The sequence below is a fragment of the Pelophylax lessonae genome, assembly GCF_965119305.1.
Source record: "Pelophylax lessonae genome assembly, chromosome: 12".
Classification (NCBI taxonomy): Eukaryota; Metazoa; Chordata; class Amphibia; order Anura; family Ranidae; genus Pelophylax; species Pelophylax lessonae.
In genome coordinates, this window is record NC_138779.1 from 72,025,030 (window position 1) to 72,097,118 (window position 72,089).

The following is a 72,089-nucleotide window of genomic DNA, read 5'->3' on the forward strand; positions in this document are numbered from 1 at the left end:
TGAAAACCAGAGTCTGTTAGAGGGAAAGGTCCCTGAAATATGTCCCTAACACTGACGATGGACAATAGATAAAGGCTGCCGACCTACACCGCAAAGTGTAGGGTGCTTCTAAACTCCGGATAAAAGTAGCACCACACTCCATTTACATCCCTGGGAACAGCTGCGCATGCTTTATGCCAGCTAGACATGTATTATTGAATTGTGAGTGCAATATATTTGTATTTTTCGGGATATTGAGCCCTTCACTCTTATTAAGTTACTCCTGTTTCACACTGGTGCGACATGCGCTCCGACTTTAAGAGCACATGTCGCATTAGAAGTCACACCCCATTAAGTGCAATGGAACAGTTCTAATAGGAGCGACTTGAGTTGCTCCGACTTAGAAAAAGGTTCCTGCACTACTTTTGATCCGACTTCAGCACGACTTGCATTGACTTCTGTTAAAGGCGTGTCAAAGTCACGCTAGGATGTCGGCTTCAAAGTCGTGGCACTGTGAACCGGGCCTATAGCTGCAAGGCTGGGATTTTCGAGCTTCCTAAGGGGAGAGAGGTCTAGACTGTGTGTGCTATATGCCGAAATTCAGGCTGAATTTATGTAAGCTGAGTTTGTTTCTAAGATACTTCTCAAGAGCCCCCTCTTTGCAACATACAGTAGCTGCCTTGACTTCTTTGATAACCATGCTGTTTTTATTGCGACTTAAACACATTGGGATTTATTTACTAAAGGCAAATCCATTGTGCACTGCAAGTGCACTTGGAAGTTCAGTCGCTGTAGATCTGAGGGGGGACATGCAAGCAAAATTAAAAAAACAGCATTTTTGCCTGCACATGATTTAATGATAGAAATCAGCAGAGCTTCCCCTCATTTCAGATCTTCCCCTCAGATCTACAGTGACTGCACTTCCAAGTGTATTTGCAGGGCACAGCAATTTGCCTTAAGTAAATAAACCTCATTGGGTCTGGATTTTTGTTCCCCATTAGTGATGTCACGAACATAAAATTTAATGTTCGCGAACGCGAACATCGGCAAATGTTCGCTAACCGGCGAACCGGGCGAACCGCCATAGACTTCCATAGGCAGGCGAATTTTAAAACCCACAGGGACTCTTTCTGGCCACAATAGTGATGGAAAAGTTGTTTCAAGGGGACTAACACCTGGACTGTGGCATGCCGGAGGGGGATCCATGGCAAAACTCCCATGGAAAATTACGTAGTTGACGCAGAGTCGGGTTTTAATCCATAAAGGGAATAAATCACCTAACATTCCTAAATTGTTTGGAATAAGGTGCTTTAAAACATCCAGTGTGTGTATATGATCAGGTATGATGTTGTATCGATCAGGTAGTGTAAGGGTTACGCCCGCTTCACAGTGACAGACCAAACTCCCCGTTTAACGCACCGCAAACAACCGCAAACAGACCAGAACCGACCAAAATGGGACAGGAATTGGGCTTTAAGGGTTAGGTTTAGTGTTAGGGGCTAGGGTTAGGGTTACGGTGAGATACTTAGGGTTAGAGTTAGTAACCCTACCCCTACGCCTCTAACCCTAACAGTCTAACCCTAAGCACTAAAAATAACCCTAACCCTAGCCCTAACCCTAACTTAAAATTTTTTTCTGGTTCTGGACATGCTACAGAGCTGAAACTTCACAGGTACACTTTTTAGACCCCCAGACACTGAATCACACAAAATAAAGTTCTTAAAAATTGTCATTTTTTGATAGAGAGCCAATTATTGGAAAAATTAAAAAAAAATAAAAATAAAAAAAAATAAAACATTTCTTTGGATTTAGCGTCTGGGGGTCTAAAAAGTGTACCTGTGAAGTTTCCGCTCTGTAGCATGTCCGGAACCAGAAAAAAATTACAAATTAGGGTTAGGGTTAGGGTTAGGGTTATTTTTATGGCTAGGCTTAGAGGGTTAGGGTTAAGGTTAGAGGGTTAGGGTTATGGTTAGAGGGTTAGGGTTATGGTTAGAGGGTTAGGGTTAGGTTTACGGTGAGATACTTAGGGTTAGAGTTAGTAGCCCTACCCCTACCCCTCTAACCCTAACCCTCTAACCCTAAGCACTAAAAATAACCCTAACCTTAGCCCTGACCCTAACCCTAGCCCTAACCCTAGCCCTAACCCTAATTCTAATTTTTCTGGTTCTGGTTCTGGACATGCTACAGAGCTGAAACTTCAAGGTACACTTTTTAGACCCCCCAGACACTAAATCGCACAAAGAAAGTTCTTAAAAATTGTTCTTTTTGATAGAGAGCCAATTATTGGAAAAAAAATAAAAATAAAAAATGTCTTTGGATTTAGCGTCTGGGGGGTCTAAAAAGTGTACCTGTGAAGTTTCAGCTCTGTAGCATGTCCGGAACCAGAAAAAATTATGAATTAGGGTTAGGGCTAGAGTTAGGGTTAGGGCTAGGGTTAGGCTTAGGGCTAGGGTTAGGGTTAGGATTAGGGTTAGGTTTAGGGTTATTTTTATGGCTAGGCTTAGAGGGTTAGGGTTAAGGTTAGAGGGTTAGGGTTATGGTTAGAGGGTTAGGGTTAGGTTTAGTGTTAGGGGATAGGGTTAGGGTTACGGTGAGATACTTAGGGTTAGAGTTAGTAACCCTACCCCTCTAACCCTAACCCTCTAACCCTAAGCACTAAAAATAACCCTAACCTTAGCCCTGACCCTAACCCTAGCCCTAACCCTAATTCTAATTTTTTTTTTCTGGTTCTGGACATGTTACAGAGCTGAAACTTCACAGGTACACTTTTTAGACCCCCCAGACAATAAATCCAAAGAATTTTTTTTTTTTAAATTTTTCCAATAATTGGCTCTCTATCAAAAATGACAAATTTTAAGAACTTTTTTTGTGTGATTTAGTGTCTAGGGGGTCTAAAAAGTGTACCTGTGAAGTTTCAGCTCTGTAGCATGTCCAGAACCAGAAAAAAAAGACCCTCCTTTTTATAACTATATGATCTTTTTTTTCTGGTTCTGGACATGCTACAGAGCTGAAACTTCACATGTACGCTTTTTAGACCCCCCCAGACACTAATCCAAAAAAAGTCATGCCTGCCACCGTATATATCAGTGGTGGGTGGGCAGTGGCACTGCAGTGGGCACAGTACACTCTGTGGACCTGACAGTCACTGGCAGCCCAGGCAACTGCAATAATAAAAAATATTTTTTTTTTTCAATTGCAACAAGATGCTGTGCCACCGTATATATATCAGTGGTGGGCACTGCAGTGGGTACAGTACACTCTGTGGACCTGACACAGCACTCACTGCAATTATGACAGAGGAAAAAAAAATATTTTTAAAAATGCAAGGTACTGTGCCTGTGCCACCCGAAATTAGTGTGGTGTGCACACAATACAGTCTGTGGTGGGTCTGTGGCCTCTCACACACAGCGGGCAGGCAACTGCAGTGTACAATAGATATATATATATATATATATATATATATATATATATATATAAAAATACTCAAATACCAGCCCTAAAAAGGGCTTTTGGGGACAATATATATATATATATATCCAAAAAAAAAACTCAAATACCAGCCCTAGGAAGGGCTTTTTGGGGTGCTGTCCTTACAGCAGGAGTGTACCAAGAACACTGACTAACAAGACCGGGAACACTGACTAACAACTGTCCCTAGCTATTAACAGCAGCAGCAGCAGCAGCAGCACTTCCCCTGCTCTCACTAACACACTGCTTCAGAAATGATCGAAGATGGATGCTGCCCTTGCTTATTTATAGGAGGTGGGAGGGTCTGGGAGGGAGGTATGCTGATTGGCCTGGAATGTGTCTGCTGACTGTGAGGTTCAGGGTCAAAGTTTGCCTCAATGATGATGTATAGGAGGCGGACCGAACATCGCATATGTTCGCCCGCCGAGGCGAACGCGAACATGCGAAGTTCGCCGGGAACTGTCCGCCGGTGAACAGTTCGGTACATCTCTATTCCCCATTGCAAAGTTAGTCCTTTAATATCCACAACTCCTAGTATCGGTGCCACTGCTGGGGGCATATTTGTAAAAAAATATTAATAAGTGGAATTTATGCCTCCGGTTATCCTGACTTACTGGCATTTTTGCTATGATGTATCTTATTATCTAAAAAAACACACCAAGTGCAGCACGGGAATATGTGCAAAATCATGCATTTTACCACACTGCACATAAACATGCTGCCTTTTGCAAGTGTATGTAGATGCCCCACCACGCATCTAGCTAATGTGTGAGTGTTTGCGGCCGTCAAATGCATGCTACCAAAGTACCATACTTTTGATGCAGCGTGATTTTTAAAAATGCCTGCACCTTTGTTTTAAGTCATGGACTACCATTTAATGTTATCCACAGGAATTTGCAAAAAAGTGTGAGCACTCGAATGCGCCTTCTGGTGTGGACAAGCTCTTAAGTGGGGTACACACTATAGGAAAATTGGGCGAACGATCGTCCGATTTTCCTTTTTGTTTCACAGCAAATCTGAACCAATAAATGAAAAGTCTTGTACGGCAAAGGCTTTTTTTTTTGTTGTTGTTTTTTGGTTCTGATCATGCGCAGTCTTTCTTTTCAGATTTTTCTTGTACAAAAATCGTATGCAAAAGGTAAACATTAAAACGAAAAACGCTTGTTTTGTTCCCGTATGAGAAAACTTTTGGAGTGTGTCCCTTCGAGAATTTTCGTACGAAAATTTGGAATTGGCTGTCAAAAGTTGTGTACATACTATATGAAGATTCTTTGGACGAAAATGTTTGCCTGCTTTTCTTATAGTGTGTACTAGCCTTTTGGGCAGGGGTCTTCAAACTATGGCCCTCTAGTTGTTCAGGAACTACAATTCCCATCATGCCTAGTCATGTCTGTGAATGTCAGAGTTTTACAATTCCTCAGGGGATGTGTAGTTCCGCAACAGCTGGAGGGCCGTGGTTTAAGGATCCCTGCTTTAGGGTCTATTTATTTTCAAACAAGATTTGCACAGCTTTCATTTTCAATATTAATACATTTTTCTATTTGGACTTCATGGGAAAAATGTGATAAAACACTACTAAGGACTTGGTCATATTATATATGGTAAGCTTAATTTTTCTCCCCCATGATAAATACATTCACTGCAAGGAAACATAGAAAACAGATGTTTTCTATGTGCCCAGTTCACACCACAATGCTGGTGTCATGTGCAGTGTGGAAAAATGCAGACACACACCACAGTGCAAAGACTCGAATGGAGTATAACTTTGAAAATATAAAAATAAATTAGCAGTGTAATGCGCTGAAACCACACATTACATCACTTCCTCACCACCCAGCACAACGAACACCAGCCTGCACTTCTTAAAATGGACTGTTTTGGTGTGCGGTTAGTATGAACGGGCCGTAAACCTTTCATCCAACCTCTAGATCAGCCTTTTTAAACCTTTTATAATTCAGGAACTCTTAAAATAATTTTTAGGTCTTGGGGACCCTCTGCTAAAACCCAAGTTATTTGTGGTCATTGTGAAAAATGTCCTTTACATCGGTGATCGGTCGAAAGAATGTCTCCCTGGCTGGCAAATTACTTTTCTGCAACCACACATGTTGACAGGGTAGGGCAGGGGAAGACATCTCCGCCGGGAGATCACAGTAATTATTGCTAGAGGCTATAACAGTCGCTAACGATAAGCGCATGTAAAATACAGCAGGCTGATTGATCAGTCAACTTGGGTACATTAAGCCTGCCCATACATGATTCGAACCATTTATACATTGGTGGTCGGTGGGAAGAATGTTTCTCACATCAGTGGCCAGTGGGAAGATTGTCCCTTACATTGGAGGTCAGAGGGAAGAATGTTCTTTACATCAGTGGCCATTGGGAAGAATCTCCCTTACATTGGTGGTCAGTGGGAAGAATGTGCGTTACATCAGAGGTTAGTGGGAAGAATGTCCCTTACATCGGAGATCAATGGGTAGAATGTCCCTTACATCGGAAGTCAATGGGTAGAATGTCCCTTACATCGGAGGTCAATGGGTAGAATGTCCCTTACATCGGAGGTCAATGGGTAGAATGTCCCTTACATCGGAGATCAATGGGTAGAATGTCCCTTACATCGGAAGTCAATGGGTAGAATGTCCCTTACATCGGAGATCAATGGGTAGAATGTCCCTTACATCGGAAGTCAATGGGTAGAATGTCCCTTACATCGGAGATCAATGGGTAGAATGTCCCTTACATCGGAAGTCAATGGGTAGAATGTCCCTTACATCGGAAGTCAATGGGTAGAATGTCCCTTACATCGGAAGTCAATGGGTAGAATGTCCCTTACATCGGAGATCAATGGGTAGAATGTCCCTTACATCGGAAGTCAATGGGTAGAATGTCCCTTACATCGGAAGTCAATGGGTAGAATGTCCCTTACATCGGAAGTCAATGGGTAGAATGTCCCTTACATCGGAAGTCAATGGGTAGAATGTCCCTTACATCGGAGGTCAATGGGTAGAATGTCCCTTACAAATGTGGTCAGAATGCCACACCGGCTAAAAAGGATCATTGGTGTCATGCTGCTGACTGTTCCATGTGGTATTGACCCTGGATCTATGCAGGTATCATCAATTGGGAAGTCAACCAGCCACAGCTCAAGAACCCCTGGCAACCTCTGGAGGAACACTAGGGCTCAATGGAACCCTAGTTCAGAATGTCTGCTCTAAAGCTGGATACATACTACACAACATTTGTTTGATTTCCTTTAGATTAAAGCCCCGTACACACGTACCGATTGTCGGCCGTAAATATTCGGCCGCCGACCGATCGGCCGATTGTAGGCTTGTTAGTATGATGCTTCCGACAACCGACAGCGCATTTTCGGCCGAACAGAATCTGGCATGCAGACTTTAAAATTTGTGTTGGCCGTCACCAGAACGGCCGATTGTTCGCCAGTCAGTACAGAATTCGGCCGACAATCAGCAGATTTGCAAGACTGGGCATGCTCAGAGAAGAAAAAACACACGGAAAGTTAACCATCACATTACATCACTTCTGCAGTCGGCTGTTGTTGGCCGACAAAATTCGTGTACAGTCTTTATCACTTTTCAACCGTCAGGACAGCACCGGACAAAAGACGGCCGATCGTTCGGCCGACAATCGGTACGTGTGTACGGGGCTTTACCTACAACTATGTAGTGCAAGGGCCTGCCTGACTGCATACAAATTGAAAGAGTTCAGGTTTGATCTCATATTATATGGTTTTGGTAAATCTAAAGGAAAAAATCTAAAGAAGATCGTATAGTGTGTATCCAGCTTAAGATAAGAAAGCCAGCATAAAGAAAACAAAGCGGTTAAAAAAAAACCCTGAGAGGGAATTAACCACAAATTAATTCTTTGTGGATGTGGTGGGAGCATGTCCTTTGCCTTGACACTTTGTGATAAATGGGGTCCCTCTTTTTCTCATCTAAGACAGTTGGGAGGTAAACATTCATAACTCAAATACCGTAACAGAAAATCCACAATGTAGTCTCTTTCAGACACCTTGTGCCACTGATTTGTTTTGCATGAAGTCTCCATTCTTAATAGAACACCAGCAGTCAGGACCTGGGAACTCTTCACTAGAGCCAACAAACATTATCTAGGCCAGTGAAGTCATAGACTGGCAGTGCAAAGCTTGTCCAGTTAAAGAATAATCCTATTGATTTTCCCTAAATAAACATCAGTACTTCCTTATTAGAGCTTAGAGCTACCTCCCCAGGTGTGTCGCATGAAGAAGCAATTAAGGTGTGTGTACCTCCCACCCTACTTTATTATCACCTGATAAGGCATGAGCTCATTGACTGCCAGGACACAGGATTTTCCTGAATAGAATTCTGCTTCCCACTTAAGGGGAACCTGTAATGATAGATTGATGTTCTATTTAACTAATTGTACCTTTTTTTAACCAGTTCCAGTCTGGGCCAATTCTGACATTTCTCTCGTACATGTAAAACATACATTTTTTGCAGTAAAAAAATACTTAAAACCCTCATATTTTATATATTTTTGTTAAGCAGAGAGCCCGGAGAATAAAATGGTTGTTGTTGCAATTTTTTACATTGCATGATATTTGCGCAACACAAATTTTCAGGAAAAAATAAATATTAATGCGTTTTAGTGACCACATACACAATGTAATACCCAATGTTTGGTAAAACATAAAAGATGATGTTATGCTGAGTAAATATGTACCTAACATGTCACGCTTTAAAATAGCGCACATCCTTGGATCGGCACCAAAACCTTTTAGGCTCACACCCACAGTGTGTAAGATTCTGGTACCTTCGGTACCCTTCCAGCCCATTTCTTCCGCATGTAGCTACCTGTCCCTTTAACTCTCATGACGTCATCACTAGGCGCCGCTCTGAGCGGCTATTTCAATCGCCGGCTTTCACTCACAAGGTGTTCGTGCAAACCGCTTGTTATACAGCCTTGTCTGGCGCTGCCGAAGCCTCCAGCTATTTCCTGTATCTCGCTACTGATCCTGTATCTCACTACCTGATCCTTATCTCATTACCGGACCCCTCATCTCTCTAAACCAACTAGTGATAAGTACCCCACAGGGGATTCCTTCCTATCAACTTACACTATCTACTCTTGCATACTAAAGACTGTTGCTATCTATGCATTACTATTTCTATCATCTGCACTGTTACATAGATTGCTAGCTCTTGAGTCTACTACCATCTATATCCTTGCACTGAGTTAGCAATTCCTGTACACTTCATCTGCTGTCCCCTACCACCTGTTATTTGTACATGATTGCTAACCTATCTGCATACTATCTATCACCATCTGCTAACACTCCTGAACATTACTATTGAGTGCCTATCATTGCTATCACTACTCAAGCCTGTCCTTTCAGCACATCACCTCTATACTATCGTATACAACCTATCACTCCAGGAACATCTTATCTGAGTGTCTGTATATTTGCATGCTGAGGCAGGCTGGGCCACAATGATGAGTCTGGAGAGTTGGATATGGTGATTCAACACATCTCTACACGACTACTGAGTGGAAATTCTGCAGCTGCAAATCCAGTTCACTAAACAAACGCCGGAGCGTTACACAGTGACGCCATGCTTCCAGCAGTCAAGGATCCCTTTCCCTAAAGGAGGTTCGAGAGGACCTTCAATATTATTGGAGATTGTCCACTGATCCTCTATGTATGACGTCCAAAACTTATAGCATCTATAGGTGTAAGTACATTTTTAAATAGTCATTGACAGTATACTTATTGAAGGGTAGACCCCATCTAATCATTTAAAACTTTAATGTGACCCTATTGTTAAACAGGTATGCACCTGCTAATTTAGCTCTGCCCATCCCCCTCTGCGGGAGACCTTACGCGGCGAGGCTCGCACGCCTGACACGTGCTCCCGATTCCCAGGCATAGGCTCACACAGCTTTGATCTACAGGCTCTGGTGCCATACCTCAGGTATGGACGGTTACATTATATCTGCACCTTGTTTAGACACAGGACAATTCTATAACAAATGTATATCTAAATCTTGTTTTGTACATATTCATATAAAAATATGTTTACTGTATTGACTGTACTTTGTTTGTTTACTAGTTATATCGATATTTGCGCTGTCTCTGAAGAAGCCTCTTTTGCCGAAACCGGTCAGCACATAAGCGCAGACAGGAACCTAAGTGAGACAATCTCATTGTGTATGTGCAATATTATTGTCAAATGTAAATTGGTGTTTTTTAATCTTTGTCTTTTCAATAAATAAATTGGTATTTTAATAAATTCAGGTTAAATTGTGGATATGGATAGAATTCCTTTTTCTAAGCACCTTAAAAAGTCCCAGGTTCCCTTGCTACAATTTGTATACGTACATATGGGGATGTTGGTGCTATAATACTAGGAGACTGGTACCATTTACACAAAACTATTTTGGCCCATTTTTTGAAGTGCTTTACATTCAGTATATATTATACATTCATAACAGTCACTGCCCTTAAAGTGATACTAAAAGTTTTTGTTGTTGTTAAAAATAACAAAGATGGAGGTGACCGACTTCGTGTCCAACCTTGTTAAGCATGCAGTTCCGCTGACGGTAGCCGTTTGCCTTCTGGGCTTGGTGAACGTTATGCAGGCTCCCAAGGCAGTGCGCACCTTGGTGGGCATTCTACTGTTCTATGCCCGTAAAGCGATAGTTCTGAAGTGGAAATCAGCACTCCCTCCCATGGGCGTCCGCAGAACTTTTTTCAGGGGGGGGCATAATTTTAAGGTCACCCATGCACCGCCCCTTTTCAACAATGTCATGAAGGGGAGGGGCTTAGTCATTATACTTACTTTGAGTATATTCCCTTAAAGCATGTTATACAGCTGGGTGCTTTGCTGTGTAATTTGGCCCTTTCTATCACCTAAAATACCTGGCTGATCCTGCCTGGCTATGTCCTCCCCTCTGTAAACTGACCACGGTATACCATGGCTGCTGAGCCCTGAAACCGTGGTCAGTTTACGTGCCTCCATCATCCGCAGCCCTCCTGTCCTCCTCTGTCCTCTCTCCCCCCCCTCCCTCCCTGCTCCTGTGTCAGTGCCCACCCCCCCCCCCCCTCCTCTCCTGCTGCTGTAGTTTCATTTAAAGTTTCATATTCTGTCTATAGTCTGTTTAATAATCCTGTGTGCCCCTGTGTCTGTTTTTTAAAAAAATAAGCCATTCTTTACAAGTATAGAGTGCCACTCGCCGCTCACCTGACCCGCAACCTCTCTCCTCCTCTCCTCTTCCCCTCCTCCTCCCCTCCCAACTGACATCAGTGAGGAATTCTTTGCCCCCGCCTGCTGCAGGTGCAGCGTCCCACTCAGGACATGTGGGAACTGCAAATGTATTATTTCTTTGTCATCGCTGTATTGCATGTCATTTTGCATTTGACATTTGTTAATCCCTGTTCATAGGCTGGTCAAGTGTGCTTCATACTTCCCACCACAAGATGGGGATAGCACCACTTTGGGATATCTATCCCAGCTCAGGTTTATCTGTGGTCAGTGTTCAGTTCAGGAAGTGAGTGTACAGAGAAGAATGCAGAATGTAGAGGTTAGTGAAGGTCAGTCCTAAGAAGGGACAAATTGGAACTGCTAAAATCAAAGGGTAAAAGCCACCAAACGGCAGCAACTGACCTTTGAGAATAAAGGTGAAGGATTCCTTAGCCACTGGCAACCTCACCAAATTTCACTGGATTCTAAAGGGATCAGAAACAAGTGAGCATTATACTGAACCACAGCCTGAGTCCAGCATTACTAAAACCTATTAACAGTGGATAAGCAGAATTCCTCTATTTACCCAGAGACTGTATTCTATCTGGATGTTTATGCTGCAATCAAAACCAGTCACAGTAAAAGTTGTGAGTTGTATCCTACCACTGTCTACCTCATTCTTCACTATTGCTATTACAACTGGTTGTACCACCATTAACGGTACTGGCGTCACGACAAATACCATCAAGGGACCCAGCCACCACAAGCACTCTAAACACCCCTGTCATCACGGGCACCTCAACCACCATCTTGGCTGGCGTTTCCCTATCACAGAGCGTGCCCCGGAGGATTTCGTGCTGTCTTCCTCTTCACTGTGCGACCAGCCCAGGGAGGCTTTCTGCTAACCGTGAGTAAACCGATGAACTGTATTATTGCTGTCTCTCATCGGCCCACCGTGCACCTCACGTGTCGCCCCTGTGGTTCTGGCTCGTCGCATAAAAATTTGGCGTCACGAACAGGATATTAACCCCTGCGCCTTATCTAAAAGACTGTCGCATCAGAATAAGCCCCTTTGCTTTATTGAAAGACCATTTACTTATTGCATGCTGTGTGGGGCCACAGAACTGTTTAAACTGTTTCAAAGTCGCATGGAAGTGTTATCCCAGTTATCAGCATAAAAATCGCAGCATCCAAAGAGAGGAAATCAGACATTTGGGTGTCAACAAAACTGCTTGCTGTATTTGAATTGACTGTTTCTATTCACTTAAAATGGCTGCCGGAGACCTTCTTGTTCAAAAATTTCTGCGCCATCACTGTGGATAAGTTAGTGACACCCTCTGAAGAGCGGGGAATTTTGGTGCCACCCATTTATGCAAAATTGTCCGGCCAGCCCGCCTTACCTTTGCTGTGTCAATCCTGGGAGGAGAGTGTGACAAGCGCACGCCCCAGAAGTCGCGATACTTCGCATGCGAGCAAAAGAAGAGAAAATAATCGCATTGCTTGCCGTCCGAGCAGTAATCGCAACCTGTCAGCTGCCTCTACTAACTATAAGGAGCACTGATAGCCAGAAGTCTGCCAGAGACCCAAAATCAACATTGCTGCAGCATTATATTCAGCTGGAATAAAATTCTTAAAGGGACATACAACCGCAAGACAGCGGTTGCCCAAAGCAACGCCGCACAAAAATTGTCTAAAAACGCATTTGACTTGCCTAACCAGAATTCACCTGCTGTTACCATGTCTGTGCATGAAGATGACGTGCAACCTGACCTCAGCAGACCCCCTGCATCAGCCGCAGTCAGTCCCAGTGCAATACCAACCACTGCAGCACCAAGCTTAATGCCTTTAACCATGCCTTATTATTTTGGGGCCCCCTGGTTCCCACGATATTCTGGAGAAATTCATACTTTAATGGACTTTAAAGAAAAAATTCTTGCTGTGTTCAGATTGTACCCTGTATCCTCAGAGCAACAGATGGAGATTCTTCTTGCGCAATTGGAAGGAGCTGCGCTCAGAGAAGTGAAATCTAGGCCGAGCTCAGAGAGAAAGACCATGGAGCAGATTTTTGAACGTCTCTACACCACCTTTGAACCCAGAACCGTGTCAGAGGTCAAGATGAGGTTCTTCAGCAAGAAACAGCAGTCTGGTGAGTCACTCAGAGACTTTGCATTATCTTTGCAGGAAGCCCTTAGAGCTGTTGTCCAAGTAGACCCCCGTGAGGCAGAGAATCAGGACAAAACCCTGAAAGAACAATTTATTGAAGGCGTCAATACAGACAATCTAAAGAGCCAACTAAGAATGTTAGCCGCCCAATATCCAGGAGCTACCTTCTTAGATTTTAAAGAATTAGCTATCAGCATACTGGGAAAAAACCCACCAACAGAACCTGTTAGATCTGTTGAAGTGCCTGTATCACAGCTGGTTACCTCTGTAAAGTCTTTACCTATAGTCAGTAAGGCAACCCAAGCTCCAGTCCCTGACGCAGTTGTTGCCTTGACTGAGCAAGTCCATTTCCTGACTAAAAGTCTGGAGAAAGTCCACAAAAAGTTGGAACAATGGGAGAAACCATTAATGCTAGAGGATGAGAAACCTGTGTCCAGAAGACTCTTCCCCTCTAATTATAGAGAGACTTATTCCAGAAATTCTGGCGGACGCCCCCCTGACCGCACTAGTACCCCTAAGCGGCCAATCTGCACATACTGTCACAAACCAGGCCATACAGAAGCAACCTGCTGGCAGTTAAACAGGGAAACCCCCGAGGCCAAGGACCACCCCTTGGGAGATAAACCAATAGGTCCAGAAGATCCCCACTGGATGCCAAGATACGTTGGATCCCGTCCTGAAGTGACACTTCAAATAAATGGAGTTCCTTTTGTTGCCCTAGTTGACACCGGATCCCAAGTCACCACTATCCAACAAGCAGCCTTTGAAAAATACTGGGATCAAAATCAGCTTACCCAGCCTCCAGAATCCTGGCTGAGTCTCATAGCCAGTAACGGCAAACCTGTACCAGTCCATGGTTATTGGGAATCTACCATTCAAGTAGGAGGAACTACACTACCTCGACAAGGCCTTATTGTGGTACGAGTCAGAGACAATAACCCTAACCCTCCAATAGTCCTAGGAATGAATGTCCTCAGGAACTGTTATGTTGAGATGCTAGAAGCCTTGCACCAGTCAGTGCCTACTGCCTCTCCTGATTCTAAGAAGGTGATCCAACAAACCATCCGTGTACTAAATGCACAACAGAGATTCGCTAACGAAAAAGGAGAAATCTGCTGTGCCCGCATCCGAGATAAGCAACCTGTGGTCCTCAAACCCAACACCGAAACTCTCTTGTGGTGCCGAGCTGTAGTCGGAATTCAAGGTCAAGACTACCAAGCCCTGGTAGAGCCAGTTGTTTTGGAAGACTATCCTCTAGTTAGAGCTGCAAGAAGCCTAGTAACCGTCTCTGAAGGTAAAGTGCCTATACGACTCCTAAACTTGAGTGATAGCAGTGTAACACTAACAAAACACCGTCCTATTGCACAGCTAATCCAAGTCACTTTTCAAGATGTCATCAGTGTGGCTACAGCTACCACAGAGCAAATTACCAAGAGCCAGAACCCACAGGACCAAAATGTAAACACATCCTGGTGGAAAGAACTTCATGTGGGAGATGCTTCCACACCAGCAAACCAAATTGAGGGAGTACTAAAAATTGTGAAGGAGCTTCACTGTGCCTTCAGTAAGCATTCCACAGACTATGGAGAAGTGGATATCATCAAGCACTCCATCCCTACAGGTTCACACCCACCGATCAAGGAAAGATATCGGCCTATACCACCAACTATGTACCAATCCGTAAAGCAAATGATCCAAGAGATGAAGGACTCCAATGTCATTAGAGACAGCCATAGTCCATGGGCTGCACCTCTAGTCCTTGTCCGTAAAAAGGATGGTAACATCAGATTCTGTGTGGATTACAGAAAAATTAACCAAATCACCCACAAGGATGCTTACCCTTTACCACGAATAGAGGAATCTTTGACAGCTTTAGGATCTTCAGCCTACTTCTCTACCCTTGATTTAACCAGTGGATACTGGCAAGTACCAATGGCACCTGAAGATCGTGAGAAAACTGCATTTACCACTCCTATGGGCCTATTTGAGTTCAACTGCATGCCTTTTGGACTTTGCAATGCGCCCGGAACTTTTCAAAGATTAATGGAGCGTTGTTTAGGACACAAAAATTTTGAAACCGTCCTGCTGTACTTAGACGATGTCATCATTTACTCCAAATCTTATGAAGATCATTTGAAACATTTGTCTGAAGTTTTTCAAGTCCTCATTAAACATGGACTCAAAGTCAAACCATCTAAGTGCTATCTACTGAAGTCAGAAGTCAAATACTTAGGGCATATTGTAAGCTCTGAAGGTGTTAAACCGGATCCAGAGAAGATAGCCGCAGTCCGAAATTGGCCTACTCCTACTACAGTGAAAGAAGTGAGGAGTTTTCTCAGTTTCGCAGGATACTACAGACGCTTTATTCCTCATTTTGCCCAAATTGCGGGGCCAATATTAGAACTTCTGAGAGGACATCCTAAGAGGTACCAAAAGTCTCCAATACCAGTTGAATGGAACACAGAAAGAGAAATTGCCTTCCAGCTCCTGAAGAAGAAGTTGACAGAACCACCAATCCTAGGCTATCCAGATTACCAGCAGCCATTTCATCTTTACACAGATGCTAGTAAGAAAGGTCTGGGAGCTGTCCTGTCGCAAGTACAAGAAGGTAAAGAAAGAGTTATTTCCTACGCTAGTAGATCTCTTAGAGGTACTGAAAGAAACAACCAAAACTATAGTTCCTTCAAATTGGAATTCCTCGCACTCGTGTGGGCTGTTACAGAAAAATTTAAAGATTACCTTGCAGCAACACCATTTGTGGCCTTCACAGATAACAACCCGCTAGCACATCTTACTACCGCTAAGTTGGGAGCATTGGAACAAAGATGGGCCTCACGCCTAGCTAACTACGATTTCACCATAAAATACAGAACAGGAAAAGCAAATGAAAATGCGGATGCATTATCCCGTTTGCCTACCCAAGAAGACCCTACTACACAGGAAGATGTTTGGGAAGAGGTAGAAATGCCAGCTTTTTACAAAAATTTTGCCCAACAAGACATTATCACCATCAAAGGAAGAAAAGTCCTTAACCTTCAACAACAAGTGGATCCAAGATCCCAAGTGGACAAAGAAAGGTGGATCAAGCTGCAAAATGAAAGCAGAGTGTTGGGAGAACTGCAAGATTTCTTCACCAGTGGAAGAACACCTGAAAGAATTCGCAGAAGAAATGCTGATCCAGAATTGTCAAAACTTTGGAGACACAGAAAACATCTCTTCCTACAGAAGGGCCTACTATTAAGAAGAACTTTAGACCCAATTACCTGGGATCGTCTATACCAAATCTTAATACCACGCCGAGATGCAAGAATCATTCTTGAAATGTACCATGACCAATCGGGACACTTTGGCGTGCAGAAGACAGAAGCTACCATCCGTAGAAGATTCTACTGGATTGGGATGAGAGGAGACATTGAAAAGTGGTGTCGAGAATGTTCCACCTGTGCTGTTGGAAGAAATGAAAAACATGACCAAAAAGCACCCTTACATCCCATTGTAAGCAGAACACCGCTAGAGATAGTTGCAATTGACCATGTTAAGCTGGAACCATGTCGCTCAGGTTACACATACGCCATGACCATCATTGATCATTATACCAAATTTGTTGTAGCCGTACCTGTCAAGGACTTGACCGCTAAGACAACTGCAGATGCCTTCTGGAAACATTTCCTATTGCCATATGGATGCCCAGAAAGAATCCTTACAGATCAGGGATCTGCCTTTGAGTCGCAACTCTTCAAAGAACTGTGTACACTTCACAATTGCCAGAAAATCAGGACCACAGCCTACCACCCCCAAGGGAATGGACTTTGTGAGAAAATGAACCAAACTTTAATTGAGATGTTAAGAGCAGTACCACCTGCTACAAGAAGTGATTGGCCTACTCTATTGCCTCAATTGATGTATACCTACAATAACACCATTCACTGTTCTACAGGGTATACACCTTACTATCTCATGTTTGGCCGACAAGGTAAACTACCTGCTGACCATACTTTGGGCGTACAAGTGCCTGATGCAATCAACCCTCTACCAAAGACTGATTGGGTGAGTGAGCACCAAAGACGTCTAATTGATGCACAAGAAATTGTTCAACATCGCATGGAACATGCTCATGAAAAGCAACAAAGAGATTATAACCAATCTGCCAAAGCCGAACCTCTCAAAATTGCTGACCATGTGTGGTTAAAAAACGACCATCGCACCAGCAAGTTAGATAGCAAATGGGAGAGAGAACCGTACACCATTACAGCTATTCTCAATCCAGAGACTCATACTTATGAGATCACCAAAGAGAACAAATCACGTGTAGTACATCGCAATCGCCTTAAGTTATGTCTCAAGGAAAGTACTCAAGAAGAAACTCTTCAAGAAGAAACTGTCCAAGAGGAAACTCAATCCATAGAACCAGAGCCTACAAAATCATCTGATTCAGAGGGTCCACTACAGTCTTTTGGAAAAGCATTATTAGACTCTGATCCTTTACAGTGGTTCCTTACACCATGGCTCAATATCTTATTGCCTGCCAAGACCAATACAACCGCACATCAACCAGAGGAGCTATCTCAAGAAGTGTCTACTACAGCTCAAGAGACACCAAGTTCCCTTGAAACAAGGCCTGTAGAAACTCAGCCGCTACGAAGATCCGACAGGACTACAAGAGGACAACCACCTGTCCGTTTTAAGGATTTCCTACACCAGCAGCCAAGAAGACAACTACCAGCCCTGCCATCTCATCGTTGAATGCATCCTTACATTGTCTGGAGTTCCAGAGTGAGAAGAAGACGTACTCGTGATGTCATGTTCATTTCCTTTAAAGGACTTTTTAAAAGGACTACTTACCTACTGTTTTGCAACGTTCAAGCCTGCACCCGGAGATAGACTTTCACGTACCTGAGCCTCCGTGATATTCTTCTGTTGAAATGTTCCTGTGCCCAGGGAACGGACTCATACCCTGTGAGCCTCCTGAGATGTTATTTTTGTTTTCTTTTTCTTTTTCCATCTCATCGTGGACTATTCTGGTTTTGCCATACATCACCAGTCTTCAGAGGAAAAACTACACCCCTTTGTCACCTTTTTGACACATTTCGTTGTTGCCTGAGATATGTTTGCCTAACCCATTTTACTTGCAGATACAAGAAGTACAAGAATGGGGTTATGTTGTTATTTCCTATGCATTCATGCTTTTCCCTTTCTCTTATATCTTACAGGAAGACACAACATCGAGTCAAAAATGTGTCGAGGTCGACACACGTTTTACCATGGGGGTATGCAGCGTCCCACTCAGGACATGTGGGAACTGCAAATGTATTATTTCTTTGTCATCGCTGTATTGCATGTCATTTTGCATTTGACATTTGTTAATCCCTGTTCATAGGCTGGTCAAGTGTGCTTCATACTTCCCACCACAAGATGGGGTTAGCACCACTTTGGGATATCTATCCCAGCTCAGGTTTATCTGTGGTCAGTGTTCAGTTCAGGAAGTGAGTGTACAGAGAAGAATGCAGAATGTAGAGGTTAGTGAAGGTCAGTCCTAAGAAGGGACAAATTGGAACTGCTAAAATCAAAGGGTAAAAGCCACCAAACGGCAGCAACTGACCTTTGAGAATAAAGGTGAAGGATTCCTTAGCCACTGGCAACCTCACCAAATTTCACTGGATTCTAAAGGGATCAGAAACAAGTGAGCATTATACTGAACCACAGCCTGAGTCCAGCATTACTAAAACCTATTAACAGTGGATAAGCAGAATTCCTCTATTTACCCAGAGACTGTATTCTATCTGGATGTTTATGCTGCAATCAAAACCAGTCACAGTAAAAGTTGTGAGTTGTATCCTACCACTGTCTACCTCATTCTTCACTATTGCTATTACAACTGGTTGTACCACCATTAACGGTACTGGCGTCACGACAAATACCATCAAGGGACCCAGCCACCACAAGCACTCTAAACACCCCTGTCATCACGGGCACCTCAACCACCATCTTGGCTGGCGTTTCCCTATCACAGAGCGTGCCCCGGAGGATTTCGTGCTGTCTTCCTCTTCACTGTGCGACCAGCCCAGGGAGGCTTTCTGCTAACCGTGAGTAAACCGATGAACTGTATCATTGCTGTCTCTCATCGGCCCACCGTGCACCTCACGTGTCGCCCCTGTGGTTCTGGCTCGTCGCACAGGCACCTGTCAGCCGGAGAGAGGAGAGAGCCGACAGGTCACGTGAGCGGCGCTCGGCCCTCTGAAAACTGGTAAAGAACAGCTTATTGTTTTAAAACACAGACACACAGACACACATGATTATTAAACAGAACAGACAGGATGGTATAAAGTGGCTTAACAACCACTTAAAAGGGGAAGTTGAGATTCCAGGGGGGGGGGCCTTGCCCCTACCTGTGGATGCCCATGCTCCCTCCTACACTGAGTTTCTGGAAGGGACTGGTTAATGATGTGGTGCCTTTGTATAAAACAGCTTACATGTCTAGAGGATGTCCTCGAAAGTTCGAGAAGGTGTGGCAATTGGGGGTGAACTCCTCTCTGACAACTGATACTCAGGATTGATCCCCCTGTCCCTCATTTTGTGTGAGAACCTCATATGTGGTAGAGACTTTTGTATTTCTGATGGGAGGGACTGTTGTAGCGGCCTGTGAGTCCTGGGTGGTGGAGGAGCGGGTTTAATGCTATGATACATTATGTCATGAATCTTCATTTTTTCCTGATTCTTAGTGAAGGTGTTTTTTTCGGTAATCTTGGCCCCCTTTTTTTTCCTGGGCTGAGATTGTCTTGGTGTTTGTCTATGTTTCCATAGTGTGTAGCTGTTTAAGTTGTTTTGCGCCAGGGTATGCCCCAATTGGCGTTGTTATGTTTTTTTATTTTTCGAGAAAATTTCAATATACAGAATTTAAAAAAATAAATAAATAAATAACAAACATGTTATACTTACCTGCTCTTTGCAGTTGGTATGCACAGGGCAGCCCAGATCCTCCTCTTCTCGGGTCCCTCTTCGGTGCTCCTGGCCCCTCCCTCCTGATGAGTGCCTCCACAGCAAGCAGCTTGTTATGGGGGCACCCGAGCCGAGCCGCAGCTCCCTGTATCTACTCAGACACTGAGCCACGGCCTGGCCCCGCCTCTTCTCTTCATGGGCTCATTGACTTTGATTGACAGCAGCGAGAACCAATGGTGCCACGCTGCCGTCTCAGCCAGTGAGGAGGGGAGTCTCGAGCAGCCGAGACACTCCTGCAACTTCGCTGGATCGAGATGGGCTCAGGCAAGTATTAGAGGGGCTGAGGGGGGCTGCTGCACACAAAAGTTTTTTTATCTTAATGCAAAAGGATAAAAAAAACTTCCACCTTTAGAACCACTTTAAGGAGCTTACATCCCCATCCAGATTGGGTGTAAATGGACACATGTTCGTTTACATCCACCCCACTATAAAGGATTGTAGGGTCCAATCGGGTCTGCCCAGGTAACCGACAGGCTGACCCAATACGTCTGCCAATGTTAAAGGGTCCTTACTCTTTCCTGAAACACAGCTATTGGATAGGGATGTATTTAGGCATGTTCCGATTGTAGACCCAACCCACTTTAGCAATCCCCCAGGAAGACATCACTAGACACCGCCAATCATAGGCAATGAGACATTTCCCGACCCGCAGCTGCATATACACACACCCTGACTAGGCTGCTCCTGATTAGCGGTGTGCAGTGGCGGCTTCCTGCCAGGATTCCTAAGGTGGGTTTCGATTACGATCCGAACATGCCTGAGCCCATCCCTACTAACTGATATGTTCCTCCTGTTCCAGAGTTGTTGACTGAACAAAGATAATGGCAAAAAATAGGGGTGATTGAAAGCATAAAGGGCCAAAAGGTTAGTATGAAATGTGGGCCCTAAGGTACATGTGCAAGAAACTGTGGGTTTACCAAAATGTCAGCCGTCTCCATTTCTGAGTGCAAAGTACTTGATTACCAATGCTCTTTTGCAGGTCAGCGATTAATTTACAGTAAAGCTAAGTAGGAATGGTGCCACACTGATGGTTTAGGCACACGGGTAAATAGAACATCAGCCTATTTGCTACTTACAATAACTCATCCCTATTATGCACAAAATATGCCTTAATTATTGTATTGTATGTGAAATCCAATCCACCAGCACACCATCTATAGATAAACAGACACTTTAATGTCACCAACAGAAAGAAGAGACATTTAAAGGCCATTTGGGGCCTCTTCCTCAGACAGCAGTAAATTATTGTATACATAAACCTCAAGACAAAGGACCACTTTTAAAAACATTAAACTTTCATTACCTCTGCGTTTCTGCATACAAAATATAGAACTTATACTTTTTTTTCCCATATTCTATCTACTTAATTAAAATAGTTAGGAGCCAATAACTGTTAACTATGAACACTTTGATTACCAGTATGTAATGAACAGCATAGCTTACAGAGTGAAACAGCCAGGACTATGTAGCCTGTAATATATTTAATGCAGGGATGTCAGTAGTATATAAGCTACAACATAGTGTATAGTAGAGGTCCCCAATCCCCGGGCCGGTACCAGGTCGCATAGCAGGAGGTGAGCAGCGATCAAACGAGAGAAGCTTCATCTGTGATTACAGCTGCTCCCCATTGCTCACATTACTGCCTTAGCCCGCTTCCTGTCAGATCAGCGGCGGCATTAGATTCCTATAGGAGCGCCAACTAGGGTTGCCACCTCATCCGTTTAAAATCGAACACATATTAAATACTCGGGTTCTGTGGCCAGGGCCGGCCCTACCATGGGTCCCACTGGGTCCATTGGACCCATGCAGCACATGGAGAGGGGCAGCAAATTGACTCCCAAGATTTTTTTTACAGCAGTTTTGTGTGTCATCAGTTTGCGGGGTGTTACGGGCGGCATTTTCACATCTCATACTGCTGCCCATTGTGCAAACTGATGAGTATGAGAAGGCAGAGTGTCTCCTCCGGGGAACTTCCCTCACGTGATCGTGGTGTGCGCAATGACCTCAGACATCAACGCACTCCATCTCACGCAGGGCAGGCTGGATCTTCTAGGGTGGAGGGCACTGCAGACCAGTGGCATAGCGTGGGTTGTCAGCGCCCAGGGCAAGGCAAGTAATTTGCGCCCCCCAACCTGCAGACTTTTAGCACTCCCTGAGTCCCTTCCTACAATAGTACTGACCAGCCTGATTCCTATACTGACCTACCTGTCCACTACGCTAACCTACCTGATTCCTATACTGGCCACTACACTGACCTCTACACTGACCTACCTGTCCACGACACTGACCCTTACACTGACCTACCTGACCACTACACTGCCCACTGCACTGCACTACACTACACTGCCCACTACACTACACTGCCCACTACACTGTCACTGCACTACACTGTCCACTACACTACACACTGCACTACTTTATACATAGTCAGGGCTCTCCACTCCAGTCCAGGCTGCTCCCCTCCCCCCTCCATTCCTGACAGTCTGCAGTCAGTGTTCTCCAGTCCAGGCTGCTCCCACCCTGCAGATGCCTGGTGTATCAGTCCAGAAACAACGGTCTCACCTCACCTCTCAACGGCTGGCTGAGTGTCACGACAACAGGGAAAGATAGATAGATGAATGATTACTGACTCTGTGACAGTGCGAGGCTGCTGACTCGCTGAGCTGACTGAGCTCTTCTGAACATGCGGCCGATTGTGAGGAGAAGCGGCACAGGCGGGGATTGGCTTGTAACATTTCCACATGCGCCGCAGCGCCATCCCGCCCTATGCCAATGGACAGGTGAGGCACAGTCCAGCTCCGCCCCGCCATTTTCATCCATAGGGAGCCCGCTGGACATCTCCCAGCCTAAAGATGGCGGCAACCGCAGACAGTGTGTGATAATGTGTATAATGTCAGACAGAGTGACACTGCGGGATGCGCCCCCCCAGATGTTGCGCCCGGTGCGGCCGGCCCCCCCTGCACCCCCCACGCTACGCCACTGCTGCAGACACAGGGAGTGACAGGAGGAATGACAGACAGTGGGTGTTTGGTGGACTGGTCCGGTGGTGAGTTATAGAAGAAGTATACATAATACTTACCAAAGGCTATACTTATATAAAATAATGGATGTGGGGGCCTTTTGTTGGGCGTAATGGGTTTTTTTTGGGAGGGGGGGGGCAGCATTTCATTCTTGGACCCAGACAGCACAACGTCTTGGGCCGGCCCTGTCTGGGGCTGATTAAGGTGGTAATTAAACTCACTTAGAGCCTTATCTGCAATGAGTTAGCCTCAGAACCTGTGTAAATAATATGAGTTCGGGTTTAAAGGAATCAGATGGCAACCCAAGCACGAAACCTACTGTTAACTGCACATGTGAGGGATCTAGGTTGCACTCTCCCTATGAGAATCTAATGCCTGATAATCTGAGGTGGAGTGGAGTGTCTGGGAGTGGTTGCAAATACAGATGATCATTTGTGAATAAGCCAGGGGAATCGGCTTTGTCCGTACTAGAAGAGGATCAAGTGCTTGAGATTGCAAATGACGGTGGCCTTAAAAGTTTGACACAACTTAAAATCTCCATATGGTCTGGATTAAAGTCAAGGCGGAATATCCTGAGATTGCCACGGAAGGACTGAAAACCTGCTTTTATTTCCAACATCCTATCCTTGTGAAGCAGAATTTTCTGCAGTGACCATGATTATGGAGTAGACTGGACGTAAGCAACATGCTTTGGGTGTCACTGTCTCCCATCACCCCCACATGGGACCGTCTAGTTCCAGGAAATCACGTTCAGGGCTCCCACTGAATATGCATTATAGTGAGTTGTATATTATTCTTTTATAGATTACAATTTAATAATAATAATGTGCTCAATAAATACAATGAATTTGAATCATCCCAAAACCAAATATGCCCTCCCCTAAGAATCTAAGATCCATGGAAAAATTGCAAAACCGCGTCCCTGGTGACAAAAAGGTTGGGGACCACTGGTGTATAGGGTACTGTGGTAAGGGCTATATTACCTACAACATAGTGTAGAGTGCAGGAGTCACCGTATGCAACCTGCAACCTAGGGCATAAGGCCCCTTTCACACTGTCAGTTTTTTTGGCGGATCTGAACAGTCCCCCCATGCATCCCTATGGGGCATCGGATGTCAGCGGAGACATGTCCGCTGACATCCGATCTGATCCGTCAAATCTGGACGGAAGGAAACCCTATTTTCCATCCGTCCAGCGGAACGGATCCGATGGGATCGGATGAGAACGGACAGACGGTCCATTCCCATCCGATTCCCCCATAGAGATGTATGGGGCTCTGACAGCTGTGTCTCTGCACACAGTGCGGAGAACAGCTGTCATTCTCCTGCTCAGCGGGGGATCGGCGGATCGATCCCCCGCTGAGATAAACGGAGTCCGTCCGACAGACATACTGTGTTAAAGAGCCCTTAAAAAGTTTAGTTAGCATTGATAATAAGTGAAAGTAAAAATGCCTCAAAGTTTTCAATCAGTGGGGGGAAGGGGGGGGGCACAGCAACATTTTTTTCCCACTGGTAGTCAGTGGGAAAAAATTTTTTATAGTGTCAGTTATTATGTAGTGCTACCCCCACAGGAGCCTTGAATTCTTGTTTGCAGGTCACCTTCCTCCATGATACCAGACAGGATTCATGGACATCCTCCCTCGGTCAGCTTTCAGGAGAACTCTGGCTTTCAGCTCCAATGTTTTAGGCCCTCGGGTCACCCACCTAAGTCCACATGGCAGCCTGTGCTGAGGAGGGGCGGCAGACCCCTTCCTCACCTTGACCTCTCTCTGTAGAGGAAGACCCAGAGCCCATGTGCTCTTCAGATATAAATACAGTCACAGAGAAACCAAAAACTATGATACACTCACTCTAGCACCTACCTAGGAGGCCGCTACAATTATTATATTATTATATATGATTTATATAGAACCAACAGTTTGTGCAGCACTTTACACTATATAGAGACAATAGAGCAACAAATCAATTCAATACAAGAGGGTTAGGAGGGCTCTGCTCCTGCGAGTTTACAATCTAATAGAGAGAAGCTGGTGTAACGAAAGGTATTAACTGTGAAGGATAAATTGATGAGGAAAGTAGAATATTTAGTAGTTAGCTAGAGGCAGGATAGGCCTCCCTTAAAGAGATGAATTTTCAGAGGTTGCCTAAAAGTGGACAGAGTGGGAGATACCAGAACAAATTGGGGTAGTGAGTTTCAGAGGATGGAAGAGGCTCAAGAGAGGGGGCACAGGCCGGAAGAAAAATTATGAGCTCAGTTTATGAAAGATTGAGTTTGAGGAAGTGGTGTGACATCCATGCTGATATGTCAGTTAATAAGTTAGCAATGCAAGAGGAGACTGAAGGAGTGAGGTGAGTAGAGAGATAGATTTGTGTGTCGTCAGCATAGAGATGGTACTGGAAGCTTTTGGAGTTTATCAACCACTTCAGCTCCAGAAGGTTTTACTATTCAGCACTGCGTTATTTTAACGAAAAATTGCGTGGGCGTGCGACGCTGTACCAAAATACAATTGATGTCCTTTTCTTCCCACAAATAGAGCTTTCTTTTGGCGGTATTTGATCACCTGTGCGTTTTTAGATTTTGCGCTATAAACTAAAAAAGAGCGACAATTTTGAAAAAACACCACATTTTTTACTTTCTGTTATAAAACATTCCTAATAAAAAATCAAATTTTTTTATCAGTTTAGACCAATTTGAATTCTGCTACATATTTTTGTTAAAAAAAAATCCCAAAAAGCATATTTTAATTGGTTTGCACAAAAGTTATAGCATTTACAAACTACGGGATAGATTTTTGGACATTTTATTTATTTTTTGTTTTTATTAGTAATGGCGGCGATCAGCGATTTTTAGCGTGACTGCGACATTGCGGCAGACAGATCGGACCCCCAACTGACATTTTGACACTTTTTGGGGACCAGTGACATTAATTCAGTCATCAGTGCTAAATATTATGCACTTTTACTGTATAAATGATACTGGCAGGGAAGGGGTTAACACTGGGGGTGATCAAAGGGGTTAAGGTGTGCCTAAATATGCTTGCTGACTGTGGGGGGGGGGAATGGTTCTGTGACAGGCACAGAGAGATCGGGGTTCCAGTTTATCTGAAACTCCTGATCTCTCTCTGCCTGTGTGACAGAAGACTCGTCTGCTTTGTTTACATAAGCAGGCAGGTCTTCTGTCAGTTTCTCTGACAACGGTGGGAGGCAGTAGTGCAGCTCCGGCAGCGAGACCGCGTGCACAAAATCACGTAGATCTACGTGATTTTGCACAGCCGAGCCGCCCGGCCTTAGTATATCTGCGGTAGGAGGTCAGTTAGCGGTTAATTGACCATGGGGGAGGTGTAAATGGAGAAGAGGAGGGGTTCGAGGACAGAACCTTGGAGTGCGCCTAAAGAAAGAGGAAGTGGGGAGGAGGAAAAAGGTATAGGCAGTGGCGGCCGATCCATTAGGGGGCTCAGGGGCACCCCCCCCTATCCATGCGTCCGCCCCCTAATCTACATGCAGGGAGCCGGATACATGGATTCCAATGAGTGTTTTTTTTTTTTAAGCAAGTGATTAGAGCCAGAGGCTCTAATAGGCTTCAAAAAAGGGTGGGCTCGGGGCACAGAGCACTGCGCCCTGAGCTCACCCAGTTGTGTGACAATAGCAAATGCATATTTGCTTTTGCCACACTGATTCTCCTCCCGGCCAATCAGGAAGCGGGTCCTGAGACCTGTTTCCCAATTGGCCAAAGGAGAAGGCATCCTATTGGCGGAGGATGAGGGAGGAGACGGCCGCCGAGAGGGGACATAGAGGAGACTGAGGGGGAAGCCATCGCCGCCTGTCAGTCCAGAGGAACAAGGTAAGTGAACTGGCACCCGGGGGGGGGGGATATGGTGTGGACTGGACTCTGGAGTGACAGGGGGGCATTGCCAGGTCCGTCTGCTACCCCCCCTCCCCCCGACCGATGGAGCACCAGCCGCCACTGGTTATAGGTAACACTGAAGGAAAGCTGTAATAGGTAGGAGGAGAACCAGGAGAGAGCGGAGTCTTGAAGGCCAAGAGAGTGGATATTTTTGAAGAGGAGGGGATGGTCAACAGTATCAAAGGCCGCAGAGAGTTCTAGTAGTATGAGTATGGAATAGTGGCCATTGGTTTTAGCAGTTAGTAGATGATCAGTGAGTTTCAGAGGGGCAGTTTCAGTGGAGTGTAGTAAGCGAAAGCCAGACTGAAGGGGTCAAGAAGGTTGCGGTCAGTGAGGTAGGAGCTCAGACAGTGGTAGACTTAGTGTTCTAAAAGTTTTGATGCAAACGGGAGCAAGGAGATGGGTCTAAGGTTGTTCAGGAAAGTGGGGTCCTGGGAGGACTTTTTAAGTGTGGGGGTAATCGGCGCTTGTTTTAAAGGAGAGGGAAGAAAGTGGGAGAAAAACAATACTCCAATGTTGTTTGGTATGTTGGAGGAAATGTTCCTCAGTGTCAGGGTACACTGGAAGGAAGAATGGCCTAGCACCAGTGATCAATGAGAGGAAAACACCCCATTTTTATGTCAGTGGAAGCATGGCTTGGCATTAGTGTCCATGGGAAGGCTGGCCCAGGCTGCCAGCATTGGTGGCAGCTGCAGGAATGCCCCAGCATGTGTGTTCAGATGATGTTGGTACTACCAGACAGGAGATCGGCCCTCTCATTGCAGTGCCTGAGGAAAATGCCCCAGTCACCTTACCCTTAAGCCAGCCTTATCTACATGCATTAAAATTTGATTAACCTAATATTATCTCAGTGAAGAATTATGAAAGGGCACTAACAATATGATGAAAAGGTAAGGTGTGCCCTCTAAATTTTTCCTGCCCAAGAACAAGGTTTTTGTCACCTTGTCAAGCCTCATTGAACAATAAATTCCAAGACACACACTACATACTCTTACATACTATTCTGTATCTGATTCTGCACTCAAACCTTTCATAATATGATTTCAGTTAGCAATCACTTTACATTTTTGTTCTATAATGATTTAAAATAAACATGAATGGCTAGGACAAAAACAAAATGAAACAAATGAGATGTTAATTATTACCTAAATTCAATAAACTTGTAAGGTGAACATCTATTAATAAATGATTCACAGGCTGCACTATGGAGGAGCGAGTGATATAAAAAAAATTAAAGGTTATCTTATGAATTCATTCAGTATATACTGTAGCTCATAACAAAGTAACATAGCTGCCCACACATATAAAATATACTTTTATAGAAGCTGAAGCAAAGAGATAACAAGGCCATAATCAGAGATGTAACTAGAACCTTCAGGGCCCCGGTGCAAGAAACCATAAAGGACCCCCCGGACCCCTGGCCGGGGCCCTTCCCTTCAAGCCTGGGGCTCTTCCCACTGATCCTGGGGCCCTTTACTCTCATTGCAGGGCCTTTATTACGGTCCCGCAGCGGAACCCTTTCACAAGTTCTGCAGTGGGCCCCCTTCCTGCCATCTTGGGGCCTCCCCACAGTGGTGGAATGCCAGGGCCCGGTCGCAAGTGTGACCTTTGCAATCCTGGAAGTTCTCCCACTGGTGTCAGTAGTTTTTATTTTTTTATATTTAATTGTATTATTTTTTATCATTTTATTTTATTTTTTTACAATGTCACTGACTATGACTCTGTCCATTCAGAAAAGGAAGGAGCTGGTAAATTACATATTTACCGACCCCTTCCTGGTTCTCTATTGTGACACATACCCTGTGCAGCCAGCAGGAGAGGGGAGGGAGCACAGTGGGGGGGGGGGGGCAGCACAGTAGGGGGGGGGAACCAGGGGAGCACGCGGGGGCCCAGAGACAGCAGAACACAAGTGAACTGGATAGGAGGAGTGGCGGGGGGCAGCACAGTGAGGGGGGGGGGACCAGGGGAGCACACAGGGGCCCAGAGACAGCAGAACACAAGTGAACTGGATAGGAGGAGTGGCGGGGGGCAGCACAGTGGGGGGAGGGGCAGGGGAGCACACAGGGGCCCAGAGACAGCAGAACACAAGTGAACAGGATAGGAGGAGTGGCGGGGCAGCATACAGGGGAACCAATCTCCTCCATTTTCCTTCTGCAGCTACAGGAAGAAAAAGGAGGACAGTGATTTATTCACATTCTGCCCCCACCGCCCCTCCTATCCAGGTGTACAGGGGAGCCGCACAGGCCCCCTGGAGCATGGGGCCCGGTTGCAATTGCAACCCCTGCAACCCCTGTAGTTACGCCCCTGGCCATAATAAAAAAAAAAATATATAGATAGTAATAAAAATAAATTAAAACATAATGAATAAAAAAAATAATAATAATAATCAAAAAATAAGGCCCATAGCAATCAATCTATTTTAACTTTAAGTTTCATTATAAGAAATGTTGATCATAGATTAGTTCACTCTTCCAATTATCACTAGAAACATGACTGCAAGGGATCTGTTGGATCTGAGTAACAAGAATGGCTCTTATGCCTCGTACACACGCATTGATTATTGGCCGGGAATTTTCGGCCAACGTCCGATCGGCCGATTTTCGGCTTGTTAGTATGATGCTTTCGACAACCGACTCCGACTTTTCGGCCGAAAAAAAATTTGGTGTGCAGGCTACAAAATTTTTGTTGGCCATCAACACAACGGCCGATTTTCTGTCAGTCAGTACAGATTTCGGCAGACAAAAATCTGATGAGCAAGACTGGGCATGCTCAGAGAAGAATAAACACATGGAAAGTAAACCAGCACATGACATCACTTCTGAAGTTGATTTTTGTTGGCCGAGAAAATTTGTGTGCAGTCTAGGCACATTCCAACCAACAAAACACCACTCTGGACAAAAGACGGACGATCGGTCGGCCGATAATCGTTGCGTGTGTACGAGGCACAACTTTAGGTATTTAAGTATTTTCAATCATAAGTCTCACTGATCGGTTGTCACAGCCAATGCCTTTTTTAATAGATGAGTATCATAATAAGCCTCATGACAGCAAGTATTTGATGAGCATTTGTTGTCCATGGCAGCCACTAGCACTTTCATCCTGTACTACATAAGAAGTATGACAGCGAGAATCAACTTGGTTGTCATAAGCAACAAGAATTATTCCTAAAGACAATCTGGCCCAATATTAACAGCTCCGCTTGGAAATCGCCTTCAAATTTGGTTCTTTTTCTTCACCTTAGCTTACCTGATGACCGTCTATGTCCCTGGAGACAATTTTCCTTTAAGAACCAGTAAAGATTTACATTCTGCCACATGAGACCTTCATATTTTAAATCTACTTGATAGTTTGTCTGATCACCGGTCTGTAGTGTCAGCCCCCTGATTATACCAGTCTAGATCTATGTAAGGCTACAATGTGAAGTTTTAGTAAATCTAACTTCACATAAAGATTACCTTATCATGTGGTGATATTCCAGAGCATGTGTCGGAAAATATTCCCAAAGGTTCTTTCTGTCCATCAGACTTCTCCCCACAAACTGGAATCAAGATTGTTTCAGTAGTAAGTTTTCTCGTAACGGCTGCTTTCCTCGTAAAAGGCTGTTTTTCAATAGAGTTTGTCAGAGTCTGTTATCTCTTGCCTTGGCTGGGTTATGGATTGTTGGTGAAAATCTTTGCCTGGTACAGTACAGTTCTCTTTGCTTTTCAGGCCAGGAATTTTTCATTGAATAATTTTTAACTAAAGCACTGGGAGGGGAACTGGGGTCTTTCTATGTTATTTCACTGCTCAGCCATGTGGAGAAACACCTTAAAAGCACAATTTTTTTCTTTTTAGTTCACTTTACTGAGAAAAGGGAGTACATGTAGGGTATGGTTATAAAGTATAGGTGTAGTGAACATGTGAACATGTGTCAGCCTGTTAGAATTTAAGAAGAAGAACTCAAAGCTGAACTGTAATCTAAAATAGTTTATTGGAAAATCTGTTCATTAATGCCCAACTGAAGTTTTACACTTTTTTTTGCCTTTATTGAACTGTATTGCCATATGTTATGATTTTTATCGATGGCGTATAATATACTTTTCACTTAGTGGAAATGCGTTTATTAATTTCCTATCTAGTGCTGAGCAACAGCCATTCCCAGTGCTGTATTTTGGCCTAGGCCAACAAAGCCCAGGCCTAGGGCGGCACTTTGCAGGGGGGCAGCAAAAAAGCCACCCCCCCCTCCACCTGAGACTCTATTGGCCACTGGTTGCTAGAGCCACCTCTCTCACCCCTCTCACCCCCTCTCACCCACCCCCCTCTCTCTCCCCCTCTCTCTTTCTGTCTCATCCCCCCTCTCTCTCTCTTATCCCTCTCTCTCATCCCCCTCTCACCCCCCCTCTCTCGCTCTCATCCCCCTCCCTCTCTCTCTCGCTCTCTCACACCTCTCTCTTTCTCTCTCATCCCCCCTCTCTCTCCCTCTCTCTCTCACCCCCCTTCTCTCTCTCACCCCCCTCTCTCTCTTTCATCCCCCCTCTCTCTCTCTCTCCCTCCCTCACCCACCCCCCCTCTCTCTTCCTCCCTCACCAACCACCCTCTCTCTCTCTCTTCCACCCCCTCTCACCCTCCTCGTGAGATCTCAGGGGTTCATGCTGGGACTTGTAGTCCTTCAATTTTGGAGGGAGTCACATCCGTTAAAAAAGGAGTGGGGCAAATATACATGGGGGGGGGCCCAATTTTAGTCTTGCCTAGGGCAGCACAAAACCAAAATACACCACTGGCCATACCACTCATCACAAGTGCCCTCAGACTTAGAAACATGACAGCAGAAAAAAGACCAAGTGATTGATCAAGTCTGCCCCATTTTTTTATTTTATTTTATTTAAACATATATTTTTTCTGGGATATTTTTTTTTTATCTTTATTTTTTTTTATTTTTTTTAAGTGTAGCTCTATGGTTGTCCCAACCAAAGCATTTGAATCCACTTACTGCTGACTGACTGACTCACTACATTTGCTTGAAGTCTATTCCAAGCATCAATATCTCTTTTAATACAATAATACTTTCTAAGATTAGTTTTGTACTTTCCTCCTGCTAGTTTGAGGTCATGTCTCCCAATATTGGTTTCATATAATAAATACTGCCTTCCGAAATCTTATTCATGCCGTTGATGCATTTAAATTTTCAAAAATGTCTCACTTATTCCTTCTTTCCTCCTGCCTCTCCTGATATGTTTTATCCCTAAGACCTTTCACCTTTTTTGTTGCCCACCTCAGGATTTGTTCTTTCTTATGATTGTGTAAGTGAAATCTCCAGAACTGAACACAGTATTCTAAATAAGGTCCAACTAAAGGTCTAGAGCAGCCTTTCTCAACCCAGTTAACACAGAGGAACCCTTGAAATAGCTTACTGGTCTCAGGGAACCCCTGCTAAAAATTATTACACGGCTCAAAGAAATGAAAGGAACACTTTTTAATCAGAGTATAGGATCAAGTCAAATAAACTCCCGGGGTAGTGATCTGGTCAGTTAAGTAGCAGAGGGGGTTGTTAATCAGTTTCAGCTGCTTTGGTGTTAATGAAATTACCAACAGGTGCACTAGATGAGCAACAATGAGACAACCCCCAAAACAGGAATGGTTTTACAGGTGAAGGCCACTGACATTTTTTCCCCTACTCATCTTGTCTGACAGGTGCCCTGTGCTTTTCAAAGATGAGAGCAGGTTCACCCTGAGCACATGTGACAGACAAGAAAGGGTCTGGAGAAGCCGTGGAGAATGTTATACTGCCTGTAACATCATTCAGCATGACCGGTGACTGGTGGCGGGTCAGTGATGGTCTGAGGTGGAATATCCATGAAGGGAAGCACAGACCTCTACAGGCTAGACAATAGCACCCTGGCTGCCATTAGAAATTGGGATGAAATCCTTGGACCCATTGTCAGACCCTACGCTAGGCGGTGGGTCCCGGGTTCCTCCTGGTGCACAACATTGCCCGGCCCCATGTGGCGAGAGTATGCAGCCAGTTCCTGGAGGTTTAAGGAATTGATACCTTTCAATGGCCCCCACGCTCGCCTGACCTAAATCCAATAGAACACCTCTGGGACATTATGTTTGGTCCATCCGATGCCGCCAGGTTGCACCTCAGTCTGTTTAGGAGCTCAGTGATGCTCTGGTCCCAATCTGGGAGGAAATACCCCAGGACACCATCCATCGTCTCATTAGGAGCATGCCCCGACTTTGTCAGGCATGCATACAAGCACATGGGACCCTTACAAACTACTGAGTACCATTTTAAGTTACTGCAATGACAATTTCAGCAAAATGGACTAGCCTGCTGCATCCTTTTTTCACTTTGATTTTTGGGGTGTCTTTGAATTCAGTCCTCTGTAGGTTGATCATTTTCATTTCCTTTAAATGATGTGGCATCCTTTCCTTCCTAACACATTTCCCAGTCCATATTAGTATAGATTTCCAGCATGATATTTTCCCCATTGAGATCTAATGTGCTTTCAAAGTGTTCCTTTATTTTTTTTTTTAGCAGTGTACTTCTACAACTCATTGTACATTAGTGTGATGGTCAGTGGGAAGAATGCTTCTTTCTTTTGTGGACATTTGGAAGACTTATCTCCTTACAGAAAGCTAAAAAGATCAATGATGGCAGTGGGAACCTGTCTAAGAGGCAGAAATTGCTCATTGCTCAAGGAACCCATAGCAACCTCTGGAGGAACACTAGTTGAGAAACCCTGATCTAGAGGAATCAGAACCACCTTCCTGCTGCTGGTGACCCTTTAGTGATGCCACCTAGAATTCTGTTCACTTTTCCCAATGCACGGCCACACTATTTGCTCATTTTGCAGTCATCTGAAATAAGTACCCCCAAACCTTTTTCCTCTGTAGTGCTCACCAACACAATACCCACAATATTGTACAGGGTATGCACCTTGGATAAGGATACTCAGGGGACTAATCTGGCACTGTTTCCAAAAACATGGTACAAAAAGGGAAAGTCCATTATCAAAGTCAAACGTAGAATAAGGTCAGGGCAGGCAGCAAAGGATCAGAGTCAATAAACATAGCAAAGCTCAGGTAAAGTACACACGTCTAGCAACAGATACAACAAACATCTGAGCACTCTCTTTCTGGAACCTTTCAGCTTTAAAGTGGTCAAACAGGAAATTATCTCAGGGGGTGTGATGGAAGAGATACAATTGCTGCCTATAACAGGAAGCACGTCAGTGCTGCCATTTTGATATGAGGATGCCATCAGACATGTGCTAGAGGCCTCACCATCATCCCAGGGGGGGTGCCACAGGACACAGGCCACTGACATGAGTGCCAATGACTAACATGCTGCGAGTGTGAGGACCCCTGCGGTTGGTACAGGTAGGTTGCAGATTGTGACAGTACTCTGTCAAGGAATTCTTTTTCCGTAGGTGAATTATTTTACATTTAGAAACATTGAACTGCAGTTTCCACTGCTTTAACCGATTTTCCAGCAATGCCAAATCATGTTCCATGTTACAGACACTTCTAGGGATATCACCCCTATTGCACTCCTTGTATCATCAGAAAAAAGACATACCTTACTCACCAAACCTTTAGTTATTTCACTTAAAAATAAATTAAAGAGGAACTTCAATCTCGCAATCAATATATATATTATATTTACTTGTTTTACACTTTTTTTTTTTTACATTTCTGGCCTAGGCAATTTATGTCATACATCTCAGAAGTCTTCATGGGAGGAGGGGCTTTCTCAGCTAAGCACACCCTCTTGCTTGCATGCATGAGCTAAGGGCAGATTGATTCCAGGAAGTAAATTCTACATGAATCATCTGCTCTCAACAAAGATGGCCACAGCCAGAAATGCTAGGGGTTGTTTTTCAAGCTGATTTCTCACCAAAATAAAACATGGAGACATGGATGGATGTAGGAGTTTTCTGAATATAAAAAGTGAATTAAATTGTATTGTGTTAAATTGTATTGTGCTGTATCTGAGGAGACGGTATGTTAAATAACACCCTCCTGGCACCAGATACCTTTCTGAAAGGATTGTAATTTATAATGGAGGTTATGGGTGAGTTAAGCCTAGTACACACGAGTCAAATGTCGGGCGGCATCGGTCGGTTCAATAGAAACTGGTCGACATTCAACCTGTGTGTACTGACAATTCAATGAAGGAACATGGCGCTTTGGAAGCGCCTGTCGCTTCAAACGCAAATGTTCAGGTTGCGGCGGCAACCATTTCCTTGTTCGCTGCTTTAGACAAGGTAAAGGTAGCTCTGGTGACACTTCTGGAAAAAAGGAAGACGCTGGTAAGGCTGGAAAGTATGCTTCCTTTTCTAAAAAGGTACCGCTTCCTGGAATCGGGGGTTTAGAGAGGGTTTTTCATCCCGAGTACTTTGCGTGAGGTTCCTGCTATTTCCTATCATTCACACTTGACGCTCTTTAATCCAGCTATTGTGTCAGAGAAGCTACTTAAAGAAGTGTCCTTGGATTGCATGAGTGGCCTATTTCCTTTCCTGCCTCTGCCACAGGTGGTGGTCTCTCCATTGGGCTTGGTTTCCGAGAAGGAGCCAGGAAAATTTAGGATGGCTCACCATCTCTCGTATCCAAAAGGAAGCTCGATGAATGATGGCATCGACCCGCAGAACTGTGAAGTTACCTATATATCTTTCAATGCCACTGCTTCCTGGGTATGTAAATATGGCAAGAACTCGCTCATGGCTCAATCCGACATTGAATTGGTATTCCAGCTGCTCCCTGTCCATCCTCAGGGTTTCCATTTGCTAGGATTTTCTTACTTTGTCGATCATTGCCTCCTGATGGGTCGTTCTACCTCGAGTGCCCTGTTGAGACTTTCAGTTTGTTCCTCAAGTGGGCGGTTAGGAAAGTCTCTGGTGTGAACTCCGTCATCCACTATCTGGATGATTTTTTGTGTATTGGACCACCTGAGTCGACGACTTGTGAGACCCTGCTGAGGATTTTGCAACATCTTGTGGACTGTTTTGGCATTTCTTTGGCACCTGACAAGACGGAAGGCCGAATGGTGCGCTGCTGGGTTTTTAAGGAACTTGGTGCTCCTCAAACTCTTTACCATAGTCGTAGCAGTGGAGCTTTGAATTGTGATAATATGGGCGTGGTTTTAGTGATTAATAACATATCTGCTTCTTCCCTACCTGGATCTACCATTAAATTAGCAGATGCTTTGTCTAGTTTTCAGTGGTACAAGTTTTTCGTGTTGGCACCGGAGGTGGAGCAACATGGGTTGCCTTGTCCTTGGAGGCTCTGGAGGATTGTATTGGAGTCGCGGCTGAACTGATACAGGACTCACTCAGCGCTGTAACATGGGTGACCTATTCCAAAGCTTGGAAGGAAGGTTTATCTTTACTGGAGGAGGTAGATGGGGCGGATTTTGGAGTAGACTTGTCATCATTGGGGCCATATTTCGTTTTCTGTAATTTGACGCAAGGTATTTTAGTATCCATGATGGATTGGAAGTTGGCAGGCCTTGCGTTATTATTTAATTTGGTAGGTATTACGTATTTCACCAGTCTTTTGTGGTATGTCAGGCATGTAGGGGTTACCCGTATAGGGCTGCGTGGCTGCGATTTCCGGGCATCCCATTTCCTTTTTGGTGTAGAGTTCTGTGTTTGACCATTTGACTACGGTCTGCTCATTACCTTATGAGGTCATTCTGTTCAGAGCTGACTTGTTGCTTTTCAGATTAGCGAGCTGGTTAGTCCATCCAGGTGGGTTCTGGGGGGATTGCTGGTGTGGGATGCTATATGTTCTGCCTTGTCGGTGAAGCTCTGGATTAGATGATCCAAAACTGATCAGAGAGGCAAGGGAGTGCAAGTTGAATTGTTTCAGGGTAATGTCACGCAGTTTTGTCCTGTTATAGCAGTGGAAGAATTTCTGCTTGTGCATCCCAGAGCAGATAGTGCCTTGTTCATACAGTCGGATGGTTCGCTGTTGTCCAAGTTCCAATTCATTGCCCTTTTCCGCAAGTGGTTGTCCTTGTTCAGTTTAGACTGACCAGGTAGTATAAGGTGGTAGGGATCTGTGGACAGTTAGGATAGTCCTCGATGCAGTGTTTGCTGGCTGGGGACAGAACCTAGCTTAATGGTACCACAGACTCCAAAGTTGTGGAAGATGGTTCTGTCATCAATCTGCAACAATTCTTTGATCTGAATTGTTTATGACTGTCTTATGTTTTCTGTTATTTATGTTTTTTTTGTTTAATAAAAGACTGAATTGGCTATTCAACTCCACTCCGTATTGGTGTGGGTATTTAAAGATAAGGGGTGGAGATGGGAGCAGAGTTATGGGGGGCAGAGTTATGGGAATATTGGAAAAATAGGTGGGATCTAAACTACCCTGGTCATGTACAGACAGGGAAATCCGGAATGTCCATTCACAGAACAACATGTATTCTGTAATTAGCATACAAGGCGTTATGTGAATGGACGTGGTGATAGGAATGGGAGGGTGAATGACATGATCCCTTTACTGTTGCAGCCACAACTATCATCCCCACAGCACTGTAAATATAGCTCTGCCTGTACATTACGGCATAAGCGAGACTAGGATTTGGAAACTAAACATCATTGATAAAGACTTGGATTACCATCATTAGAGATGACTTGTTTGTATAGAGTACAGGTAAAAAAATGTTTTTCCATTTCTGCTTTAAGGATGCTTTCACATTGTTCCTTTGAAAAAAATAAGTAAAAAACACATTTGATGTGTTTTGTGGTCTGAGGTGGTAAGCGGGGTCCCCCAAGGCTCAGTCCTGGGACAAACCCTGTTCAATTTATTCATAAACAGCATTGAGGATGGGATCAGTAGTTCTATATAGTTTTTGCAGATGACACAAAATTGGGCAGGGCAATAACTGCTCGGCATGAAGCAGATATCCTACAGAATGACCTGGACAAAATATCAGAGTGGGCAACGACATGGCAAATGAGGTTTAATGTGGAGAAGTGTAAGGTTTTGCACTTGGGGACTAAAAACATAAAAGCACAATACACATTAGGAGGGGAACCTTTGGGGGAATCAAAAATGGAGAAAGATCTGGGAGTCTTGGTTGATGATAGATTAGGCAATAGCATGCAATGTCAAGCGGCAACTGCTAAAGCCGGTAGAATATTAGCATGCATAAAGAAAGGGATGTATTCCAGAGATAAAACTATAATCCTACCACTTCATAAAACTCTGGTCAGACCACATCTGGAGTATTCTGTCCAGTTCTGGTCGCCAGTCCTCAGGAGGGATGTGTTGGAGCTGGAGAGAGTCCAGAGAAGGGCAACTAAACTGATTAGGGGATTGGAGGACCTTAATTATGAAGAGCGTCTGCAATCGCTTGATTTATTCTCCCTGGAGAAGAGACACCTGAGAGGGGACATGATAGAAATTTATAAAATACCTCAATGGTGATCTCAGCATAGAAAAAAAGCTATTCAGTCGAAAGGATTGCATGAGGACTCGAGGGCATACAATGCGATTAGAGGAGAAGCGTTTTAACATCAGGCAACGCAGGGGGATCTTTACTGTTAGGGCTACAAGATTGTGAAATTCTCTACCACAAGAGGTGGTTTCTGCGGGAAGTATGGTGGCTTTCAAAAGACTCTTGGACGTACATCTCAATGATCAGAACATTCAGGGGTATGTGAGATGATTACGGCCACACACACCTACACAGGTTGAACTGGATGGCTATTGTCTTTATTCAACCTCAACTACTATGTAACTATGTAACTATGATGTGTTTGACACTTTCTATTCATAGAAATGGGCAGCTGCCTTTTTAGTGTGGTTTTGAAAAGTAAACCAAAAATGCAGCAAGCAGGACTTTTAGAAATGTAACTGAAACACAACTGACCGGTGTTAAGAGTTCCAAACGATTTAAAGAGGAACATTTTAATTGCGCTTTTTTTTAACTGACAAACTGATCAAAAACTGATCAGTGTGAAAGGGCCCTTAGGGCTGCAGATAATACTGGGGTGCCTCTTCATGGTCTCTGCAGCTTACGCATGTATTTGCAAATGTGTGAAAACAAACTCCTGTTTTTAACGTTAAGTGTTAGACAGGACAATTCGGTTTATTGCAGGCTGGCTAGTAAGTTGAGCTGCAAATTTTTCTTTGTTTTTGTTTTACATGTGTTGTCCTTCCATGTGCTCCTTGTTGTTAAAGTGATTGTGAAGTTTTTCTTTTTTTAAATGACAAACATGTTATACTTACTTGCTCTGTGCAGTTGATCTTGCACAAAGCAGCCTGAGTCCTCCTCTTCTGGGATCCCTCTTCTAGCCCTCCCTTCTGTTGAGTGCCCCAACAGCAAGCAGCTTGCTGTGGAGGCACCCAAGCCGAGTCACAGCTAACTGTGTCCATTCTGACACATAACATCAAGCTGGCCCCGCCCTTCTCTCTCCTGATTGGCTGACGGACCTATATTGACAGCAGCGGGAGCCAATCGCGCCACGCTGCTGTCATTGACAATGAGAAGGGGAGTCCCGAGAAGCTGAGACACTCCTTCAACATCTCTGTATCTAGATGGGCTCAGGTCAGTATTCTGGGGGCTGCTGCACGCAGAGTGTTTTTTTATCTTAAAGCATAGAATGCATCCTAGTGCATCCCTTTAGGGCCGGATATAGGTTGGGGCAGTTGCCGTTTGTTCGTAGGATGAAAAATATGACAGTGGTTTTAATTTCTAACCTTAACCTGCTGAATCCAAAAGAAAAAGTTATAACCTAGAGTTGCACTTAAATTTTATCATACAAATGGAAGAGATAACTTTTTTGAACAAATACGTGAGGTCTAGGTGTCTGGAGATCTGACTCCCTTGGCACGAATTTAGACACTCACACCCATACAGAGTTCTTTTCATAATTCACAGAGATTTCCCAACATACATAACCCTTTTTGTCTACTGACCTCTCTTGCACTGGGACTACCACCCCCCCCCCCCCCCCCAATCTTTCTTTATTCTATTTACTTTAGACTCCCCTCAACCCCCCCATTCTCTTTGATTGGTGATTACTGTGTTTACACTCTTCCTAATCAAGTGAACCATGTAAAATTACAGGACGGATTCTATAGCAGAGAAATGCTTTCCACAGCTTGTACAATAACACGTTTTATATGCTGAGGTGTGCATTGAGACCTGTTGTTTCTCTTTAACCAGTTTTATGGTATTTCATTTTTTTTTATATATTCCACTGCTTTTTTAATCATAAAAATGTATGTATCCAGCGATGACATAAGATACTCGAAGTCAAGTAAAACATTAATAATCATTTTTAGAAAGTGCAAATAGGCAGGCTTTTTATTACAGAAGATATATACTATGTCTCTTTTGCTTTAAAGTATTCTCACTGTCTGTCTGCAGTGTACACTGAGCTGTTTGGGTATCTGCCAAAACAAATTAACTCCCACATGTTTGCAGGAGTGACAACATCTTGACCCAGCCAATTAAAGTGGCTAAAGATCAGAACCTGGTAAAATACTGGTTTAAATGGTTGTCAATGGTGGCCATGGAGCTCCTCAATGTCACAGTAGGCTGGCTAAAATGTTGAAATGCATTTAGTTTCCGACAGCTGGCCCAGGCTGGGGAAAGGTTTAGGCACTTTTGGCCTAGTTCCTGGTCTTTTTGATTTTGGCGGGTCCACCTGTGTTATATAATGAAGAGGACTGCAAAGTTCGGGAGTCGTCGGTGAACAGCGAGTGGCAAATGCTCATCGGGGACTACAGTAGGGGTCCCGCCTGGAAGAAGAAGCGGGAACCACTTACAGCATCCAAGTCTTGGACAATGCCTATGTGAACTCTCACCTTGCAGAGGTATGCCGGGCCCACTACATCGTGTTAGTTAGGATTAGGGAAAGGACATTGATCTTGCTGTATTATCATGCGGCATTTCAACAGTAAAGTTTGTTAGCTGTTCTAAGCCTGGTGTGAAGTTATTTAAAGGGGTGTATGTTGGTTCCAGCATATTCCAAAGAACCTGGGTCTGTAATCGCACGAAGGGATGTGAAGTAACACGGCTACAAAAGGTTAACTTGGCAAAGACAAAGAAGAGGAGTGTAGTTGCTATGGGTAACCAAGTGGAGGAACAAGCTACAGCAACCAGTCATTAGGAGTGGTACCTAGTGAAAGGTCCTCCGGTAGTGAAGGGGGCGATGTTCTGGCTCCCTCTGTAGCAGTCTTTCTTCCATAGCACCCAGGAGCCGACTAGCATTATGGATATCTATAGCCTGGTCACAGGGTACGAGAAGGACAGAGTTAAGTGAGACTACACATTAAGTCCATACAATGAGCTCAGCAGGACCCCATGCTGTCACTGGGAGTGAAGTAATAGAGGTAAGCTGACTGGTGGAGTGCCAACAGGCTCAGCACATCCCTCCTAATACTAACTACGTGAAGTTAGTATAGATGATCTACCCAACTGAGCTATTGTGTATTGACAGGGGGACAGCCCCTCTGCCAGAACACTCTGATCAGCACTCTCTGCCATTAGATGAGAGCGCTGATCAGGAGTTGGTCAGCTGCTGGTTTTCCAGGATGCACGTCCCAAAGACCAACATACACGGGCTGAATGTCTGCCATTTTTTCTTGAACCAACTAATGTCTACTGACATTCGGCCTATGTGTACCCGGCTTTAATGTTTGAGTGTTCACATGACCACAGTCTCCACCTGGTCCCAGGCATTGATGAGTGTGTTACGTGCACGGGTGCAGATGACCCCACCCACATCACTGGAGCGCAATTCAAAGCAGTAGTAAACACCACCTGCTCTCTTGTAACTACAAGGAATCGTATAATAAAGCTTACCCCTAGGTACAAGAAATATCTACTAAACGGTTAAGGAGATATTCACTACTTCTGCAGCTGGTGGTGTCGCCAGGATATGGACACTGTGCTGTAAAGGGTCTAGTGAAATTGATCAGAAACAATGCACATGCGTGTGAAATTGTAACCCCAGTACAAGCAACAAAAAGAAAGCTCTTTCTTTTAAATACAGTTGGCGAGTAGGGGGTTCACAAAGATCCAGATATCTTTACACCATTTCTGGCAATCAATGAAAAAATTTACCACCTATGTTCTTAACGACCGATAATATGTCAAATTATCACATGCACTTTCGACAGATCTTTATCAAATACTTTTTTTCAAACAATTTTCTATTGATGTATGGCCAACGCCAGCTCAACTCTGTGATGGGGATAGACAACAGCAGGGTTCTACTGCTGTGCTCACTGCTGTCAGTCAATAGTTTCTTTCACATATATTGGCTTGATTTTTCAAGATACTTTGCGCTGACAATAATATGTCAAATACAATGGGTTAAAGTAGGAAAGGAGAATGTACACATATAATCAACAAGAAATATATGAAACAAGTGCCAGCAGTGAGTAGACAGCTGAATGTGAGCAGTAGTTGGTTGGGCGGGGGCAGAGGAATATCATTTGGAGTCCCAAATAAATGTAGAAGAAAATTGCTAAATGTATAGAGAAGAGCCTTAAACTATAGCTGCCAGTGGGAGAACTTTTTATGATGGGCTCTGGCAACCCTTTAGCAAAACAAAACAGGGGGAAGGAATAGTGGGGGATAGTGCCAGCTGTGAGGGATGAAACAGAAAGGTTGGGAAAGAGGGAAAACAAAGAAGAGAAAGGGAGAAAAGTGGTTGTTGGGCCACGCTGGAAACCCCCACTGTATACAGCCATCATTATTTCACAATTGGAGTGAGAGTAAAGCCTCATACACACGATCAGATTATCGGACAAATTTTCGTCCATTTTGTGTTGCATGCTAGTCTTATATGGATTGTGAAGAGGTTACTTTCATAGGAAAATTCTCGTATGACATAATTCAACTCCAGAAGTAATGTAATGTGTTGAGTTGTTTTGTATGTATTCTTTCGTTTCTAAGCATGCCTAGTCTTGCTCTTACAACTTTTTTCGGATGAAAACTGTACTAATGAAATGGAAAATCAGACATTGTGTTCACGTACGATAAAAATTTTATAGCCTGCACATCCAGTTTTTGTCATACGAAAATTCGTAATCAGCTGTCGAAAGCACCATACTAACAATCCGAAAATTGGCAGATCGTTCGTCGGACGAAATTTTACTTCCGATTTTCTTATTGTGTGTACGGGCCTTTAGGAGTGGTCAAGGTTTAGATTGTGGTTATAATCAAGCCAAGATGACCATTTTTAATTTTAAAAAAAATATTTTAAATGAGTATCATTCAGTATAGAGGTGAGTTACTCATAAAACATTCCCCTGTGATCTTTGTACATTACAAGGATTACCTTTGTTATTCTGAAAAAAATCCCTGTGCGTTTGTCTGTGTCCATGTGGTAAGTGAATCTAATGGGAGTGGTTCCATAATTATCAATCAGCTGCTGCACCGGCAGGGCTCTAATGAGGAAAGCTGCAGGATCTGCATCCCTTTAGATGTGATTTCCTATTGGTAGTTTCTTACCAAAAATTACATTTTTGTTGAAGGGGATGCATGATATCCGACTGAAGTGCAGACTTCTGGGAAAATCAGTGAGCCAATCACACAAGCAGGAAATGATGATTCTAGGGTCGTTTAGTATACATTCAGTGTAAAGAAAACCTCCAGGTAGCCATATTGCATTTGTGTATGCTATATTATTTTTTTTTTAATTTGCTATTTTTTTTCCTCACGAATGTGGAGTTACCCTTTAAGCATAGTAGAACCTTCAAGTGGAGTTCCACCCAAAAGTGGAACTTCCCCTTTAAATACTCCTGACCCCCTTACATGCCAGGTTTGGCATTTGATTTTTATGGGGGGGGGGGGGGGGGTGGGTACATCGTTTTGACAGGTACCCGCTCCCACTTCCCAGAAGATTGCCTGGCCATTCACAACATGCAGCATGACTTGCACAGTGCGCATCTGGCTGTGAAGCCGCAAGCTGTCACAGCCGGGTGCCCACACTAAAGATGCCGGCGTGACCGAGAGGAGAGGAAGAGGAGCGAGTCTTCGGGCAGCCGCATCGCTGGATCATGCGACAGGTGAGTTTGTGTTTATTTATACACTTTTTGTAGCTGCTGACTGTTAATAAACACAAAAACTAGTGGAACTCCGCTTTCAGTTTAAATGAGCTAAATGGGTTCCAGGCGCATCAAAACAAGAGGTTCAATGTCTTAGGCCCCTTTCACACGGGGCGGATCCACTCGGCAGACTCAGCTAGCTCAGGGGGGATCGCTCCGTTGATCCCCGCTGAGCAGGCGGATGAAAGGTCCGTCTCTGCTCACTGTGCAGAGATAGACCTGTCAGATCCTCGCTGTCCTCTCATCCAATTCTATCCGATCTGACCCACTGGACGGATGGCAAACGCATCACCATCCGTCTGCTTTAAGACACATCTTCGGTGACATCCACCTCTCCATAGAGGAGAATAGGTGGCCCGATCAGGTCTGTCTGAAAAATGGACAGGCCGACCTAAACGGTCCGATCATGTGAAAGGGGCCTAAGGCTTCTTTCACACGGTCCGCCTCCCTAGGCGGATCCGTGCTGCTCAGCGGGGGATCGATACACAGATCCCCACTGAGCAGGCGGGTGACATCTCCCTCTCTGCTCTGTGTGCAGAGAGGGAGGTGTCAGAGCCCCGCTGTCCTCTATGGGGGAATCGGATGAAAGCAGACCGCCTGTCCGCTCTCATCCAATCCCATCCGATCTGATCCCCTGGACAGATGGAAAATAGGGTTTCCATCCGTCCGGATTTCAAAGACAGGATCGGATGCGGATGGCAGCGGGTGTCAGCGGACATGTCTGGTGGGATTGCTCAGGTGGGTTGAGACTACAATCCCAAACACACCTGAGCCCATCACTATACATTAGGAATGAAGTTCTGATTTGGTCTACCTTGGGTTTGAGATGAACCCTACCTTTTCATGGTTTATGGACACACTAAACTAATGCAAGAATTTGCCATAGTAACTATAATGCACTGCCTAGCCTTTCAACTTAGGTCAGCTGGCTTAGGTGGGATAGTAAGGAGGCTTTGCAATAAGTTGGCCCCATCACTATACAGAGATTGCGCTTTAGTTGTGATAGGGAAAGAATAACAAAGTGCAATGAAAAAGATTAGTGTAGGGCTGGCAAGCACTGGGAGCAGGGTTGCTAACTGTCAGTAAATCCGTGATTTTTACATCTGTCTGTGAATGTTCTTTATGGACATGGATTTTACAAACTGTCCTCAGATATTCATGCTTCTAATGTTCTATGGCCCCTTTACAGCCCATCCCTTTCCACATGCTTTACAGTGATAACAGCCTGCATGTGTTTTTTCACAGGGCATATTGTTTAATTGTTGCTGGTTATGATTGTTTTTTTTGCAGACCTTTTTTTTTTTTTGTTTTAATGGTGGCAACACTTTAAACTGTGCCTGGACAAATAGCCACTATCCCTGTGCTGTTTTTCAAACAATGTTGGGCATTTACATTAAGTGGGTAACAAATTGAGGTCTTTGAAGTGCAGTACTGTGGTACATTTTCTTATGTGTGAGCATAGGTGCACCACAACCCCCCTGTCACATTTCTAAATACCCCAACGGTGTGTAGCACCCTCTAATGTGCTAGATTAGATGTACATAGTTAGTTGTTAGTGTAGGAAACTTTGGCATGGCTGGGAGCCAGGCCTGGGTTAAATCTGGGTAAAGGTTGGATGACTCAGCAAGCAGCATCTCTGGTGACTACCCCTGCTTTCAGGAACCTTGGAGAGGCTTCCAGAAGTAGTGGAGTTTAGTAGGAGCTGCCTGGGGCTTGGATGATGGAGGGACTCTCTACAACACACAGAGGAATCCTTCCTCAAGACACGAAGCAAGGAGAGGACAGCGGGAGCAGGTCAGCACGTCCAGGAGGTCTCCTGAGAAGTCAGCCAGGTGGGGTGGTGAGTGATCAGTCTGGGAGGACTGTGGAGATAGAGTGTGAGTCTGGGAGGACTGTGGGAAGTAGCCAGTAGGGCTAGTGAAAGGGGAAGCTGCAGTCAGGCAGTCTGGTAGTGCCTGAAAAGGGGGTGCTTGGATCAGTAGCCACAGGGATGTAAAGCTGGACACTGACTTTTGCTACATACCTAAAGGGGCCTCAGGTTCCTGCCTATAACACGATATGATAAGACCTCAAAGGGCGGATTAGCAGTGATATCAAAAGCCTAGAAACACAGAAGACAGTGTATCCATTTAAACAGTCTAGGTTTATTCCACACACGGCTAATAACAAAGGAGATGAACGGTGGTTACCAGTAGATGACCAACCCCAAACCACAGGCATGCAGGATATGTTGGGGAGCCAGGTTACAGATGAGGACTGTAGGATCCATGTTGGAACATTCTCGTGGGCCGCGGCAAGAAGGTGGGTGTATCCATGTCTCTGGAAGTAGCTGGAACCAGGAAGTCTGTGGTCATGGACACTCAGACTGGGACACACCAGAGAAGTCGGTTGCCAGGATAATATGTTTCGGGGTACACCCCTTTGTCAAATCCTCCTACTTGTGGTTCCAAAGGGAAGGCACTACAGGTGTTTGTTCTTTTTTTAGTTTAACGTATATAAAATATATTTATTGATTTTTTTTTTTTTTTTTTTTTGCAACATCTGGTAGTCATCTGTAATCCAGGTCTGATTAGTATTAATAAAACTTGGCTTCTCAGACACAAATCCCCATGCTGCTTTAAAGGTCCTTTTGACATGACATGTGCAGCAGGATAGGCTAATACCTCATGTACCCTCATGTAAATGATACAATTTGTAAAATAAAGTGTACACCAGCCACAAACAGAACATACACAACCTCCAGTCTATGACAGTGGATGTCCTCCTCCAGAATGTCTTTATCATACGATTGACTGCTGAAGGAAGATTTGGGTAAGGTCAAGCAACCTATGGCTGTAGGATTCTAAGCTTAACATTTTGTGCTACCTACTCTTCCCCCTTACCATAGAACCTACCCCCTTAATTTGCTGCCACTTCCCTTTCTTCCTTTGTTGTGGAAGGGCAGGCAACCTATGGCCCCAGATTAGCAGTTTTGCAAATTCTGCTGCCTCCTCATAGCCACTTTGGAGGGATATGGCAGGATTGGCAGAAGTGGAAAAGGGGGAAAGGGAGCATTAGCTGCACTTGATGGCAAGTGGCTGCTCTGAACCTGGGAGGAGGAGAAGACTGCAAAGTCAGCAGTTTTTTTTAAAGTTAGCCTTTAGGACCGCTGACTCATCATAGCCAATTTGCTGGGCTATGCGAGATTAGCAAAAAAGAGAGAGGCGCCTCTAAGTGCGGACTATAAAAACACATTTATTAGGTAAAAATATGCACTCACATCTGTGCGTGTCAAAAAGGCATCTAACATGAACCCTCCTGGAAGATTCCAAGATCGATCAGTCATCCGGTCCAAGCTACCATCCCTTGGGGACTGGTCTCCTCTTCACCGCAGCCGGCAGTAACGGCGAAGCTAGAACGGAAGCGTCCTTGGATCGAAAACGAGGCTTGGTCAGCAGGAACATATGGATGACGTCACAGGGATGCGACGCGTTTCCAAGCGTGCGTGCTGCAGTGGGACAGGCAGCCGCGCTCCTTCTTCAAAGCAACAGAGATTCCAAGGACGCTTCCGCTCTAGCTTCGCCGTTACTGCCGGCTGCAGTGAAGAGGAGACCAGTCCCCAAGGGATGGTAGCACGGACCGGATGACTTCTCTCCCACTGATCGATCTTGGAATCACGGGGGCGCGCAGCGATCGGGGTGAGGCTCATCCCCCGGACATAGCCCATCCCCGATCAAGGTAAACAGCCAATTAAATTTCGCTGTTTACTACGTGATCGGCTGTGTCAATCACAGCCGATCACATGAGCGGCTCCAGGACGAGCCGCTCGTTCCCTCTGTAATGCGCGCCCCCGGGGGCGCGCAGAGAAGCGATCGGGGACGAGGCTTGTCCCTCAGAAAGAGCCAATTCACGATCTTGGTAAAGAGCCAATGAAATTGGCTTTTTGCCACATAACCGGCTATGTCCAAACACAGCCGGTCACAAATGTCAACAGAGAACACGGTAACTAGCTGTCACCGTGTTCTCCTCCTCACACACTGATCCTGTGTGAGGAGGAGATTGTGGTAACAGCTAGTTACCAATTACAGTGCACCCCAAAACACACTGATTGCTCCCCCAATAAAGAGCACCTGTCACTAGCCCATCAAAGTACCTGTCACTAGCCCATCAAAGTACCCGTCACTAGCCCATCAAAGTACCCGAGTACCTGTCACCAGCCCATCAGAGTACCCAAGTACCTGTTCTCTAGCCCATCAGAGTACCCGAGTACCTGTCACCAGCCCATCAGGTACTCTGATGACAGGTACTCGGGTACTCTGATGGGCTGGTGACAGGTATTCGGGTACTCTGATGACAGGTACTTGGGTACTCTGATGACGGGTACTCGGGTACTCTGATGGGCTGGTGACAGGTATTCAGGTACTCTGATGACAGGTACTTGGGTACTGTGATGACGGGTACTCGGGTACTCTGATGACGGGTACTCTGATGATGGGTACTCGGGTACTCTGATGACAGGTACTCGGGTACTCTGATGACGGCTACTCGGGTGCTCTGATGACAGGTACTCGGGTACTTTGAGTACCTGTCACCGGAGTACCCGAGTACCCGTCATCGGAGTACCTGTCACCTACCCATCAGAGTACCCGAGTACCTGTCACCTACCCATCAGAGTACCCGAGTACCTGTCACCTACCCATCAGAGTACCCGAGTACCTTCCACCTGCTCATTTCTTTCATGTTTAATATATGACATCACCCATTGAGGATCCTGGCATATGAACTCCAGTCAATCTCCCTGGCCTGTGAATACACCTCGACATATGAATCTTGCAGATTTTTAGTGGTCGTTCGGTAAGCACATTTCCTAAGAGACCTTGGAGGTTGTTCAAGATTCTCGTTTTTCAACACCATTCACCACTCAAGTTTATTTTGGGACATTTGATTGTTGGACATATATTTGTTTATTCCATATCACTCAGCGCGACTTATTTTTCTATTTATTATCCAAGGGTGCGGTCACACTTGAAGTCGCTGCTTCCTAATTTTTTTCACCTTAGCGCGGTTATCACTCTGTGTTTTTTCTTTGCTCATTAGAGTACCTGATGCCTGAAGTACCCGAGTACTTGCCGCCTGCTCATCAGTACCCATCACTACTCATCAGTACTCATCAGTACCTATCACCTATCAGTATCAGTACTGATCATCAGTACCCATCAGTACCTATCACCATTTATGTGTGTGATTTATGTCCCTAGCCACTTGCCAACCGGCCAATGTATACATACGTCGTCCATTTAAACCTAAATACTGGTGTTATGGCAGCAGATAGCTGCCATAACCCTGGTATTTTTTTAAACGGTGGACGGTTGGCTTTCTGATAAGGGTGGTCCCAGCAGCAGATTCACCGCGGGATTACCCTTCCGGGATGGCGGAAGAGGTGCCCCAACCCCCCCCCCCTTCTCCCGTCGCGTTCTGGTCCTTTTCTCCGCTTACCGGGGAAAACGATCCGGTCCCGGATCCTCACAGACAGGATGTACTCGGAGTACCGGAGCTACGGCAAACGTCTTGCCTAGCAACCAGTTCAAAGGTCCCTTTTTTGTTTTTTTTTTGTTTTTTTTTTGTTTTTTTTTCTATCTTTTAGTGTACTTGTGAGATCTGAGGACTTTTTGACCCCAGATCTCACAAAAAATAGGTCCTGTCGTGCCTATTTCTATTACAAGGAATGTTTACATTCCTTGTAATAGAAATAAAAATTATCAATTTTTTATTTTTTTTTAAACGGTGTAAAAATAAAAAATAATAAATAAAATAAATAGTAAAAAAAAAAAAAAAAAATTAAAGCGCCCTGTCCCCGTTAGCTCGCGTGCAGAAGCGAACGCATACGGAAACCCCACCCACATATGTAAACGGTGTTCAAACCACCCATGTGAGGTATCGCCACGATCGTTAGAGCAAGAGCAATAATTTGAGCCCCAGACCTCCTCTGTAACTCTAAGATGGCAACCTGTAGAAATTTTTAAAGTGTCGCCTATGGGTATTTTTAAGTACCAAAGTTTGTCGCCTTCTTCCATCTTGACTTGGTCATCTTCTCAGGGTAAGTTGCTTATTTCAAACATATTTTTGTCTCATATCATTCTTTTTTGTGACAGATATTTTTGTCTTTTGGATGTAATGTATCTTTAGGACATCCTTATTGTTATATATATATTGTGTATTACCTTTTGCATTTTCTATTTCAGAAATACATTTACATTAGCAATTTGAATTCCATTGCTCACACCCCTGATGAGGGTATTCCCGCAACGCGTAGGGTGTTGGGTGCCCATTGGAAGTCTATGCTTTACTACATCCTTGTCTCATTATGACAAGTATTTTATTGTGATAAATGTATTGTGTTACATGTGTTTTCTCTATCATGTTGATTTTATGCTTATCCATTAAAATTATGCTTTAAATTTTACAATTGTGGTGTTATTTTGGCCGTTAAAGTCCCATTCCCTATCGGGGGGGGGGGGGGGGGTTCCTTTGCATGTGCTAATCACCACATTAATATCAAAGGTACAGAAAAAAAATATATAAACTTGTGAGAAAAAAAATGAAATCTGCTGCTATCTGGAGCTGCACTGTTCATCCACTGTAATGTACAGTATTTGTGGCTAATGTCTTTCAGGTAATGGAATCTAATTGCTAAATAATATGTGCTGCTATTTTCTCTCAGTTGTTAGACTCCAATTTTATTGCAAGATAACACCTGCCTTGTCTCTTTGTATTTGCTGCCAATTCAAGAGCTTGTGTACTGTCCTGAAGCTGGCCAGTTTCTAACAAAGACATGCCCAAAATCTATATTTTGCACATATTTTAAAATAATTGGGAAAGCAAGGATGAAATAGGGTTTGAGAAATGTGGGATTGTCATTTTCAAGTGTTTTTTTAAACTCTGTTTTGAGATTTTATTACTTTTTTAGAAAATGCAGTGTGGTATTGCAAAAAAAGAAACCCACGAACTATACAACTTGAACAAAGTTGAGAGTTTTGCTTTATCTTCTGAAGATTTATATATACAGTATATGCATATATATACGTTTTATTTATATATATATATATATATATATATATATATATATATATATACTGTGTGTATATATATATATATATATATATATATATATATATATACACATATACACACACGGGTATCTCACAAAAGTGAGTATGCCCCTCACATTCTCGTAAATATTTTATTATATCTTTTCATGTGACAACACTGAAGAAATGACACTTTGCTACAATGTAAATTAGTGTGTGTACAGCTTGTATAACAGTGTCGATTTTCTGTCCCCTCAAAATACCTTAACACACAGCCATTAATGTCTAACCCGTTGGCAACAAAAGTGAGTACACCCCTTAGTGAAAATGTTCAACTCTGGCCCAGTTAGCAGGTGTGCTAAATTTGGTGTTATCGCTCTCACTCTCTCATACTGGTCACTGGAAGTTCAATATGGCACGTCATGGCAAAAAACTCTTTGAGGATCTAAAAAAAAGAATTGTTGCTCTACATAAAGATGGCCTTGGCTATAAGAAGACTGCCAAGACCCTGAAACTGAGCTGCAGCACAGTGACAGGTTCCACTCCGAACAGGCCTTGCCATGGTCGACCAAAGAAGTTGAGTGCTTGTGCTTAGCGTCATATCCAGAGGTTGTCTTTGAGAAATAGATGTATGAGTGCTGTAAGCATTTCTGCAGAGGTTAAAGGGGTGGGGGTCAGCCTGTCAGTGTTCAGACCATACACCGCACACTGCATCAAATTGGTCTCAAAGGCGTCGTCCCAGAAGGAAGCCTCTTCTAAAGATGATGCACAAGAAAGCCCGCAAACAGTTTGCTGAAGACAAGCAGATTAAGGACATAGATTACTGGAACCATGTCCTGTGGTCTAATGAGACCAAGATAAACTTATTTCGTTTAGATGGTGTCATGTGTGTGTGGTGGCAACCAGGTGAGGTTTACAAAGACAAGTGTGTCTTGTCTACAGTCAAGCATGGTGGTGGGAGTGTCATGGTATGGGACTGCATGAGTGCTGCCGACAATGGGGAGCTACAGTTTATTGAGGGAACCATGAATGCCAACATGTACTGTGACATACTGAAGCAGAGCATGATCCTCCGCCTTCGGAGACAGGGCGGCAGGGCAGTAGTCCAACATGATAACGACCCCAAACACACCTCCAAGACAACCACTGCCTTGCTAAAGAAGCTGATGGTAAAGGTAATGGACTGGCCAATCATGTCTCCAGACCTAAACCCTATTGAGCATCTGTGGGGCATCCTCAAACGGAGGGTGGAGAAGCGCAAGGTCTCTAACATCCACCAGCTCCGTGATGTCGTCAAGGAGGAGTGGAAGAGGACTCCAGTGACAACCTGTGAAGCTCTGATGAACTCCATGCCCAAGAGGGTTAAGGCAGTGCTGGAAAAAAATGGTGGCCACACAAAATATTGTGGTTTAGACATTAATGGCTGCGTGTTGAGTTATTTTGAGGGGACAGCAAATTTACAAGCTACACAAGCTGTACACTCACAAGTTATACAAGCTGTACACTCACTACATTACATTGTTGCAAAGTATATTTTCTTCAGTGTTGACACATGAAATGATAAATAAAACAAGTAGTAACAGTAAGTCCCCATTCACACTAGCGTGACTTGTCAGGTGAAAGTCGTGGTGGGTCGCTCGACATTGAATAGTACAGGACCCGTTGTAATAGGAGCGACACAAGTCGCTCCGACTTAGAAAGAGGGTCCTGTACTACTTTGGGGCAACCTGGAGGCAACTTGCATTGACTTCAATGATATGAAGTCCGTGCATGTCGCACCGCGACTTCACAGGTCGCCCCAGCAAGTAGCGTCGCCCCTGTGTGAACGGGGTCTTATAAGTCAATTACTTACATAAAAGTAAAAAGTCAATATATGTGATACCAGAATGTTGTGTCGCTGTTGCATTGCACTGTTCTGTAACATAGCATACAGCCTAAAGGCATCTCCCAAACATGTAATTTAAAGGATTGGTGTCTTTCCCATGTCTCTCTCAAAGGACTGGAGTTTTTCCTCTCAATGTCACATTAAAATATTTTTAATTTTACTTTTACCAAGAGAGTGCCCAGCTCCTCATGCCCTTTTTGGCAATAGCTTACCTACCTATTAGCCTTGAAAATGGCCAAAATTCTGCATCAAGATTCACCCTCCCATAGACTTTATTGGGGTTTGATGCTAAGTTTGGGGTTTGCGGATATTAGGCAGGATTTAATAAATCCACCATGAGTTGAATTTGGCCAGATGCGCTTAGTCCTTACCAGCAGGTGTCCTAACCCTTCCCCATTCTATCCAAAACCAAGTGAAATGTTTTGGCTTGACACACACACTTTAATCAATGATAATATATAGATCAGACCTGAGAAGGTGGATATTCCAGGTGTTACCTCTGTATCCCACCTGTTCCTTTTTATGCCTCTAATCTCCCACCCACAAAGAATTAGGAAACAGCTGCCCAATACCTAAAGATAAAAGCCTAAATTCTATAATTGCCATCATATTGTTATCATTGCTAAAAGCATATGCAGTGCAGGCACAAGTAAACATTTTGCAGTCAAGGTATTGTTAGGTGTCAAAGGGCATTCTCAGCTCTCTTGAAAATAAACAGAGACCAAAATGGCTGGTGTGTGCATTTGCTTTTGAACTCTGGTTTTCATTCAAAAACCTAATAAGTGTACACAAAAAACCCCGACTACGAGTAGAATCAGAAGACACTGCGCGCTCTGTGCCTGTTGTGTTGTTGGAAACTGACACCAAGCAACTCGAATGCTCTAGGCTTTGTGGTGTACTTTTGCGATATCTTCTGAGCATTAATTACAAAGCCATAGTCACTTACTCAACAGGTGGATTATAAAGTATTCATTCAGACAAGTCCGTACAAACAGCGTTATAGTCATATAGTGGAAAGAAAAATACATTTATTAAGGCAAATGAAAGCCTTAAAAAAAAAAAAAGCAAAACATGAACAAAGCACCTACCGTTGTAAAGGTCTAGTTTGCTAAACTCCATTGAAAACCACAGCTTCACTTTGACTTTTTTACCTATTGTGGAAAGTAATTCCTTTTTTTCTTGAGAGGATATAGAGAATACCAATTATTTTATTTCTCTTTGATTCTAAGTTGCACTGATGGGTTGATGATTAACCAGTTGCGGACCACCCCACGCAGGTATAATGCTGCAGGGGGCCGCCCTGAGCTGGATCACGTATCTGATGGGTGATCAAGCTCTTCTGGGTAGGGGGCGCGCATGCCTGCCACCCAGGCTGTGCTGTGATTCGTAACTGCACAAGCCGATCAGCGGGTCCCTGCCAATGATTTATGGCTGGGACCCGCTGATCAGAAGAGCGGATGACAGGAGAGAGCTCTGTGACAGTGGCGATGGAATAAAAACCAGCACATCCCTTAGTAAAATCACCACACGGTAAACACTTTACATTTGTTCACAGTTAACCCCTTGATTGCCCCTAGATGTTAACCCCTTCCCAGCCAGTGTCATTAGTACAGTGTCAGTGCATATTATTAGCACTGATCACTGTATTAGTGTCACTGGAGATGTCGGTGTCAGTTAGTCAGTTCCCAAAAAGTGTCAGTTATGCCCCGTACACACGTGCAGATTATCTGCAGACTTTTGTCTGCAGACTTACCTTTTCTATGTAGTGCAAAGGCCTGCCGGATTGCATACAAATTGAAAGTGTTTAGGTTTGACCTCATATTATATGGTTTTGGTAAGTCTGCAGACAAAAGTCTGCAGATAATCTGCACGTGTGTACGGGGCATTAGTGTCAGATTGCCAGCCGTACTATCACAGTCCTGCTATAAGTCTCTGACCACCGCTATTACTAGTATAAAAACAAAGGAATAAAAAAATCCAGTATATATCACATAGTTTGTAGATGCTACAACTTTCACGCACACCAAATAATATGCACTTATTGGGATTTTAGTTACCAAAAATATGTAGCAGAATGCATTTTGGCCTAAAGTTATAAAGAAATTAGATTTTTTTAACTTTTTTATTAGATATGTTTTATAGCAGAAAGTAAAAAAAAAAAATAATTTTTCTTTCCAAAATGTTTGGTCTTTTTTCGTTTATATAATAATGTAGTAGGTATTCTAGGCCTTGAGCCTAAGGTGGGTCTGCCATTGTTACCGGTAACACTTTCAGCACATTGGAGCTGTGAACCCAGGTGTGAGAACTGAGACAAGAACCATTTGTTTTGGTTTGTTTGTTTTATTGTATTTAGGGGATGGGAGAAGGGAATGAGTGGGATACTCCTCTGGCTCAACTAGGTACACTTTGGGACACTTGAAGAAAAATGCCTGTTGACGCTGTCTTGGCGCCAGCTGAATGCCGACCAGCGCTTCCTGAAGTTTAAAGATACTGTAGAACTTAAACTGTGCTGGAACCTCGACTTTTACATATCTGTCAACTCAGAAGATCCAGGACTGTGAAATACTTGACTCCGACACTGCTTTAGCTCAAAAGTCACTAAACAGCTCCCTCCAGCCCTGCACTGGCTGAGGTAGCTCTGTGTAGATAGTTGTGCTGCTGCAACTCTTAATTTGTACACTTTACACTGTATACTGACTTTTCAGGGCCCAAACTGCAGGCACCCCTTTAACACTTCATGGTCCTCTCGCTAGGTACCCCCTCTATCACTTCAGGGTCCTCTCACTAGGTACCCCCTCTAACACTTCAGGGTCCTCTGACTAGGTACCCCCTTTACCGCTAGCTGACTCCTGGATCCCAGAACCTTCTCCGGAGTGGTCCCCTCTGTCACTAGGCAGACCCCCAGGGGCAGTCCACAGTATCACGACCTTTGTAGACTTTCCTGGAACTGGACCCCTCTCTCTCTCTCCGCTAGTTCTTGGCACACCGGATCCCTCTGCAGCTCAACTCAGCACTCTCTGGATTCCCAGGCAACACCCTGAGACATCTGCTTTTCTCTGACAGGAGGAGAGATAGCTGTCCTCTCCCTCCTGGGACTCTGCTTCCCGCCAAAGATGCTGAGTCATGTACTCCCCTTAAACTTATACCCACTCCCAGAATCCTCTGCGTCAGAATCTGCCTTCTGAGGTAGATACAAGCCTAAATGTATCTCTGATTGGGTTTCCTCCACTGCCCAACGAGAAGCCTCTCACAGGGCCAGTGGGGAGACTCCCCTCTCAGCTGACAAACTTGGGAGCCATGACAACCTACCTGACAAAAATAATTCATGGCTCTGCTGTTAGGCAGACAAAGCCCACTATATTTTACCTAGCACCTACCGATAGGGTGCTACAATAATAACAAAATAAATAAAAAGCGGTGATCAAATACCACCAAAAGAAAGCTCTATTTGTGTGAAAAAAATTATATACATTTTGTTTGGGTACAGTGTTGCATGGACCATGCAATTGTCAGTTAAAAATAGCAAAAAATGGCCTGGTAAAATTTTCCGGAGGTCAAGTCGTTAAAGTATTAGTTACCTCAAAATTCCATATTCCTGAAATGTGTATGTTGTACCATGTACTTGTGTTACGGCGCCTCCAGCACTGAATGTATATGTAGCACCCTCCGAGGTAGGTGCATAGTTTTTTTGTTTCCCTGCTTAACATGGGGACTGTTAGGCAAATTTAAGTACTCTCTGCCTAACGAAGCAGTGATCTAATAATAGGGTCTGCTCAGTGTGATCAGATGCTGCTCATGTTGTCTGCCTGTTTTACACTGGACCAAAGGGACATATTGGACAGGGGGAAAAAACCTGACAAATGGGAGCATGGGGGTAGATACAGCCCTGGCCATTTGCAGAGGAAGGTGCCTCAAGACATGCTGGGTGACTGTATTTATATCAAGAGAGCACGTATACACGGGGTCTTCCGCTGGAGAGTGGAGTCCTGGAGGGAGGGGGCTGCTGCCCCTCCTCTGTACAGGCTGCCATGCGGCCTCAGGTAGTTGACCTGAGGGCCAGAGTCACAGAAGCTGCAACCCAGATGTCCTGCAGAGCTGACTGGGAAGGAGACACACCTAGAAGGATCAGTTCCTGGCTACTGTGAGTACAGACCAAAGTCTAGGGGCCTGTTCTGTGAGGGCCATCCCTTCAAGCTAGTAAAGTCAGCAGACGGGTACAAGCTAAAGGGGATACTGGTTAGTGTTCCGAAGATTTAGAGTTCATTGGGTCTGCTGCCAGGGCAAACAGAGGACTTGTTCTTAGAGATGGACGAACATCGGCCGGGGCGGTTCGCGAACGTCAGCCGCAAATTTTCTTAAAAGTCCGCGAACCACGAGTTCGCGGTGGGCCCCATTGACTTTAATGGGAGGCGAACTTTAAAACCCTTTAGGTCATATTTGCAGCCACAAATTTTTATATATTTTTTTTTTCATAAATCAGCCAGAACTGACAGCATCCGGTAAATACACATCTAATACATATAGGGTCCATTCACACATCTGTAAAATGGGTCCGCATCCATTCCACAATTTGGGGGAACCTTTACAGACCCATTAATTTTCAATTCCAGTCTGAAAAATTAGGCATTCACAGGATAAAGAAGTAAGTGTCGGCCATTCCAGGCCCCAAAAATGAGCCCACATGCATTTACCTGACAGCTAAGAACGTAGTATTCTGTGGCTGAAGGTACATTAGGCATTCACAGGATACAGAAGTAAGTGTTGGCCAGTATTGGCCCCAAAAATTAGCCCACATGGGTTTACCTGACAGCTAAGAACGTAGAATTCTGTGGCTGAAGGTACATTAGGCATTCACAGGATACAGAAGTAAGTGTCGGCCATAAAAGGCCCCAAAAATTAGCCCATATGGGTTTACCTGACAGCTAAGAATGTAGTATTCTGTGGCTGAAGGTACATTAGGCAATCACAGTATACAGAAGTAAGTGTCGGCCTGTATAGGCCCCAAAAATTAGCGACCATGGGTTTAACTGACAGCAAATAACATAGTATTTGATGGCTAGAGGTACATTAGGCATTCACACAGGATATAGAAGTAAGTGTCGGCCATAAAAGGCCCCAAAAATTAGCCCATATGGGTTTACCTGACAGTTAAGAATGTAGTATTCTGTGGCTGAAGGTACATTAGGCATTCACAGTATACAGAAGTAAGTGTCGGCCTGTATAGGCTGCAAAAATTAGCTCACATGGGTTTAACTGACAGCAAAGAATGTAGTATTTGATGGCTAGAGGTTCATTAGGCATTCACAGGATACAGAAGTCACTGTTGGCCATAAAAGGCCCCAAAATTAGCCCACATGGGTTTACCTGACAGCTAAGAACGTAGTATTCTGTGGCTGAAGGTACATTAGGCATTCAAAGGATACAGAAGTAAGTGTTGGCCATAAAAGGCACCAAAAATTAGCACACACGGGTTTACCTGACAGCTAAGAACGTATTATTCTGTGGCTGAAGGTACATTAGGCATTCACAGGATACAGAAGTAAGTGTTGGCCAGTATTGGCCCCAAAAATTAGCTCACATGGGTTTAACTGACAGCAAAGAACGTAGTGTATTTGATGGCTAGAGGTACATTAGGCATTCACAGGATACAGAAGTGTCGGCCTGTATAGGCCCCAAAAATTAGCTACCATGGGTTTAACTGACAGCAAAGAACGTAGTATTTGATGGCTAGAGGTACATTAGGCATTCACAGGATACAGAAGTAAGTGTTGGCCTGTATAGGCCCCAAAAATTAGCTCACATGGGTTTAACTGACAGCAAAGAACGTAGTATTTGATGGCTAGAGGTACATTAGGCATTCACAGTACACAGAAGTAAGTGTCGGCCTGTATAGGCCCCAAAAATTAGCTCACATGGGTTTAACTGACAGCAAAGAACGTAGTATTTGATGGCTAAAGGTACATTAGGCATTCACAGTACACAGAAGTAAGTGTCGGCCTGTATAGGCCCCAAAAATTAGCTCACATGGGTTTAACTGACAGAAAAGAACGTAGTATTTGATGGCTAGAGGTACATTAGGCATTCACACAGGATACAGAAGTAAGTGTCGGCCTGTATAGGCTCCAAAAATTAGCTTACATGGGTTTAACTGGCAACAAAAAGCGTAGTGTATTTGATGGCTAGAGGTACATTAGGCATTCACAGGATACAGAAGTAAGTGTCGGCTTCTATAGGCTGCAAAAATTAGCCAATCAATGGACATGAAATGCCTTTTATGCCGCTGTATTTAGCAAAAACAAGGACCAGGAATTGTTGTGGGTGAATGGCGGTCTGGCAGATATTTGTGGCTTGTCATGAGGAATTTCAATGAAACATGGTCTACTGGTCACATGTGTTGAATTCCTCAGAGATCCATGCCTCATTCATTTTTATAAATGTGAGGTAGTCTACACTGTCATGAGCTAGGCGAGTGCGCTTATCGGTCATGATCCCCCCTGCTGCGCTGAACGTCCTTTCGGACAGGACACTGGACGGGGGGCAAGCCAACAGTTCCATTGCAAATTGTGCAAGCTCTGGCCAGAGGTCAAGCCTGCCCACCCAGTAGTCCAGGGGTTCATCACTCCTCAGATCGTCCACATCAGCCGTTAACCCGATGTAGTCGGACACCTGTCGGACACCTTTTTTTATGCTCCAACATTTGAGCCACAGAAGCCTGCCTTTTTCCAGAACAACGTGACAACGGCAGCATGGAAGGTGGAGTGTTGGACAACTATGAGGAGACAGGAGAAGAAGAAGGAGAAGAAGCTGGACGGTGAGAGCCTGCAGTGTGGCTTTGTGGGTTCTGACGGTGTTGCTCCCACTGAGCTCGGTCATGGGATTTCAGGTGCCTTCTTAAGGCGGTTGTCCCTAGGTGAGTGTTGGGCTTACCGCGACTAATGCGTTGACTGCAAAGGCTGCAGATGGCAACACTGTTGTCTGCAACGGACACATTAAAAAAAGCCCACACTGCGGAGCCATGTGCCGGCGTCCTGGGAGAGCCAGATGTGACTGTACATGGTTGATGGCTCGCTCCTGCTACATTTGCAGTCTGCTTTGTTCCTCTTGTGCAATGCAAGTTCTGCCTGCCTCTCCTCCCTATCTGCCGGTCCGTCAGTTCGCCAGTTCTACAAATAATTGGCCAGTAACTGTTGTCACTGTGTGTAGCACAGTTAACACAGCAAAAGAGGCCAAATTTCTGCAGGACTAAAATACAATCTTAGAAAAGTATACTGTTAAATAACACCTCACTTCAATCTGTGGTATTGGGGGGCCACAGGTTTATCACACCAGTTCTACAAATAATTGGCCAGCAACTGTTGTCACTGTGTGTAGCACAGTTAACACAGCAAAAGAGGCCACATTTTTGCAGGACTAAAATATAATCTTAGAAAATTATACTGTTAAATAACACCCCACTTCAATATGTGGTATTAGGGGGCCACTGGTCTATCACACCAGTTGTTCAAAAAATTGGCCAGTGAGTTTGTCACTGTGTGTACCAGACTTAACTCAGCAAATGAGGCAATATTTTTGCAGGTCACAAATACACTTGTAAAAGTTTACTCAGATAACACCCCACTTCTATATGTGGTATTGGGGGGCCATTGGTGTATCACACCAGTTCAAAATATTTGGCAGTGAGTTTGGCACTGTGTGTACCAGACTTAACTCAGCAAATGAGGCAATATTGTTGCAGGACACAAATACACTTGTAAAAGTTTACTCAGATAACAGCCCATTTAAATATGTGGTATTGGGTGGCCATTGGTGTATCACACCAGTTCAAAAAACTGGCCAGTGAGTTTGGCACTGTGTGTACCAGACTTAACTCAGCAAATGAGGCAATATTGTTGCAGGACACAAATACACTTGTAACAGTTTACTCAGATAACACCCCACTTCAATATGTGGTATTGGGGGGGCATTGGTTATCACACCAGTTCAAAAAATTGGCCAGTGAGTTTGGCACTGTGTGTACCAGACTTAACTCAGCAAAAGAGGCAATATTGTTGCAGGACACAAATACACTTGTAAAAGTTTACTCAGATAACACCCCACTTCAATATGTGGTATTGGGGGGCCACAGGTCTATCACACCAGTTCTACAAATAATTCGCCAGTGTGTAGCACAGTTAACACAGCAAAAGAGGCCAAATTTTTGCAGGACTAAAATACAATCTTAGAAAATTATACTGTTAAATAACACCCCACTTCAATATGTGGTATTGGGGGGCCATTGGTGTATCACACCAGTTCAAAAAATTGGCCAGTGAGTTTGCCATTGTGTGTACCAGACTTAACTCAGCAAAAGAGGCAATATTGTTGCAGGACACAAATACACCTGTAAAAGTTTACTCAGATAACACCTCACTTCAATATGTGGTATTGGGGGGCCATTGGTGTATCACACCAGTTCAAAAAAATGGCCAGTGAGTTTGGCACTGTGTGTACCAGACTTCACTCAGCAAAAGAGGCAATATTGTTGCAGGACACAAATACACTTGTAAAAGTTTACTCAGATAACACCCCACTTCAATATGTGGTATTGGGGGGCCATTGGTGTATCACACCAGTTCAAAAAATTGGCCAGTGAGTTTGGCTGAGACCGAAAAAGCCCAGGGGTGCCTGGGGTGGCAGCCCAGGGGTGCCTTAATTCTCACTGGTGAGGGGCAGCTCACCTGAGTTTTTCGGCACCTTGGTCACTGCACCATCACACTTTTTCTGCACCTGCCTCTTGGGGCGGGCCTTTTGGCCAGCACCAGAGGAATTTTTTTATTCCTGGCCAGGGGGCCTGTCAAGGTCTCGAACTTTGGCAATACCCAGCACTTCTCCACTTCCCCTTTCCCCACACTGTTTTTTCTTTGTCGTGTGTTCACGTTTGTCCCTTTTTTTGTTGATCACTTGCACGATTAGTACGGCGTAGGTCCTCGGGCCTGCCCTGAAAGTCTTGGGAGGGGGTGGATATGGCCTTCTGGCTTAGTTCGCCCTCTCTCATGGCGTCTCCCTTCGGGGGAGCCCCACCTAGTACTTGGGGTGGGCTGTTTCGGCAGTCCCCCTGGAGAACGGGGTCTGCCTGGCTTCGGCTGGGCGGACCTAAGTGAGTACCTCAGTCCCCGTCAGGAGCTTGGCACTCCGGGGGATCAGGGTTAGGGCCCTTCCTCTTCGGAGGAGGGCCATGTGTACGCCTTGTGCACTTTTTGTGTGTCTCACGTTTTGCGTTTTTTTTACGTTTGCACTTTTTTATGCACCGGGTGTAAGTCTTTTGAGTGTGTTTCACACACCACGGCTTAAAAAAAATAATCCTATGTGACAGGCAGGGATAGATTACAGGATTGAAACTGCGCTCTGTGCCTGTGTCACACAATCCCCCCCCCCCATATTTATAGCACTGATTACTGTAGTAATGTCACTGGTACCCCCAAAAGTGTAAAAAATGTCAGTTAGGGGTCCAAACTGTCCGCCGCAATGTCGCAGTCCCACAAAAAAAATTGCAGATCGCCGCCATTACTAGTAAAAAAAAAATAAACAATGAAAATGACAAATCTTTCCCGTAGTTAGTAAACGTGATAACTTTTTGCGCAAACTAATCAAAATACGCTTATTGTGATTTACCAAAAATATGTAGCAGAAAACAAATTGGCCTAGAATGTTAAAAAAATTTAGATTTTTTAATTTTTTTTGGGAATGTTATATATCAGAATGTAAAAAATATTGTTTTTTTTTTTTCAAAATTGTCGCTCTATTTTTCAAAAATTTAAACTCGCACAGGTGATCAAATACCACCAAATAAAGCTCTATTTGTGGGGGAAAAAAGGACATAAATTTAATTTGGGTACAGTGTTGCACGACCGCGCAATTGTCTGTTATATTAACGCAGTGCTGAATCGCAAAATATAGCCTGGTCAGGAATGGGGTAAAATCTTCTGGTCTTCAAGCGGTTAAAAATACGCTCATTGAGAATTTTTTTGTCAAAAACATGTAGCTAAATACATTTTGGCCTAAATATATGACAAAAATTGAATATATTAGATATTTTTTAACTGTCAAAGTAGAAAATGTCAATTTTTTCGCAATTTCGTTTATTAATATCGCAAAAAAAGAAAAGCGCAGAGATGATCAAATACCACCAAAAGAAAGCTCTGTTTGGGGGAAAAAAAGGACGTAAATTTCATTCGGGTATGGCCTTGCATGACCGCGCAATTGTCAGTTAAAGTCACGCAGTTCCAAAAAGGGGCCTGGACGTAAAGTGGTTAACGCATGTGCATCTGAGCTGCATTGCCTTGACTGACATTTAAAATGAATGACGTATGATTCGCCTCTGAAGAATTTACCGTAAAAGCTAAAGGTGCACAGGTATTTCCAATCTGGCTGCTGAACCATGTTCTATCTGACCACCTAATACATTTTTTTTTTTTTTTTTTTAACATATTGGAACAAACCCAATCACAGACATCAGGTCAGTGTCCATGTTTCTGCCTATAATAGGTGCCTTAGAGACCTCCTCAGCCTCTTAGGGTTAGATAATACAATCTGCCATTGACAAAATATAGCCATGTGGCCATATTAGGTCAGCAATGTCAGGAGCATCCAGTGCTGGGACAAGGTCATCCAGCGCCCAAGGCAAAGATGCCAAACTTCGCCCCCCACCCACATTCATGATTTGCAAGCTTAAAGGATCCTACACCCAGTAAACCATTACTCTCAGGGCAACCGTCCCTCCTGCCAACCCCTTGTCCCAGCCTTTGGAGCATCCCTATGCCTTTGTGTACGTGCAGCTGTGCGGTGGGGAATTCCCTGGCAACAGCTGATTGAGCAGCAGATAGCAGGAGTGACTACTTCCTTTCAGGTTCAGTCCAAACCCAAGCTCGGCCCAAACCCAAGCTCATCCCTAGTGATGACATCTCACTAATAAAATCCTTGAGAGACATAAGAGTAATAGAGTTTTTTTTTTTTTGTAACCAGAGTTTAGTGTTACTTTAAAGCTGAACTCCAAGCAGATAAAAAAATACACAAATGAATGCAGCTCTGTATTATTAAAATGTATATTTGAAAACCTAAGTTTAGTCAGACATCAAATAACAAAAATCAGCACAAGGGACATTACTAAAGCCCCGTACACACGTACCGATGGTCGGCTTACAAATGTTCCTCTTTTCTCCCCGGGATGTCGGTGTCTGCTGAAAAGTGCAAAGACAGCACAAGGACAGCACAAGAATTTTGTCCGCCGACTGCAGAAGTGATGTCATGTAATGGTTAACTTTCCCTGTGTTTTCTATTTTCTGAGCATGCCCAGTCTTGCAAATCTGCGGTCTGTCGGCCGAATTGTGTACTGACAGGCGAACAATCGTCCGTTCTGGTGTCGGCATACAAATATTTTCATGTTTGCACGAAAGACTTTTGTCCGCGGATTGTGCGCAGACATCTGTCGGAGGCACCATACTAACACGCGTACAATCGGCAGATCCTTCGTCCACCGACGTTTGTATGCCGACGATCGGTACGTGTGTACGGGCCTTTACTGTCAGTAGGATGTGTCCCTTGTGCTGTTGCTTAGACTATTAGCTGAAATCTTCAGCCTCTTTCACACCAGCAGACCAATTGGGTCCACCTGTCTGTTTTTCATGCGGACCCAATCGGAACACCTATTGTTCTTTATGGAGCGGCAGATGTCAGCAGACATGTCCACTAAAAACAGATGGATGGGGATGCGTTCGCCATCCGTCCGGTGGATCGGATCTGATGACAGTTGGATGGAAACAGATAGGCAGTCTGTTTCCATCTGACCATCCCATAGAGAACAGCGGGCTGTGTCCTATGCAGAATGGACAGGGACCTGTCATCCAACTGCTCAGCCCGGATCAGCAGAGAGATCCCCCACTGAGCAGGTGGATCCACTTGACAGATTCCGCTCCATCTGAAAGGGGCCTTCCTCCATTGCTCGCTGATGCCTACCATTTCTGGCCCCCTCCTCCATTCATAGAAGCTATGCTACAGCTTCTATGAATTAAATGTGACCCAAGAATGGTAGGGGGCAAAGCTATATCAATCGTCCACCTGTCTTCTATTCATAGATCCTGTTTCATTCATAGAAGCTATAGTACAGCTTCTATGAGTGGAGGAGGTGAACGGACAGGGTGGGAAAACCCTTGATAAGTGCCTGTCTCCTTGGTTATATTAACCCCTGCCACACCTGAAGATTTTATTTGTGAGATTGGGGGGGGGGGGTTGGGGAGGCCTTCTGACTGTCAGTAATGTCCCTTGTGCTGATTTTTGTTTTTAGATTTGTAACTAAACATGGGCATTTTATTGGAAGCAATGCAATTACCTGATATCAGGTTGGTATCAGCATCCTACAGTCCCTGTACACCAGTGTTCAGATCAGTGAAGGGAGAAGCAGCACAAGAAGCCATGGTGCTGCAGAGCTAGGAGCATGCTGATAGGAGGAGAGAGCAAAATGACAAAGAATGAGCTCATTACTCTGCTGCTTTAGGGCCCCATTCACACTTCAGCAATGCTACAGCGTCGTATTTGTTAGCACTTTTTTTAGCGGGTTTTTGGAGCAGCACCATTTATTTAAATGGGCCGTCCTCCGCTCCATAAAGCGATAGTGAAGCTCAACTACCATATTTGGCACTAAACCAAGCGAGTTTTGCAACAGACGCTTTTTGCACAGAAAACGCATTGCAAAACATGTGACTGCTACCTGCATTTGGCATGCCATTAGGAATCATTTTAGAACTTTTTGTGCGTTTACACAAATGTGGGCAGAAATGCGCATTTCTTCTACTCCCAGATGTGAGCAGGGCCTAACTGTTCAGTCACATGCTAGTAGAAGGACAAGACCTGTAACGCCCCTGACTCCATATTGATCAGCAGGTGATCTGTCCGCTGATCCCCTGCTGATCAGAGCAGAGTGGACGGATACACAACAAACACAAAGGGTGGGACTTTAAATGAAGTGTGACCAGCTAAGTAACATGGTAAATTCGTCATAGAAAGGACCAGAAGAGTAATGATTCATAATTTTATTAAAATTCTGAAGACCAGTTAACAGTAAACCCAAAATGTACCCAAAAGCATGTAAACCCATGGTAATGGGATAAACATAAGTGATACACGTAAGGATGTAAATGGTCCAGAACAGTAATATAAAAGGTACATTATAAACCTGGTACATTTCTAATACATAGCAGACATACAATAGGGTCATGTAAACAAAAATATGTATTGTATAATTGTAGTAGATGAATATGCCTATGCTTGACTCAACGCGTTTCGTGAAGATTCACTTCGTCAGGAGTATACATAGTTCAAAATATCTAAAAAAGATATAAGTACATACTGTAATTATCAATGTAACCAACAGATACATCTACCTCAAACATATATCATAGATGTGGCTTACAATCAGGTATTATTATTATCCATACAATTTTGGTCTACGGTTCTCCACTAGTTATTTTCTCACTCTACATCTTCTATGTCCATCCCTATTCACTGTTGGTGATCTATGATACATTACCCTCATCTCACTATTTCACCAAAGTGTAGACAACCACCACGTGCCTCTATGTGGTCGCTTTCTCTACCATTACCTTTTTATGGTTCACTTTCCACTTCTCCTTGGTGTATGCGTTTTTGGTTCTCTGGATCTTAACTATTGTTATACTCTCCCACTAATCCTCAATATTATTGCAACACGCATATATTTTACCCCCATTATTATTTTTTATTAATTTTATAGATTTACAATTATATGCCAGTGGAGAGTTTTTGAGATCCATACATGGAGATTCTTATCACATCATCTTTCCTATATACCTGCCTGGCGCATGCGAGGTTTGCTCCCTCAGTGGCCGAGATGGATCTACCCCCGGATGACACATGATCCCTGACACAATTTTACCTGATTGTAAGCCACATCTATGATATATGTTTGAGATAGATGTATCTGTTGGTTACATTGATAATTACAGTATGTACTTATATCTTTTTTAGATATTTTGAACTATGTATACTCCTGACTAAGTGAATCTTCACGAAACGCGTTGAGTCAAGCATAGGCATATTCATCTACTACAATTATACAATACATATTTTTGTTTACATGACCCTATTGTATGTCTGCTATGTATTAGAAATGTACCAGGTTTATCATGTACCTTTTATATTACTGTTCTGGACCATTTACATCCTTACGTGTATCACTTATGTTTATCCCATTACCATGGGTTTACATGCTTTTGAGTACATTTTGGATTTACTGTTAACTGGTCTTCAGAATTTTAATTAAATTATGAATCATTACTCTTCTGGTCCTTTCTATGACGAATTTACCATGTTACTTAGCTGGTCACACTTCATTTAAAGTCCCACCCTTTGTGTTTGTTGTGTTTTCGCTATATGCATCAGGGATGTAGACTCAGTTGGTCATGAGTCTCATATAAAGTCCCAAAAATTTTCTCCTTTTTCAGAGTGGACAGATGACACATCCATATCTGCTCAGTTTCTGCAGAGCAGACATGGACAGAGCCTGCTTTGCTCTATGGGCAGTCGGGGGTAAACGGACTCCCCTGTCCCTAGGGGAAGCCATCCCCGCCGGGAGAACACAGTGATTATTGCTAGCAGCTATAACAGCCGCTAGCAATTATCGCATGTAAAATACAACACGCAGGTTATACCCTAGTTGATCGATCGATCAATCAACTTGGGTACATTCAGCCTGCCCATACATGGTTCGAATCTCAGCCGGTTCTTGCTGAACCTGCCAGGATTTGAACTGTCTGTGGCCGGCTTGAAAGATGCCAGAATACTCCCAAGGTCTCTTTTATAAGCTAATGATTTTATACAATGCTCTTTCAAAATATTTGTATTAATGTGGTAGAAAACTCTATTCTACCACTTGTACCTACAGTACGGCCCTATAGTAAGGCTTACCTGTAGGTACTGTGAATATCTCCTAAACTTGCACTGTCGTTTGACAGGCTTACATAATTATTTACTCCTGATGAGTGGGCCAACAGACCCACGAAACGCGTCAAGTTTTCTACAAGATATTCTGTTGAGTTTTAATCCAAGACATTCTCCTCATGTATTACTGCTACATATGCCTTGCACGGATGCTCATTGGCCTGTGCATTAACCATTATACTTTTATTGTATGTTTTTACTCAATTAAAGCTATATACTAAGTCTATTGCTTCATATATATGTTGCTCTGTAATCCTGTCATGTTGATCATGTTTTGTATTAATATCTTGACATCTTTACTTGTCGGTACTTGTTCATATTCAGTTATGTTGTAATAATAAACCAATACATTCATTATTCCATAGTAGTGATTATTGCGTGGAACTCATTCAAAGCCCCATTTGGGCGCTCTTTTCTTTGCATTTGAATTAGGGATGGAGGTGCACACAATGGCTAGTGTCAGACCATTCCCCCTTTCTTTCTCATATAGCCAAAGGACATGAACCCAGAAGGAAGACTGGAGGAAGATGTCAGCTGGAGTGCTTTGTTCTAAGGTAAGTTTCTCATAATGTGCTAGTATGTGATGCATACTAGCACATTATGACATTACCTTGCAGGTAATTATTTTTTTCCATCAACAGCGGTTTACTACCGCTTTAAAAATTAAACTGAAAAACAACAACAAAAGAAGGGTGTACCAACCTTGTACATTACCTAAAACAGTTTATTAAAATCCAAAAAAGGTAGCATACATTGTACTCACAAACGCATGATAATTGCACGTATGTAAGGAAATTGGAACCAATCATCAACTGCTTTAAAATTTAAACTGCCTGTGAAATATTTCCATATGAATGTTTCAGGATAGGAGCAGAGTGCAGATTTGTTTGATTGTATGAAATGTAGAAAGAGACACGGCTGTCATCAGGAGGGTAAACCTATCCAGCTCAGATATGGAATTACGGTATTTTAATGAAGAATGGTGAGATACCACATCTGGAAAGTGACAAGACTGCACAACTGTACTCTAGGTTTGGATCTGATATAGGACTGCACGAGGAAAACAGAGTTATTTTAAAAGCATCATTACTTTCAGCATTTCAAGCTGCTTCAAGAGAAACGTGTGAACTCATTCCCTAATTAAAGAGACAGCTCGCTCTGGCTTCCTTCTGTTTTTTATGAGTTGCTTTAAAGTGGTCCTAATGTAAGAGTAAGGCTAGCCATACATTAAACAATATAAAACCATATAATATGAGGTCAAACCTAAACACTTTCAATTCGGATGCATTCAGACAGGCCCTTGCACTACATAGTTGAAGGGAAATCTAAAGGAAATTGAATAAGAAAATTGTATAATGTATGGCCAGCCTAACTTTAGATTTGCTGCCCCCACCTCCTCCCTTTGACATTTAACAATGGCAGAACCATGGGGTTGGGTACTGCTAGGCTGCTGGGTAGAGGCACACAATTAAGCATATACAAATACAGATCACCATTTCCGTTTATTCCTTACTGCGTACTCCTCCTCTCATGATGTAAGCAACGGGCAGGCTCATGGGAGGAGTTATGCAAATATCTTGATGGCGCTATGGGTAAAAGTCAGTCTTAAGGCATTCCTAGACAGATTGTATTGGAATGGTAATGCCCACATACTGTATGTTGCTGAGTCATAAACTTTTTATTGGGGGGAGGCAGACTATCTCTTTTAATAGAAAAGAGTACATAGTGATTTCTTACTACTGATGTACAGTATCTCACCAAAGTTAGTACACCCCTCACATTTTTGTAAATATTTTATTATATCTTTTCATGTGACAACACTGAAGAAATGACACTTTGCTACAATGTAAAGTAGTGAGTGTACAGCTTGTATAACAGTGTAAATTTGCTGTCCCCTCAAAATAACTCAACACACAGCGATCAATGTCTAAACCACTGGCAACAAAAGTGAGAACACCCCTAAGTGGAAATGTCCAAATTGGGCCCAATTAGCCATTTTCCCTCCCCGGTGTCATTTGACTCGTTACTTTTTACAATGTCTCAGGTGTGAATGCGGAGCAGGTGTGTTAAATTTGGTGTTATCGCTCTCACTCTCACACTGGTCACTGGAAGTTCAACATGGCCCCTCATGGCAAAGAACTCTCTGGAGGATCTGAAAAAAATAATTGTTGCTCTACATAAAGATTGCCTAGGCTATAAGAAGATTGCCAAAACCCTGAAACTGAGCTGCAGCACAGTAATCAAGACTATACAGTGGTTTAACAGGATAGGTTCCACTCACAACAGGCCTCGCCATGGTCGACCAAAGAAGTTGAGTGCACCTGCTCAGAGCCATATCCAGAGGTTGTCTTTGGGAAATAGAGGTAGGAGTGCTGCCAGCATTGCTGCAGGGGTTGAAGGGGTGGGGGGGGGTCAGTCTGTCATTTCTTAGACCATACGCCGCACACTGCATAAAATTGGCCTGCATGGCTGTCGTTCCAGAAAAAAGCCTCTTCTAAAGATGATGCACATAAAGCCTGCAAACAGTTTGCTGAAGACAAGCAGACTAAGGACATAGCTTACTGGAACCATGTCCTGTGGTCTGATGAGACCAAAATAAAGGTATTTGGTTCAGATGGTGTCAAGCGTGTGTGGCGGCAACCAGGTGAGGAGTACAAAGACAAGTGTATCTTGTCTACAGTCAAGCATGGTGGTGGGAGTGTCATGGTCTGGGGCTGCATGAGTGCTGCCGACACTGGGGACCTACAGTTCATTGAGGGAACCATGAATGCCAACATGTACTGTGACATACTGAAGCAGAGCATTATCCCCTCCCTTCGGAGACTGGGCCGCAGGGCAGTATTCCAACATGATAACGACCCCAAATTGCTAAAGTAGCTGAGGGTAAAGGTGATGGACTGGCCAATCATGTCTCCAGACCTAAACCCTATTGAGCATCTGTGGGGCATCCTCAAACTGAAGGTGGAGGAGCACAAGGTCTCTAACATCCACCAGCTCAGTGATGTCGTCATGGAGGAGTGGAAGAGGACTCCAGTGACAACCTGTGAAGCTCTGGTGAACTCCATGCCCAAGAGGGTTCAGGCAATGTTGGAAAATAATGGGGGCCACACAAAATATTGACACTTTGGGCCCAATTTGGATATTATCACTTAGGGGTGTACTCACTTTTGTTGCCAGTGGTTTAGACATTAATGGCTGTGTGTTGAGTTATTTTGAGGGGACAGCAAATTTACACTGTTATACAAGCTGTACATACACTACTTTACATTGTAGCAAAGTGTCATTTCTTCAGTGTTGTCACATGAAAAGATACAGTATAATAAAATATTTACAAAAATGTAAGGGATGTACTCACTTTTGTGAGATACTGCATATGTTCTTGCATTTAATTATTATTAAGCAGTGGGGTCATTTTAGAAACCATGGTTTTCCACTCCAGGAGAGAAGTATTTTAATGACTACAGCAATTGTACTGTGTCTATGGGGAAGCAGCGTTGTCACCCTAGGACAGGATTGAAAAGCATCTCTCCCCCTCACCTCCTCTTCATAGTATAGAGGAGAGGTGTTCTTTATAGAGAACTGGTAACAATGTTGATAATAGTCAGCAGAGGAAGAGAGCACAGGAAGTTGTTAGCTCACAAGATTTGTGGCAGGATTATCAGGTAGTTATGTACACATATCAAACAGATTTAACCAAACCATCCCCACTGTACTTGCCACCGTGGGTGGTAACTGTCAGTTCCTGTGCAGCAGATGTAGTGGTTCAGAGATTTGAAATTCTCGCTCTTCTTCCTCTTCTTTCTGTAGGATTTCCAGGACGGATCAGAGCACTTCCAATTGGTCAAAGCGATTATGTGCTGGCACTGACCATTCACTTTTTTTTTTTTTTGTGCGACTCCTCCATTTGGGGACACAGCCTTGGACTTCTGCCGAGGGCCAGAAGTAACGCCATCGGCTGCTTCCAGCAGCACCCAAGAGGTTGCTTGAACACTTGAACACTTTAGTATCAGACCTCCATACCCCTCAAAAGGCGCGCGGATCCACCCATCTGCTTCCGTCGCCCTACCGTGATAGATTATGCTACACAAGGTATGGGCCTCTCTGGACCCAAGGGCAGAGGTCCTGGCCTCACAGTTCCAGTCCACAGGCCCCCTATGGTGTTCCTGGGGGCACCGTTTGCATTCCAGTGCCCATTTTTTCTAAGTCCAATGTGTAGGACTTATGGGGTGAGTTACTATTAGTATCACTATTACTATCATTATATGCTTATATGATTATGTAGCACTGTCCCCGTAGGGCT